This window comes from Hylobates moloch, unplaced genomic scaffold, assembly GCF_009828535.3.
Source record: "Hylobates moloch isolate HMO894 unplaced genomic scaffold, HMol_V3 SCAFFOLD_7, whole genome shotgun sequence".
Taxonomy (NCBI): Eukaryota; Metazoa; Chordata; class Mammalia; order Primates; family Hylobatidae; genus Hylobates; species Hylobates moloch.
Genome location: NW_026652282.1, coordinates 134,647,567 through 134,718,843, shown reverse-complemented (window position 1 = coordinate 134,718,843; position 71,277 = coordinate 134,647,567). Strand labels below are relative to the sequence as shown.

At 46.7% G+C, this 71,277-nt stretch overlaps 2 protein-coding genes and 1 non-coding gene across 5 annotated transcripts; 2 read left to right on the top strand and 1 right to left on the bottom strand.

Moving 5' to 3' along the window:
- Window positions 1-16,760: 16,760 nt before the first annotated feature.
- Window positions 16,761-18,538, bottom strand: PNMA6F (PNMA family member 6F). 2 transcript variants are annotated; one of them, XM_032757939.2, is made up of 2 exons: window positions 18,324-18,538; window positions 16,761-17,717 (listed from the first exon to the last, which is right to left on the bottom strand). In XM_032757939.2, exons 1-2 carry the CDS (start codon window positions 18,471-18,473, stop codon window positions 16,761-16,763), a joined length of 1,107 nt encoding a protein of 368 aa, XP_032613830.1. In that variant the 5' UTR covers window positions 18,474-18,538. The 2 variants fall into 2 exon arrangements, with proteins under 2 accessions (XP_032613830.1, XP_032613829.2); XM_032757938.2 differs by having other exon boundaries at window positions 16,761-18,538.
- A 13,425-nt stretch (window positions 18,539-31,963) lies between these two features.
- ZNF275 (zinc finger protein 275) lies at window positions 31,964-51,036 on the top strand. Of its 2 annotated transcripts, XM_058441685.1 has the most exons (4): window positions 31,964-32,076; window positions 34,407-34,483; window positions 43,555-43,656; window positions 44,847-51,036. In XM_058441685.1, exons 2-4 carry the CDS (start codon window positions 34,453-34,455, stop codon window positions 46,001-46,003), a joined length of 1,290 nt encoding a protein of 429 aa, XP_058297668.1. In that variant the 5' UTR covers window positions 31,964-32,076; window positions 34,407-34,452; the 3' UTR covers window positions 46,004-51,036. The 2 variants fall into 2 exon arrangements, with proteins under 2 accessions (XP_058297668.1, XP_058297667.1); XM_058441684.1 differs by lacking the exons at window positions 31,964-32,076; window positions 34,407-34,483 and having other exon boundaries at window positions 43,329-43,656.
- On the top strand, window positions 49,583-49,686 carry LOC116812379 (small nucleolar RNA U13). Its single transcript, XR_004370680.1, has one exon. It is a non-coding gene; the product is annotated as a small nucleolar RNA U13 (small nucleolar RNA).
- Window positions 51,037-71,277: the final 20,241 nt, after the last annotated feature.

Here is a 71,277-nt window from a genome sequence, read left to right as displayed (position 1 = left end):
TAGACAATGGAATATTACTCAACCATAAAAAAGAATGAATTCTGTCATTCATGGCAACGTGATGAGCCTGGGGGACATTATGTTAAGTGAAATAAGCCAGGAACAGAAAATTAAATAATGCATGTTCTCATTCATATATAGAAGCTAAACAAGTTGATCTCAAAGAAGTAGAGAGTAGAATAGTGGTTACTAGAGGCTGGGAAAGGTAGAGGGGAGAGAGAGTAGGAAAGGATTGGTTAAAGGATACAAAATGACAGCTAGATGGGAGGAATGAGTTCTAGTGTTCTATAGCACTGTAGGGTGACTACAGTCAACAATAATTTCTTATGTAGAAGAGAGGATTTGGATTGTTCCCAACACAAACAAATGATAAATGTTGAGATGAATAATATGTGAATTACCCTGATTAGATCACCATACATTGTAAGTATTGAAACTCACTATGTGCCTCATAAATATGTACAATTATTATGTGTCTATTTAAAAATTTTCAATTAAAAATAAATAGTGGGTGGAGACTCATGAAAAGTTTCAAATTGGTGGAAACACATTGTCCAGAAATGGCTGAGGCATGTCCAGCGCAGACAAGAAAGGCAGGAAGGCAGGTCGGAGGCTCAGACTCTCCAGGCTGAGTTTGTGAAAGAGTTAGAATAAGATCTATCTTCATGATGCTTTTGAAGCTACTTGGTTTTAATTCTAGGATTCAATGAGAGATGTAAGAGATTAGATTTGATGTAAGGAAAGACTTGGCATCTGTCCCACCCTTGTGGTTAAGTAGTCCAAGTGGAAACTTTCCATGATATTCCAGTAGATCTCTCAGGGTAGGCCCTCCCAAGTGGCATGAGGAAATATGCCCTCAGTTTTAGGGCAAAAATTAGTGATTCCTAGCTTTTTATGATTGCAGGCCCTTCTGGAAATCTGGTATATTTTTGATGGCTGCTTTTGTGCCACAAGGGCAGAATTAAGTAGTTGTGACAGAAAATCTATGCTATCTTCTCTTTCAGGAAAAACATGCTGAGCCCTGGTGTGGATGGGTGCGTTTTTCGTGTCTTACAAGGTAGTGAGGTGATTTTAAATGTTCGAAAGAACTGTGTGTGTTGCCTCATTATCTTAACCCACCCATCTATCCACTCTGAAGATGGCTACTAGCTGGTTGGCCCAAGTTGTGACTAACCCATGGAGCCAGTGCAGGAAGCAGGGAGCAGGGAATCTTTCATTGTTCTTTTCTGTATTCATTGGAGAATGGTGAACAGGCTTTTACAGACCTAAATAAGCTGTAGAGTTTTTGGTGTTGACTATAAATAAAAATCAGGGAGATGATGAAAGAGCCAGTTAAGGCATATATCTTGTTTTCTAACAAAACTGAGAAAATGGGTTATTTGGCCACCATGTGTGACCTTAGGTGAGGAACCATTCTCTTTGGGTATCGGTTTCCTTGCAAGTAGAATGAGGGGCACTAGGGAGATGCCCAAGGTTCCCCTCCAACTGAAAGGCACTCAAAGAGCCTGTGATTCTCCCCAGTAGGTGCCCAGTTGGCAAAGTAAGTACAAAGGAGCAAAGCTGGGATTTGAATCCATGTTCATGTGCTCCAAAGCTCTGCCCCATGGATTCACAAATTGGGGGCAAGTTTAAGAACCACAGAGCCAGACTGAAGCCAAGAGACAAGAGGATCACATACGTTTGTGGGGGCTTCAACCGGCTCTTGCTGTAGTTAGCTCCTGCCCCAGGGCCTTTGCATTTACTGTCCCTCTGTGCTAGACCATGCCTCTCTCAATATCTCCACAGCTGTCCACACCTCCTGCAGCTGTCTGATCAAATACCACATTCTCAGGGACCTTCCCTGACCATCTTTTACAAAGTAAAATAGCAACCCCCTCCCCCATGTTCCCCAGCCCCTTACTCTGCTATACAATCAGTTCACAGCACATCTCCCCACCTGACATGTTTAGTGTAAATTTCCCTGTTAACTCTTTTGTTGTCTGCTTCCCTCCATTAGAATGTCAGCTCCAAGAGGCAAACCTGTTTTGTTCACTACCATATCCCCACAGCCTCCGCCAGTGTCAGGCATGGAGACAGAGCCCAGTCCTTTTTGGGGCACGGATGTGAAGCATAATGGGGACCAGGATGTCCCATGGCACTGAGACTGTGTGCTAACCCCTGTGTTGCTACTCATAATGCCCTGCCAGAAGGACACTAGCAATGAAAAGCCATGCATTTTTCATATGTGAACAGAAGGCAAGAAGTTCCCGGATACCAGCCTCCATGCTGCTTTTAAAGCCCTCTGTCTCCAGGGATGACAGCCTCCTGCCCTCTTTGGAAGCTGTTGAGTTACCATCCACCTACCTAATTGTCCATAAAGAGGAAGTCCTTCACTCTCCTGAGAAACATGCACGTGAGGACTGGGGAACCAACGCATGAATGCAGGTGACTGCTACCTCCTCCGGAGCCCTTCTGACATGGTCACCCAATTCAAGCATGTACAGAGGACATTCATCAATTCAAATGTCCACTGGAGAAAAACCTATGGCCTCCTAGCCAGTGGCTTTCCTCCTTTCCTCAGCCCATTAACCCACTCAAGGCTTCCCATGCTTTAAAAACAAATGAATGAACAAACACCATGAAACGCTCATTCCCTTCATCCTGCGTCCATCTAGCAACCTCCCCGCCTCCCTTCCCCTTCAGAGCCAAACTTCTAACAAAAGAGTCTGCACTGGTCCTGGCCCGTGCTCTTTCCTCACTGCCCATTTCTGTCTCTCTCCTGGGACCAGCACTCACCCCCACCACTTCCCGGAACTGCCTTTGCACTGAGGTTTCAACCATTGCCCATTTGCCCGTGATTCTCAAATCTTTCCCGTAGTCTCAAACTCTCTCCTCACCTCTCATCCTACATTTCCAGCTGTCTAGAAGGCATTTCCTTTGGGATATCTCCTGACCACTGAACATGCTTAAAACTGACCTCATTAGTTCCCCGTAAGCTCTCCAGCTTGCCTGAATTCTCGACAGCAGGGAGTGATAACCTCACCTCCAAAGCTCCTCTGGCTAGCACTGCTGAAATCTCACTCTTTCGCTTACTCTTTCGCCTCAGTTTCCTCATCCTTAAAACAGGGATAATAACTCAGAACCTGAAGGATGGTTTATAAGGGGTATAAATAATTGAGGTAGGTGCCTGGTACCCCATCGGTAGTCCACAGATTATAGCCATTATTACCCTTGACTCCTTCCTCTCCCTCACATCCCTCACCCAATCCTGAACAAGTCCTGGCAATCCCACCTCCTAAATAGGACTAGAACACAATTATTTGTCTCCAGGCCCACTACCGTGAAACACAGACAAGTCATTGTAGGTTCTTGCAATCACCCCAAGGAACTCCCCAGAATCCACCCTCTCCCGTACCAATCCGATCTTCCACCCGACCACCACACTGAGCTTTCAGAAAAGCAAACCTTGTTGACATACAACTGCTTCAAAGCCTTCCAAACATCTGCAGTGCCTACAGGACACAAGTCCAAAATCTTTAACGTAGTCTCCATAGTTCTTTGTGATTTGGCACAGCACTCCTCCAAAGCTATCCCCAGAAGCTTCTATGCTCTGTCACTCCTGTGAACCTCTGAAAATGAGCTACCCCTCATCCTATCCATTCATTTCACTCTACTGAGCACTTACTATGTGACAGGCACTGTGCCAAGTGCCATCCTAAAGAGTTTACCCTCTGCTGGTATAAGCAGTGCTCTGCAAAGGACAGGATGCCAGGGGGGCACAGAACAAGAGGTCATGGGTACACCTTCAGCAGTGAGCCAAAAAAAGAGAGGATGGCAGGAACAAGCAGACGTGGTCAACCGGGACATCCTTGACATTTCTCTCTTGTCGTAGCCTTGTGAAGTCATCCTTGAATGTCAAGTTAATCATTTGTTTCTCTTGGCTCCCACAGGCCAACTGAACAGCCCTCTCCAGGTTTTCACATCTGCCTCCCCACTAGCTGGTGGGCTCTTTGGGAGAAGGCATCACGTTTTTCCGGAAGTGGAGACTTCAGGACCTGAGGGTGCTCAGTGAATGGATAAAAAGAAGTTGGTTCTAGCTTTACATGCATGCACCATACATGTGTGTACAAATCTGCCTGGAGGAGCCTTCCAGACTGCCCACACTAGACCAGGTGTGGGAGGTCTGGAAGGCTCCTCCAGGCAGATTCATGTACCCCTATTGTCCTGAGAAGCTCTCGATTTCACAGTCTCAGCTGTCAATCACATGCTGTGGTTATTGGAGTAATGTGTCTCACTGCCATTAGCCTGCAGGCTGCATGAGGCAAAGGACTGTGTGGGCCATACTCACTGCGGTGTCTGGCATGTGGGAGTGCTCAATAAGAAATCCTTGCTGGCAATTGAAAGTGAGCAGGTGGCATCATCTCTTTGTTTTATATCTCCCACAGCGCCAAGCACCAGAATAAGCCCTCAGTAACTAGATACTCATGGAGTTGGACTTATTAAATCACATATCAAATGACTCCACTGCAAATGATCTCAACAAGTCAGGTCAGCAAAGGAAAGTGATGGTGATGCACTACATGTGAGGAGAAAGTGGATTTGAATTCCTGGCCCTACCAGAGAGCAGCTGTGTGGCCTTGGCAAGTCACCCAGCCTGTCCATCTCTGTTTCTTCACCTGAAAAAAAATGGTCATACTGGATTCCTGTGAGGTGTCTATGAAATAACCAACACAGAATGTTTAATACATGCATCATGATCACTCAGCATCTGCTTCAGTTATTGTAATTAGTGTGAGCGTAGTCATGGAATTCAGTCTCCTCCTGGCCCATGTCATCAGGGCCCGCCCTTGCCCCCAAGGCACATTATTGACTAACTTCTCCCCTCTTCCCCCACATAGTCAGTAGCAATGAGTTCACCATCCAATGACCCTTTCATCTGAGTTCCTCCTCATCCACCTACTCATTCACAGCCTGGGACATTCAGCCTGGGCACTAAACCCCACACATTCACACCAGGTGTCCTGAGCAGCTAGTTATTGAGAATGGCTTCTAGTTATTGGGCCACTAAGCACAACACTTACATACTTTTCATTCCAAAGGATTGGAATACAATAGAAAACGAAAATTATGCTCAAAGTTATACTCAAAACCTTGGAGTCCTGGTCAATTCCAAAGCTGCCTGGATCTTTCAACAGCCTTAATCTTGCATGGTCCCCTGTCCCTGATCCTGGAATGGCAGCACTGCCACCCCAGTTTCAGACACGTTTCTCAGCATCATCCTGGCCATGTGACTAAAATGCAGACTCTAAGGCCCCACCCTAAGACTGATTCCGAGAACAGGACCGAAGCCCTAGCATGTGCATCTCCCTAGGCTCCCCGAGGACCCGGATGCTGGGGAGGGGCCGCTGCATGGAAGTCCAGGCCTGCGGTGCATCTGAGCAGAGCCTAGGTGCCTGCAGGGTGCAGGGTGCAGGGTGCGAGGTGCTCGCTGTGCCTGTGGAACACCTGTAACTGTGCTGCTCAGTGGCTCCAGAGCCCCGCCTTCTGGCCTTTACCCATGTGACCATGGGCTCCTGCACCCTCGGATCCCTGCCTGCCACGCCCCAACCACCCTGACCCCTCATAGGAGCTGGTGGGACCCCATGAAGTGCAGCCCAGCCTTCGCGCCCCGGGGCAGGGCCCAGGCAGGCAGGAGCCGGGCTGACTGTAGGGGGAGGCCCCTCTGGGAAAACCGCACTGCTGCTTCCCACCCCACCTTTGCACAGCGCGGAGTGTGGAGATGCACAGAGTGATGCTGGGGACACCTGGAAGAGCAATCCCAGCAGTGATGGAAAGGACAGACAGGAGTGGCCACTGAGGTGCAGGAAAGACTGTCTCTTGTAATCTCACTTGCTCGCTCCACCCAGAGAGCACATTTTGTGATTCCCATTCTGTAGATGAGGAAACTGAGGCCGGGAGGTGGGGAGGGAGTGGTGCTAGATGGCGATGAGGGGCAGGCTGCAGAGGACTCCTGGGTCTGACAGTGCTCATGGAGGCAGCCGCAGGCGCGCCCTGGGGGCTATGTGGGACTGAGTGCTGCCTACACACTACCCCATTGATGTTCCCTGCACTCCCAGTGAATGCCTTTATTATGGTCATTTTACAGATGATGAAACTGAGGTTCCAAAAGGTTAAGAGCATTGCTCAGAGTCACAAGGGTACTAAGTGGTGGAACTGGGCCTAGAATTCAGCCAACCACACAAACCTCTGTGGCCCCAGGTCTCCACCTCATCTCCCATCATTCCCCCCAGCACTGGCCCAGCAGTTCTCCAAATCTCGGAGATTCTGTCCTGCCTGCATGCTTTGGGATATACCCTTTGCTCTGTCTGGAATGTCCCCCTCCCGGAACTCCCTTGGGAAATTCTCCAGATATGCTCCCAGTACATGGCTTTCTCTGTGACTCGTCCTCCTCCCACTACAACAATCCATCCCAACATGCTATTTGCTACTCCAGTGGCAATGATCTCAGTTTACTGTGCATACTTTGTTTTGTCTTTATCTGCATCCCATGCCGGGTTCTTACTTTTCCAGGGAAAGTGACCTTGTCCTACTTATCTTTTTATGCCCAGCAAGCACAGGCTTACAGAAATGCTTGCTGAAGACTGCTCTGTATTGCCTAACTTGCAGGGCCCTCCACAGCCCTGGCCTAACCACTGTTCCATCGTCGTTTCTGGGCATTCTGTTGACTCATCCATGCTACTCCTGGTTGCTTCGCCTGCAGTAACAGCATCACACAGGACGGGTGCAGCGAGGAGCACCCGCAGGCATGAGAGGCATGGTTAACGCTAACAGCGACCAGGGTCAGGGCGCGATACATGTCCTAAGGACCCAAGACGTATGGGCTAACACTGCAGTTCTCACATCTGGGTCCAGGGAGCCCAAGGGGTCCCCCAGACCCTTTCAGGCAGCGCTTTACAAGATCAAATCTCTTTTCATAATGACACGAAGAGATTTTTGCCTTGGCGCTTTTCTTCTTGCCCAAGGATACCATGGAGTTTTCCAGAGGTTACCTGAGTGTGACGCCAAGGTGCGTGGAAGTCAGAAGCAGATGAAAATTCAGCTGCTTAATATGTTATTGGTGTTAATGTGCAATGCTTTTATTACTGTCATCTTTCAATAAGTGAAATTTTTATTTTTATTTTTAAATTTTAATACAGCAAAATGTATACTGTGTGTACAGATAGAGATAGAACCTCCACATAAACAAACATTCTTTGGGGTCTTAAATAAACTGTAAGAGTGCAAAGCGGTGCTGAGACCCAAACGTTTGAAAGCTGCTCGTATTAAAGAACTGGTCAGTTAATATTGCTTCATGTGATGCTCCAAAATGGAATGCAGTTAAAAAAGAAAAACAACCGTTCCTGGCGTATTAGGTTGGGGACAGGGTGGGCTTTATCTTTAAAGACAACTTTGTTTTGTTTCTTCTGTGATGATAGTGCAGGCGCCACAGAATGCAAACTTAGGAGAGCAAGTGTGGAAGATTTGTGAAATCCATGTGAAACATCAGGTATTTACATTAACAATTTTTATGCCCTGATGTTTAAGATCTTTCTTCTTTGTTTTTATACGAGAGGGTCAAATCGATGCAGCACAAATAGGGAATTGTGGGTTCAGCTTGAAAACTGCCTAAGATCAAGAACTGGATTGTGTAAGTGTGCTCCAGCTGCAGTGACCAAGACCCCACAGGCTGGGAGGCTGAACCGACAGAAATGGATGCCTCACCATTCCAGAGACTGCAAGTCAGAAATCAGGATATGGGCAGGGCCACGCTCCCTCTGAAGGCTATATGGGAAGATCTGTTCCAGGCCGCTCTCCTAGCTTCCAAGTACTGCCTTGGCTTGTGGCAGCAGAACTCCCAGCTTCACCCTGGCATTCTGTGTGTATGTATGCATGTCTTTCCAAATTTCCTCTTCTTAGAAGGACACCAGTCATATCAAATTAAGGCCGATCCTAATGCCCTCATTTTAACTTAATTACTTCTGTAAAGAGCCTATCTCACCTTCTGAGGTGCTGGGAGATTAGGGCTTCAACATACCTTTTTTTGCGGGGGAGCAGGAGGGGAAACAATTCAACCCATAAGAGTGGGCAATGCCACAAATTTGAGAAATTATAAAGGAAAATGGTATGGGATAAAATTATGGGGCTGAAATCAAGGAAGCAAACAGCATATTTTGGTCCGTGGTAATAAGGAACTAGAGAAGGTTTCCAGGGCAAAACCTTACAAGACCTTGTTGTGTTGTGTTTTGTCACCATACACATGAGAATGTTACTCAGGGAACTGGGTTTTATGCTGTGAAGGTCCTTGCTGGGCCTCATGGAGGCTGGGAACATTGTGTTGGGCTAAGGGGGTGGGGGTTACTTTCTTTAAGACAGCCGTGCTCAGACAGTGCAGGTGGGGAGAATGATCTGGACCTACAAGTTTTAGAATCAATTCCAAGACTCTTGCACCAAAAGTCCAGAGGAGGATGGAATGTACAGGGAAAGAGAAAAAAGAAGAAAAGTGGAGGTCTCCAGAACTTTAACATCTTCTGCAACTACAGACCTCACCGCCATTTAAAGCTATAGCTTGCAGTGATGAGAAGTGTTGCTAGGAATCAAATGAGTTTGGTTAGTAAATTTAGGGAATGAAATCTTGTAAAGAAAGACAAAGTGAGGAAGAAAATACTGCCAGATTTTGCACTGTTGCAACCATGGTAATGATTTGAGCCAGGAACCTAGGTGGAAGTTGACCAAAGGAAGCCCAGCACCCACCATTCCTCATGGCCTTGATGAGAAAGGCCATGGCCATCAAAAAGAGCTGCACTTAAAGAGGGAGTGCAATGCTGTCTACCTAATCCAGCTTCACATAACAAATTACTACAAATTTTGAAGCTTAAACCAACATGCAGTTATTATTGCACAATTGCCCTGGGTCAGGGGTCCAGGCCTAACTTAACTGGGTTAAGTTAGGCTGCAATTAGAGTGTTGGCTAGCTGGGTGTTATCCGGAGGCTTTGGGGGAGAATCTGATTCCAGGCTCACTAAAGTTGCTGGCAGAACTCAGTTCCTTGAGGTAGTAGGGCTGTGGTCCCCATTTTGTTGCCAGCTGCCTCCTGGATTGTTCTCAGCTCCTAGAGGCCTCTCTCCAGTCCATGCATGTGCCTCCCCCACACTCTCAAACCTAGCAATCATGTGTTGAGTTCTTCTGATGCTTTGAATCTCTCTGATTTCCCCTTCTGCCCTCAGCAAGGAGAAAGCTCTGCTTCTAAAGGCTCGCGCGCATCCTAAACCAGGCATAGCAGAGAACGCAAGATAATCTCCCTATTTTAAGGACCACTGATTAGTAATCTAATTGCATCTGCAAAGTCCCTTTTGCCATGTGACCTCACAGATTCATGGGTGTGACACAAGGAGGTCGTGGTAGCCCTGTGTCTCTAGGGAGGCTATCTTTGGAGACTAGTTTTCATTCACCAGAGGATTATTTTCTGGTCTATTCTCAAAACCTCTTGACCCTTCCAAATTGCTTTTAAGCCACAATTGACTTGTCATCACAGTGGTTCCCTTAGCAACGGCGGGGGCTGGCCACCTCTCTCCCGATACAGACCACATGAGTATTTCTCCACAGAATGCGTTTCTTTCCATGGCATATTCCAAGACAGCTCCCTACCTGTTAGGAAAAACCCTTCACCATGGGCCCCCGCTTGCTTCTGCAGCCTCACGCCTCACTACTGCCCTCTCACTGCTGCCCTGTTCCTGGCATTCACTCCCAGCCTCTTCCACATGCATCCTGCTGCTGGCATCGGCGACACCTCCTTCCCCAGTCCTCCAACATTTAACAGTGGCTTGGCCTTTAAGACCAAGCTCAGAATGCATCCCCTCCAAGGACTGCCGTGGAGTCCCCCAGACTGAGTTCTGTGCTTGCAAGTGGCTCCCAGTCTCATTCAATGCACACGTCCCCATCCCAAACCAAACACACGCAGCCCAAGTACCATGTGCCTGTCCCAGCAAAGGATCTTCAGAGTCTGCAGGTAAAGCCAGCACACAAAGTCCTAAGGAGGCGCCTAGCAAGTATCAAGAGCTCAGCCAGCGTCACTTTTGTTCCAGCTGTCACTGTCTATGACCCAAAGGACTAGGATAGCATGTGCCAGCCCAGGGGACACTGAAGAGATGCCCTGACAAGTCCCTGCCTGGGAACAGACTGGAGGCAGAAGACTGAGCCCCAGCTCTGGGAGCCCTGCCCTAAGAAGCACAGGCTCCTACAGACCCTGGGGACATTGCAGACACTGAGTAGAAAGAAGTTGAGTGCTCACGACCATCTCAGGTCCCCAAGCGGATGGAGGCAGTCACTGAGAACATGTGGCCCATGTCCTTCTGGTCTCTTTCTTAGAGTCTTTAAAAAGACATTGACATTGGTTTGGGATTTTTGTTTTTCTGATGACAGAAGCAACATGTGTTGACCACCAAGAGAGCACTGATCACTGTTAACTGCAGGCCCTGTGTCCTCTGGCCATGTTTTCAAGGGCTGTCACCATTAACCACATGCCACCTGTCCTCCGGCTGTTTCCACAGCACAAGCTGTGAGGCCTGTCAGCCTGGGCTAGAATCCCAACACATCCCCTGATGAGCTGTGTCACTGTAGGCAACTTCCTGAACCTTCCTGTGCTCAGTGTCCTCATTTGGAGAAGAGTGGTCGTGACACTGCCCACCTCCCCTCCTGAGGGCTCCTCTGACAGCTTGAGGTGTCAATGCAGGCTCAATTGCTCAGCCTGCTGCCTGGCCCTAGGTAGTTCTCTAAGGGAGACGCTCACCATTCTCCCAGGCTCCAAACCCTTCAGCACCTAGGGGTGGATGGCTGGTGTGGGGGGAGGGCCATTATGACCAGGTTTCTGCTGTCCCTGATTTGGCCAGGTGTAATCATGGCTGTCAAATGGCCATGGGGGACTGAGAACAAGATACGGGGTTGCCACAGAAGGCAAGACCACAGGCAGTGCCATAGAAAGTACAGTGTGGTGGGCATGCATTGTGGCCACACTATGCAGAACCCAGGTGGGTGTGCTCTAGGACTCCTGGATCTGGGGCTCAGTGAAAAGTTCAGGGCCCAGTCTCCAGCAGTGCAATGTGCCCTGGAATAGGGTCACAGGTCCCCAGGGTACTCACTGGTGATTGGGCTGACTGTCAGCCCTGCTAGAGAGAAATCCACCCACCCCTATTGCCAGGACAGGAAACTGATCTGCTTGGGGGCTGCTTTTCTCTCTTTGTGATCGGTGCTGTGGCTCACAATGAGGTTCTGGGGATAGAAGGACCTGGGGCTTTGCAGGAGGAGAATGGGAGCCATGAGTTTGAGCCCAAGCAGGCATGTGGAGCCAGGAGCAGGGCAGCTGGAGGTGCTTGAGGTCAAAACCCTCAGGGGACTGACTGCTGTGTGCAGGGACTGCAGGCCTGGGAGGCAGGCCTTGCTCAGGGCTCCCTGAGGAAGGGGTAGGATCTGGAGGAAGATGGTAGCCGTGAGAGAGGCTGCCCCACAAATGCCAGGGTCTGTGGGTGGGGAAAAGCTCAGACAGCAGAGTGTAAGCCCAGACCCAGAGCTAGCCGAGCCTCTGGGGCCCATGGCTCAGGGGACCAAGGTCTGTCCTGCAGGCCCAGGGAAGCAGCCAGCAGGCACCTTGGCTTTGGCCTTTGCACAACCCACTGTGGGTGAAGGAGTCGGGGCCTGGGTGGTGGCCCTGTTTGCACAGGCAAAGAGAAAGGTGAGACAGAGGAAAAGGTCACATTCAGCTCTTTCCAAATTATCTTGCTCCAGGGGAGAGGACCAAGGGCTGGGAAAAAGGCAGCCCCCAGGGGTCTCACTCTTCTGTGCCAGGCCCTGTTCCTGTGTCTGGCAGCCAGAGGGCCCATTCCCAGAGCCCATCTACAGCCAGACTGCCCAGGGCGTGACCTTCCTCCTGGCACCCTGCCATGGGAGTGGCTGGGAAAGTGACTGCTCTGTGGCATCTTCATCTTCAGAAAAATGAAGCTGCCACACGGCTCACCAAGAAGAGGTGATCCCAGGCCAGGAACAGGTGGAGGTCGGGAGTCCAGAAAGGCCACAGAGGGTGCTGGATCCTGTGGGAGAAGCAGCAGGGGGTCCCGGCCATGCCCCTAGGTTGGCCTTGTCGTTCCCAACCAACTGCAATGGGACATAGACTTACCTTACAAGGCAGTGAATCGACAGGTTCTCAGATGAGCCTAAAATTAAGTACAAAACATGCTGGCCCTCCACAGACCCCGGGGTGCTATCCATAGAAGGACAAGGCACAGGCCTGAGGACGGCACCCCTGTCAGTCCTCTCTGCTCACGGGCAGACCTGAGGATGGGACCCCTGTTAGTTCATTCTGCTCAGGTGAAAGGCCTGAGGATGGCACTTCTCTCAATCCACTGTGCTGAGGAAACAGACCTGAAGACAGGACCTAACTCAGTCCCCACTGCTAAGGGAAAGAGCTAAGGCCATGACTCTCCCAGTCTTCTCTGATCAAAGCCAATGACGGAGCAGGAGTTTTCTCAGTCCTCTCTGCTCAGGGGACAGACCTTAGGACATGACCTCACTCAGTACTCTCTACTCAGGAGCAATTCATAAAGGGACACCTCTCCACATACATGTCACTCAGCAAACAGGAGAACAGGAACTCTCTTGGTCCTCTCAGCTCGGGACAGGCCTGAGGATGGGACCCCTGTTGGGTCATCTTCTAAGGGGATAGATAAGAGAACAGGACCTCTCTCAGTCCCATCAACTCAGGGGACAGGCCTGAGGCTGGGACCCACCTCGGCCCATCTTCTAAGAGGATAGAGATGAGGACAGGACCTCTCTAGGTCCCCTCAGCCCAGGGGACAGGCCTGAGCATGGGACCCCTGTCGGCCCATCTTCTAAGAGGATAGAGATGAGGACAGGACCTCTCTCGGTCCCCCAGCTCAGGGGACAGGCCTGAAGATGTGACCCCTGTCAGTCCATCTTCTTAGGGGATAGATATGAGGACAGGACCTCTCTCAGTCCTCTCTGCTCAGAAACAGACCTGCAGATTGTACTCTGGCAGACATTTCTGCTCATGGACAGGGCTGATGATAGGACCTCTCTGTTGTTCTGCACAGGGGACACCTGAGTATAAGACCTCTTTCAGTCCTCTTTGCTCATGGAACAGGCCTGAAAATGATACCTCTGCCATTTCTCTATGATCAGGGACAGAGCTGAGGACAGCACCTTTCACAGTTCCCACCGCTCAGGGTTCGGAGAGAGGCCTGTCTGCTCAGGAGACCCAACTCAGTCCTCTCTCGCTAAGGAACAGGTCTTATGATGGCAGCCATCTCAGTTCATTTTCTCGGAGGTATACCTGTAGACAGGACCTCTCTCACTCCTCTCTGCTCGGGGGACAGACCTGAGGACAAGACCTCTCTCAGACCACTTTGATCAGGCACAGGCCTGGTGACGGGACCTCTCTCAGTCCTCCCTGCTGAGGGGACAGGCCTTAGGATGGGACCCCTCTCAGTCTTGTCTATTCCGGGACAGTCCTGAGGACGGGACTTCTCTGAGTCCTCTCTGCTCAGCCTCACCCCCCGTGATTGGGCTCTGATCGGGCTCCCTCATCCACTGCTCAAGCCCTCTGTGGGCCCAGGAGGCTGCTGCTTATTGGATGGGTTTGGTCAGCCCCTGGGCACCCAGGAAGGCACCTTGATGGACCTTTCTGTCCCCAGGCCACACATGTCCCCCTCCTCAGGGGCACTTGGTGAGGACTGTGCAGCGAAACACAATGCATGGTAGGAGCTCTGCAAGCCGGCACATGCCAAGGGCCTGGCCGGCATAAAGGGGACAGGGGGCCCCACAGGGGGGCCGTCCTTCAGGCCCAACAAAGTCTCCTTGCTCTGGGCTGGTGGGGAAGCAACTGGTTTCTCCCGGTACCTCCTTCCAGGCTCCCTGGCTAGATCCCTTCCAGGTTTCACAACCCAACTGTCCAGCATGTGTGCTCACACGCCCACTGACACAGTCACACACACATTCACACACACACTCATGTTCCAGACACACTCACACGCGCACACACATTGAGTGACAAACACACATTGAGTGACACATTCATGCCTGCTCATTGACACACCCACATTTGCAGTCAGCACACGCACGCACAGTGACTCACAAACTCACACACTGACACACATTGACACACTCACAGTGTCACACACATTCAGCGACATGCATGCTCACCTCCAATGGCACAGCCTCATTCCTCCACACCCTCCCACTCACACACGCTCAGTGATGCAGTCACATGCTGTCACTTGGATTCGCACACACATTCACATTCTCAGAAACTCATGCACATGCTCACACTGACACACACATGCACACGCTCAAACACACCCGCTCAGACACTCACACTCACACCTGCTCGGGAATCATGGCACACACAGGTCCACTCTGAACAGGGAAAACCAAGGAGCCCTGACAGGCCCTGGCAAGGTCAGCCAAGCTCTGTGCCCTCTCCTCTTGTCCCGTCCCCGAAATCTGGAGGGGCCCTTGGAAAGTGAGCAGTTGACTTGGCCCTGCTGAGACACAAGGGACGGACATGCTGGGTTGTGCCCAGCCTGAAGAAGGCAGGGAGAACAGAGCACAGTGGGGGCCCCAGGCGTGCCTGCAGGGCACCCCGATGGGACACACTACAAGGGTCCCTGAGACACTGGTTAAGCACCTTCAGGCCGAGGAGGCTGCAGGCCCAGCCCCAGGGACCTGCCGCCCCCTGCCCCTCCCCGACAGCCCCGCAAAACGACCCCTCCCATGCCTGCAGTCGCCTGTGTATGCCTGGTGTCTCCCAGGGCCCCTGCCACCCTGCAGACCTGCTGACTGCAGCTCTGCTCGAGCAGACAGGTCGCCTAGATCCAGGATTCCTCAGCCCAGGTGGGCAGCCACCCATTCCCAGCACTGGCTCCGAGGCTGCTGTGGGGGACCCTGGCTATCATCTGAGCCATGGGGATGGCCGGAGGCTCTGTGCTCCAGAACAGCCGGAGGAAGTGTGGGGGCACAGACCGAGTGAGCCCCGGGAGACCCTCGCCACGTCCAAGTCAATGATCCCGTCCCCTCCCCACACATGTGCAGGAAGGGGCCTATCACTTGTCCCAGTTCCGTCGCCCACAGACTCTGGGTTAGTTAAATGACTGATCGAGGACTACCCTCCATTTGTGGTGAGCTCCCTGGCCTGTTGGGAGAGACAGCCAGTCCCAGGAGGGCTCAGGAGGGCGGGTTCCGGGATCCTCAGGCCCCCACCTAGAACTGCCCCTCTGGCCACAGTGCTCAAGGATTGCTGCCCTGGGGATTCAATCAGCCACTGCCCATGAAAACCAGCATCCTGTCGCCAGGCTCCATGCAGCCCAAAGAACCCCACAGGCCTTCAGGGACCCTGCCCTGCACACACCCCAGTATCAGCCTGGCCACTGCGGCCCTCACCCCACCCAACTCCATCCCCAGCAAACCTCACCCCCAGTTTCCCACAGCAGAGGCGAGGCCGGCTGGAACACTGAATGAAATTTATTGAAGAGAAACATGTACTGAAACCATTGAAGAGAAGGGAATCACAACACAGAGAGAAACTGCAAACAGCCACCACAGGACACAGGTCCCACACAGGTCCCGGGCCCCCTCCTCCTGGGGTTCCTGGCAAGGCGCCTTGTCTACCCCACCTCCTGCTGCCGACCCTGCTGCCACCTCCCTCTTTCCTGAGGGCCCCAGGGTCCGCCTCTTGCCAGGACGGTGGACTCTGGCAGTGTCCACTGGCTTCAGGGAGCCCCCTCCCGAGCCCATCCGCTGGGCCAGGGCCCTGCCCTATGGCCCTCACAGGACACCGAAAACACAGCAGGGAGCATCCCCCCAAGTCAAGGAAACTGAGTCACGAGTAAACAGGAGTAGAAACGCCAAAGCACAAAGCTCCCCGGGGAGCCTCAGGCAGGGCAGCTCTGCTCTGTCCCAGGTCCGGTTCTTCCTCACACAGTCATGGTCACCATCGTGGTCATGCTCACCATAACGGTCACAGGATGAGCGTCCATCGTGCCCTGGCCCCTCCTTCCACCATCTCCTGGGACTGCACTGGGGGCCTCCGGGGAGGAGTTGCTCAGAGAAGACCACACACAGCTCCACGAGAAGTAGCAGCCCCTGGCCTAGATCTACACCAGGAAAGCAGAGGTGGTACTCACGACAAGGGACAGATAGCAGCTAGCAGATCCTGGGCTAGCAGGAAGCTCACAGCATGTGCCCCAGGCCCAGAGGCGGCCGCACTGATGGGCGCACAGCATACAACTTTGTGTAGGAACAACGGCTAGCGGTGGGTGAGTGGGCATCTGCTGGATGCATGGGTCACTATGGGGCCTACAGAGGTGAGGGTGGGCTTCCCGGAACAGGGGGCAGTCTGCCCCAGGGATGGCAAGTGGGGACCACCTCTTGGGAGATGCAGGCAGCTGGCACCCTTGAGAGGGCCTCTTTCCCCCATCTCTCCCAACACAGGACAAGGGGTGGGGGGCAGACATCTTCAGGCTGGCCGCTCAGGGCTCCCTCCAGGCCAGCTCCCCATTTGGTATCAAACGTGGTCATCTGGGTCACTGGGAAGGGCTGGTGGTGGTGGCCGGGGCCCACTGGGGGAAGTGGGAGGCACAGCTCCCAACATGGGGTGAGGGACCGGCCCTGGCCTGGCCTCCATCTGCCTCCAGGGTGCTGCTGCCTGAGAGGAGAGGAGCCCTCGGGGCCCTCAGAGCCTATTTTCCTGGGGGGGACTTGGGCTTGCCCGCCTCCCCAGCCCCGTCCTCATCCTCGCTTTCTGACTCCTCTAAGATGGGCTTGAGCCCCTCCTGGGGAGGCTCCTCAGCCTCCTGGCCTCCGACCTGGACAAGGCCCTCTGGCTCCCAGCTGGGACCTCCTGGGGCCATGTCGACTGCACTGCCCATCCTGGCTGGGAGGCCCCCAGGGGCGTCGAGGGACCTTGCCTGACCTAGGCCTTGAAGGCCTGCAGGGGCATTTTCACCTTCCCCAGTGGCAGGGGCGCCCCTGGCGGCCCCTTTGGTGGCGGAAGCAGCCTCAGCAGCATCTTCTGCTCCCGGATCAGCCTGGCTGGCGTCCCCCTGGGCTGGGGAGGTCTGGGCAGCAGCTGGGTCTTCACTCTCCACTGGGGCCGCTGCCCAGGCCACACCCTGCTGGCTCCTCGCTGGGGAGGCCGCCCACGCCTCCATGTCCCGGATGAGCCGCAGCAGCCTCAGGAAGCCGGGTGGCCTCCTCTCCAGCTGCAAACCTCTCAGGGTATCCTGGAGGGCCTCGCTGGGGCGGGCCCGAGACAGCACCTGCCGCAGTCGCAGGTGGTTGGCCATGGCTGGGTGGACGGCCCCCTTCTCCACGGCCTTCTGCAGCAGGCCTTCCAGGCGCACCACGAAGGCAAACAGCCCCTCCTGGGGCCCCTGCGTGCAGGTCAGGAACTTCATCCGCGAGGTCATCCATGTATCCCGGCTCCTAAACACCTGCCCCAGCGCCGTCAGGCAGTCCTGCGCAGAGAAGTCTGGATCTTCCTCCAGGAGGCCACTCACGATATCCAGGGCCAGGCCATCCAAGCTGTCCAGCAGCCGCCTCCTTCTCTCCCTTTCCGACGCGTGGCACCACAGCTGCAGCATATCTTTGGCGTCCTCCAACCAGCTCTCAAAGGACTCTTCCACGCAGCCTGGCTGCTCCCTCCCGGAAAAGGGTCTCAGTTCCCGGTAGGCCATAGTTTTCACCAGAGGCCGCAGGGTCTGGCGCCATGACTGGGTCCAGGCCTCCACCGCACCTGCACCTACTGCCTCACCTGCAGCTCCTGCCTCACCTGCACCTCCTTCCTCACCTGCACCTCCTGCCTCACCTGCACCTCCTACCTCACCTGCACCTCCTACCTCACCTGCACCTCCTTCCTCACCTGCAGCTCCTGCCTCACCTGCTGCTCCTTCCTCACCTGCACCTCCTGCCTCACCTGCACCTCCTGCCTCACCTACACCTCCTGCCTCATCTTGACCTGCAGATCTTTCCTCATTCACACCTCCTGCCTCACCTACAGATCCTGCCTCACCTGCAGCTCCTGCCTCACCTACACCTCTGGCCACTGCTTGCCCCTGGGGCTGTGCAGGGAAACTGGGTATATCCTGAAACTCAGCATCAGGGGCCTGGGGCAGTGAGATCACTTTCCAGGGTCCCCCTTTGCCTGCTATTTGGCGGGGAATCAAGCTTCGGTTTAAACCCTCAGCGAATTCCACCAAGGCTGCCCTGGCCCCAAGCTCCTTTCTGAAGACCTTGATGAGCACTCGGTACCTGCCCAGGGGCGCCAGGGCAGCCCGCACGGCCTCCTGGAACTCATGTTCCTCGCAGTCGTCAGGGATATCCAGGATGAGCAGGGAGCGCTCTGCGTTCACACCCATCCTCCTGCACCAGTCCTGAAGCATCGCCAGAGCCATCGCAGAGGACTTGAGGGAGGGAGCCTGATCAGGCAGGAATGTGTGCTGACTGTTGCAGTCTCTGACGCAGCCTGTGAGTGCAAAGGGGAGACAGGGATGTTGCTGCCAATCAACCCACCCCCACTACAGGCCTTCGCCCTCCCCTCCCAAGCACTGCAGCAGCCAGGGATCCACTCCCTCCCACTGCTGCAGCCCACGCACTCCCAAAGCCCTCCCCCAGTTGGTGATACTTAATCCCTTGGCACACACCCACCACCTCTATTGGGAGATCCCCTTTTGCCTGAGCTGATGTCCCCTTATCACACCACAACGAGTGCACCTCCCCCTCCCACCATCATCTGTAACATTGCAGCCAGGAGTCCTCTCCTATCCAAGCCTCTGCAACAGGTAGCTCTCCCCCCACCCAGAATCCCTGCGGCCAGGAGTCCTCCCCTACACAGATCTTCGCAGCCTGGAGTCCTTCCTTACCCAAACTGCGGAAGGAAAACAGAGAGACCTCCACTCTCTCTTTTCCAGCGCCAAACCAGGACCCCCCTCTCTTTTGATCTTCCTCTTTTGATCTTCAGTGTAACCTGGCAACCCTCTCCACGACCCCCACACCTGCAGCCAGAAGTCCCCTTCCTCCCCCGACAGCCAGAGCCCCCTCTCCCCCACCGTCCCCTGCACCTCTGCAGCGGGAGCCCACGCCCCCCGCCCCCGCCCCACCAGACTCCTGCAGCCAGGAGCCCGCTCCTCCTCTCTGCGGGCGCTGGGCCAGACCAGGACCCTCTCTCGCGCCCACTGTCTGCGGAGGCAGCGATCTGGCACCTGCCCAGGGCGCCCACGGTCACTCTGGGGTCCCGCCGGCGCCTGCTCACTTTCTCCGACTCTGCGGACGCTGCGACCACCCGCGGAAAAATGCTGCCTTCAAGCTGTGGAGCCCACTCTGGAGGCCACCTAGAGGCCCTGGAGCAGGAGGGTGGAAGATCGCGCCTCAGTCAACGCGGCCGCGCTGCGCAGCACAGGGGTCTCCAAAGCCCGCTGTGCTAAGACCACAGGGCTTCCCGCTTCTCCCAGAAGCCTCAGGTAGATGAGGAAGAAAAATTTCGTAGTCTCTGTGGAAGACAAGTGGCTAGACAGGAGGAGACATCTGTGTTGCCCTGGCAACGGGACCTGCATGGTAAGGGCTTAATGTTCCAAGGCTTGGAGCCTCTGGGAGCAACAGGCCCACCGATTGGCCCTCCACCATCAAAATGACCTCCATCAGTAATTGTGGCAAATTGCTGGGATGGGGTGGACTAGAAGTCACGAGGAGGAGATCCTAAGACCAGATCCCCAGGGTATTCACAGCCTGCCCTGCTCAGGCCTGGAATCCCTACAACATACATTGATTGCTGGCTGTGTTCCTCATCACAGCTCTTTACCGGCTGGAGGCCGGCCTTCAACCACCTGGGCAGCCATTGCCTAGGAAAGCGTGTGGGCTTTCAGTCAGACAGATGCAGCCTCACCTAACAGCTGGGTGGCCTATATCTGTCAGTGAACATGTATGCCCATCATCTGGAAATGGGCAATAAAACACTTGCCTTTTTATATATTGCTGGATATGGATTTCTAATAAATAGTTTTGCTATAAAGTTCGTGAGGGATATTTTTCTGTAATTTTCTGGTTTTATATCATCTTTTTATTAGGATTTAGGTTTATACTGGCCCCATAAACTGAGTTAAGAATTGTTCCCTGCTCCTCTATTTTCTGAAACTGTTGCGTAAAATTGGCAATTTTTGTTCCTTAAATATTTGCTAGAGTTCACCCATGAAATCATTTGGGCGTGGATTTTGTTTTGTTTTATTTTTAGAAATGTTTTTTGTTAATAAATATATTTATTAAGTATAGGGCTATTTGTTTTTTCTATTCAATCCATTGGAAGTTTTGGTAAATTGCTTTGTTTCCAATGCAAGTGTCAATTTTATCTAAGTTGTCAATATTATTGTCATAAAGTTAATATTCCCTCACTATTCTTTTAATGCCTGTATAACCTCTAATGACATCCCTCTTTCATGGCTGATATTAATGATTATTTTTTTTTTCTTGATTAGCCTTCCTAAGGGCTACATATTTGGTTGCTCTTTTAAAATATGTAGGATTTGCTTACTTTTAGTTTGTTTTCTATTTTGTTGATTTCTGCTCTTGTATCTCTATTATCTCCTTCCTTCTACTTATTCGAGATTTACTTTGCTATTCCTTTTCTAGCTTCTTTAGGTGGAATGTTTTGTATATTTACTGATTTATATTAAATATTAAATATATTTTATATATTTACTGATTTCTTGTCTAGTGGTTATATCAGTTGCTGAGGCAGGGATGATGAAATCTCCAACTATAATTGTGGAAATGCCTAGTTGTCCCTTTATACTGTCAATTTTTCTTTCATATATTTTGAGGCTCTGTTATTGGGTGCAAACATATTTATGAGTTCTATGTGTTTCTGACTAATTGAACCTTATATAATTATTACCTTTATCTCAGGTGATACTCTTTGGAACTCCACTTTGTCTGCTATTAACATAGACATTCTCACTTTCTTATGCGTGCCCCTTGCATGGTATATAATTTACAACCTCTTACTATCAACCCATCTGAGTCTGTATATTAAAATTGCATTTCTTGGAGACAGCAAAAGTCTTGCTCTTTTATTCATTCTGACAATCTCTGCCTTTTAATTGGAGTATTTAGCCCATTTACATTGAATGTTATGTTTGATATGTTTGATATGTTTGGATTTAGGTCTATCCTTTTACTATTTGCTCCATCTGATTTTTGTTCCCATGTTCCCCATTTCCTGCCTGGATTAATCAAATATTTTTTATAATTCACTTTTAATGTATCTGTTATCTTCTTTGCATTTTTGTAGTGCTCACTGTAGAGATTACAATATATATCTTTAACTTTTCACTGTTGACTTAAAGTTAATATTGTACATAAATGTAAGAAACTCTCCATCATATAGATTCACTTCCATTCCACCTCATCCTTTATGAGTTGCCAAACCCTAGTATATACTATTAAACTGTTTACTTTAAAGTCATATTGTTATAAAGAAATTAAGAGCAAATAACTATTCATTAATATTTACCCACACATTTACCATTTCCTGTGTTCTTCATTTCTACCCAAAGATCAAAGCTTTCCTCTAGTTTCATTTTTCTTCGGATTGAAAGACTTCCTTTAGTATTTCTTTTAGCGCAGTTCTGTTGATGAATTTTCTTAGCTTTCATATATCTCAAAAGATGTTTACTTCACCTTCATTCTTGAATTTGTTCTGTTTCCCTAGATATAGAGTTCTGGATTGGAAGGTTTTTTTTTTTTTCTTTCACTGTTTTAGAGATGTTGCTCCACTGTCTCTAGGCTTCCATTGTTTCTGATGAGAATTAAGTTCTTAATATACTCCCATATGTAGAGTCATTTTACTCTGACTACTTTCAAGATTTTTCTTACCCTTCTTTGTTTTCAGCAGCTTGACTACAATGTGCCTAGATGTTGCTTTCCTTTGTAATTATCCTCTTTGTGGTTCACCGAGTTTCATTAAATTTGTAAATAATGGATTTCCTAAGAAAAATGATACTAGAGGAATTTTGCAGCCATTATTTCTTCAGATAGCTTTCCTTCCCCATTTTCTCTATCCCATCCTGACACTCACAATACACATTTGACCTTTATATATTGTCCCACAGACCACCGAGTTTCCATTCCTTTCTATTGTTGTTCCTCTTGGTTTATCCGAATAGATCATTTCTATTGATCTAGCTTCAAGTTCATGACTCTTCTGTTATCTGCAATCTGTTATTAAGACAATCCATTGAATTTTTCACTTTATGTTTTTCAGTTCCGGAATTACGGTTGGTTTGTTTCTCTTTTTTAAATTTTTATTTTGGGCTTAGGGTATATGTGAAGGTTTGTTGCATAGATAAACACATGTCATATGGGTTTATTGTACATATTATTACATTACCCAGGTATTAAGCTCGTACCCAATAGTTATCTTTTCTGTTCCCCTCCCTTCACCCACCCTCCATCCTCAAGTAGACCCCAGCATCTGTTGTTCCCTCCTTTGTGTTCATAAGTTCTTATCATTTAGCTCCCACTTATAAGTGAGAACATGCAGTATTTGGTTTTCTGTTCCTGTGTCAGTTTGTTAAGGATGATAGCCTCCAGCTTCATCCATGTTCCTGCAAAAGACATGCTCTTGTTCTTTTTATGGCTGCATAATATTCTGTCATGTATATGTACCATATATTATTTATCCAGTCTGTCATTGATAGGCATTTAGGTTGATTCTGTATCTTTGCTATTGTGAATAGTGCTGCAGCAAACATTCACATGCATGTGTCTTTAGGGAAGAATGCTTTATATTCCTCTGGGTATACACCCAGTAATGAGATTGCTGGGTTGAATGGTAGTTCTGCTTTTAGCTCTTTGAGGAATCGCCATACTGTTTTCCACAATGGTTGAACTAATTTACACTCTCACCAACAGTGTATAAGGGTTCCCTTTTCTCCACAACCTCGCCAGCATCTGCTATTTTTTGACTTTTTTAATAATAGCCATTCTGACTGATGTGAGATGGCATTTCGTTGTCGTTTTCATTTCCATTTCTCTAATGATCAGTGATATTGAGCTTTTTTTCATATGCTTTTTGGCCACATGTATGTCTTCTTTTGTGAAGTGTTTGTTCATGTCTTTTGCCCACTTTTTAATGGGATTGTTTTTCTCTTGTAAGTTTACTTAATTTCCCTACAGACTCTGGATATTAGACCTTTGTCAGGTGCATAGTTTGCAAATATTTTCTCCCATTCTGTAGGTTATCTGTTTTCTCTGTTGATAGTTTCTTTTGCTGTGCAGAAGCTCTTAAGTTTAATTAGATCCCACTTGTCAATTTTTGTTTTTGTTTAGATTGATTTTCGTTTTTTTGTCATGAAATCTTTGTCTGTCTCTATGTCTAGGATGGTAATTGCCTAAGTTGTCTTCGAGGGTTTTTATAGCATGGGGTTTTAGCTTTAAGTCTTTAATTCATATTGAGTTGATTTTTGCACACAGTGTAAGCAAGGGGTCCAGCTTCAATCTTCTGCATATGGCTAGCCAGTTATCCTAGCACCATTTACTGAATAGGGAGTCTTTTCCCCATTGTTTGTTTTTGTCAGCTTTGTCAAAGATCAGATGGTCGTAGGTGTTTAGGCTTATTTCTGGGCTCTCTATTCTGTTCCATTTGTCTATGTGCCTGTTTTTTGTACCAGTACCATGCTGTTTTAGTCACTGTAGCCTTGTAGTATAGTTTGAAGTCAGGTAATGTGATCCATTCAGCTTTGTTCTTTTTGCTTAGAATTGTCTTGGCCATTCATACTCTATTTTGGTTGCATATAAATTTTAAAATAATTTCTAGTTCTGTGAAGAATGTCATTGATAGTATGATAGGAATAGCACCGAATCTGTAAATTGCTTTGGGCAGTATAGCCATTTTAATGATATTGATTCTTCCTATACACAAGCATGGAATGTTTTTCCATTTGTTTTTGTCTTCTCTAATTTATTTGACCAATGTTTTGTAATTCTCATTGTAGAGCTCTTTCACCTTCCTGGTTAGCTGTATTCCTAGATATTTTATATTTTTGTGGCAGCTGTGAATGGTATTGCCTTTCTGATTTGGCTCTCAGTCTGGTTGTTGTTGGTGTATAGGAATGCTACTGATTTTTGTGCATTGATTTTGTATCCTGCAACTTTGCTGAAGTTTTTTATCAGCCGAAGGAGCTTTGGGGCCAAGACTATGGGGTTTTCTAGATATAGAATCATGCTGTCTGCAGACGGAGATAGGGTGACTTTCTCTCTTCCCATTTGGATGCCCTTTATTTCTTTCTATTGCCTGATTGCTCTGGCTAGGACTTCCAGTACTATGTTGAATACAAGTGGTGAAAAAATGTATCCTTGTCTTGTGCTGGTTTTCAAGGGGGGAATGCTTCCAGCTTTTGCCCTTTCAGTATAACGTTGGCTGTGGTTCTTATTATTTTGAGTTACGTTCCTTCAATATCTTGTTTATTGAGAGTTTTTGACATGAAGTGATGTCGAATTTTATCAAAAGTCTTTTCTGCATTTATTGAGATAACCATGTGGTTTATGTGATGAATCACATTTATTGGTTTTCATATGTTGAACCAAACTTGCATCCTAGGGATGAAGCCTACTTGATCATGGTGGATTAGATTTTTGATGTGCTGCCGGATTTGGTTTGCAAGTATTCTGTTGAGGATTTTTGCATTGATGTTCATCAAGGATACCGGCCTGATGTTTTCTTTTTTTGTTGTGTCTCTGCCAGATTTTGGTATCAACATTATGCTGGCCTCATAGAATGAGTTGGGGAGAAGTCCCTCATCCTTAATTTTTTGGAATAATTTCTGTAGGAATGGTAACAGATTGTCTTTGTACATCTGGTACAATTTGTCTGTGAATCTATCAAGTCCTAGGCCTTTTTTGGTTGGTAGGCTATTTATTAGTGATTCCATTTCAGAGTTTGTTATCGATCTGTTCAGGGAATCAGTTTCTTCCTGGCTCAGTTTTGGGTGGATGAATGGGTCCACAAATTTATCCATCTCTTCCAGGTTTTCTAATTTGTGTGCATAGAGGTCTTTGTAGTAGTTTCTGATGGTTGTTCTTAGTTTTGTGGGGTCAATAGTAACATTCCCTTAATCATTTCTAATTGTGTTTATTTGGATCTTCTCTCTTCTTCTTAATTCATCTAGCTGGTGGCCTATCTTATTAATGTTTTCAAAAAACCAACTCCTGGAATTTCAAGCCAGTGGGTTTTATCTTGTGAGGTGCCGTGGAAGTGGGGGCTGCAGGCTGTTGCTGCTGAGCCCCCTAGATTCAGCCTCTTTCCTAGGGGTATGTACAGGAGTCTAACCTTCCACTTTGCCGAAGCTGCAGCTACTTTTGCCGGAAAGCCCAAGTATCTAAGGTTCCAGGTTCTCCACACATGCCTGAGCGGCTGCTCTGCCAAGACTCCACATGGCTCTGTCTGTCAGACTGAAAACTGAAAGGCCCTGGTGGAGTGGGTTCACAAGGAGACCTGCTGACCCGAGGGTTGCAAAGATCTGTGGGAGAAGCGTGGTTTCCTAGGGTCACTCATTCACTAACCACTTTCCTGGGTAGGGGAGGATCCCCTGGCTCCGTATTGCTCCCAGGTGGGCCGTTGTTCTATCTTGCTTTTCTTCGTTCTCTGTGGGTCAAGTTGTTTCCTTGATTAATCCCAATGCAAGTACCTGGATGTTTCAGTTGAAGGTGGTGTATTTACTCGCCCCTTCTGTTCCTCTCTGTGAGAGCCACACATACTACCTGCTTCTAGTCAGCCATCTTGGCCACTCCCCCAATTGGTTCTTTTCAATAGTTTCTTTTTCTCTACTAAAATTTCCTATTTAAAACTTCATTGTTATTCTCTTGGGCCATGTTTGTAAATATTTTACATTTTTACACTTTTACCTTTTACATTTTACACATAACATTTACATTTCTACACTACACAATTGGCTTTGTGTAAATCATAATAAACACAACAGCCAAAGTGATAAGTAGGTTGGTATATATAATTCATTCATTAATTTATTCATAGATCCACCCATTCAACAAGCATTTACAGTGCACCTACTGTGTCAGGCATTATTCTAAGTCCTAGAAATTTAGAGACAAATTAGAAATAGTCCCTGTTCTTAAGGAACTGCCAGAATGGTAAGAAGAGGCAGGCATGTAAACGAATTTAGTAATACAGTTTACTAGGGATAGTGATAGGGTATGTACAGAGTACAGGGAGATACCAAGTGGGCAGGTCATACCTGGAAAGGGTCAGGAAAGTCCTCACAGGGAAGGTACACCTTGCATTAGGATAGAGGAGGAAAGATAGAGGTACATATTAAAAATGTAGCAAACAATCATCAAATGGCTTGAAGAACATCAGGGAGAGGTGTCCAGTGGGCAGGTGGACATTGAGATTTAGAAAGCAGAAGTTGATCCCAGAGAGCCAAACCTGATGGCATTTAGCCTTAAGGTGGTTGTGTGAAGCTGGGTGTATTAGTCTGTTTTCATGCTGCTGATAAAGACATACCCGAGACTAGGTAATTTATAAAGAAAAGGAGGTTTGATGGACTCACAGTTCCACGTGGCTGGGAGGCCTCACAATCATGGCAGGGGGTGAAGGGCACATCTTACATGGCAGCAGGTAAGAAAGAAAATGAGAATCAAGCAAAAGGGGAAATCCCTTATAAAAACATCAGATCTCATGGGACTTATTCACTACCATGAGAACAGTATGGGGAAAACTGCCTCCATGATTTAATTATCTCCCACCAGATCCCACCTACAACAAGTGAGAATTATGGAGCTACAATTCAAGATGAGATTTGGGTGGGGACACAGCCAAACCATGTCACTGGGTGAGGGGCTGATATCCCCAGATGGCACCACAGGTAGCCTAAGAGGATGTGGGTGAAATAGAGTTGTTCTGAGCCTTAGTCAGTGAAGGAGACCAGAAAAGAATTTGTTGGAACTGAGGGCCAGAAGCCAAGCCTGAGACATTCAGAGCAAGTTTTACCTTTATACTTTAAGGACGCAGGCTCTGGACTCAGACAGAGCAAAGCTCTAAGGCCAGCCGTGTGGCATTGAACAAATTACTTAAACTCTGTGTGGCTCAAGTTCCATAACCATGAAACAGAAGTAATAATAGGACCTGCCTCAGGACTGTTGTAAGAATTAGATGAGATAATATTTATAAAACAATGTCTGGCACATAGCAAACAATCACCAAATAATAGCCTTTGTTATCAATTTATTGTTTTAATGGATATGAAAAACTAGAGAATTAATTTTAACCCCTCAATCACTAGATCGTAGCACAGATGCATTCATTTATTTGAGAAATATTTATGAAGCATCTACTATGTGCCAGGCATGTTTTTTGGTACTATCAGGGAGAAATCAATATCTATGGTCTTAAGACCTTAACCTGGTGTTAAGATCTCAAAGGATCTATGAATCAGATGGGGAAAAATGCATCCTTATTTTTACAAAAATTACTAAACTTTAATGTTTCCTTCGATTATGAATGAGGCAACATACCACAACAGTATCAGCAGTACATGTGACTTTGTCACCAACAGAAATAAATATTTTCATATCACATTACAGTTATTGCCAATAGCTAGACACATTTGCTGGAAATAACATTTCATCAATTTATGACATTGGTAAAGAACTTTTAAGTACTGCTGTTTTACATGTTAATGAAGAAGCACATATATCAATATAAAAATCATTATGAGCATGCTTTATGTTCTTGACTATGGTCAGCCCAGGGTGAGTTTCCCTTGGATGCTTTTTTCCTTGCGTATCAGAACAATTCTTGTTTCTTTTAGCAATCTAGCATTATATCCCGGACACTGTCCATAATGAGTTCTATTTGATTCGGCTTCTTGGTTTCTGTTATATTTCTCCAAAGATGAGTCATTGTTTATTATTGTTGTTGTGGTGGTGGTGGTGGTTTGTTGTCTTAGTGGACAACTAAACGAGCTAAACTCACATGAAGTCTCCCCTGTATTGTGTACCAACTGCAATCTCCAGACTCCATTTCCCTGGTGTTGGTCATCAGCTGAAACCTCTGCTCAGTTCTTTTCTTGGACTCTGCCCTGTGCATGCATAGCTCCAGGGTCAGCCAGAGATTTGGGCAGAGTGTACAGGCCAAACATGGAGCCCGTCAACATGGTGTTTCTCTGCTCCCAGGTATTGCCCCTCCTGCTTTCCCTCTGCCATGGCCACCCTAAAATCTGCTCTCTGGGTCTCTGAGTTTTAGCCACCCAGCATAGCATCCTCTGTGGCCCACACTCACATGCAGACAAGCAAGAAACTCACCTTTGCAGAGAGGAACAAGATTACAAACCTCACCGCAGTGCTCAGCAGTTCAGGCTCCCCTGTGGCTCCCACCAATGACTGGGCAGACATTGCAGGACTCGGGATGCTGCCAAGAGGACCACAGCTACCAGTGCTTCTCAGGGAATGGGTGGCACGACGCCTGCCACCAGCAGCCCAGCCTGAGTGAAATCTGTGGGGACCCTGCTTCTTCCCACCTCGGGCCTCAGACTCAGTGGGTAGTGGGTTCATGTGATTGGTGGAGCCTGAGTTAGGTGCCCACGCTGTAGCTACAAGGGAAGCTGGGAGAGTGAATACTAACCATCTTCGGGATCTAGAGTGGGAGGCAAACTCTACTTCGTGGGATGGGGCAATGCCCCAAACAAAGAATGGTTAATATAAAAATGATTGTCGTTGTCTACTTTATATGGTATTAAATGGACAGAAGAAAGAAGAGAAACACAGATTAAGAAACAAATAAAACACACAGATTACCAATATCAGGAATCAGGGTGGTGTTATCACTGCAGATAATAATAGAACGTTGTGTACAATTTTATATTAATAAATTTGGCAACTTACATGAAATGGGCAAATTTCTTGAAAGATACAAATAGCAAAGCTCAGTCAAAAGGAAATAGATACAGGCATACCTCCGAGATAGTATGCCTTCTGTTCCAGACCAGCGCAATAAAGCAAATATCACAATAAGCCAGTTACCCAAATTTTTTGGTTTCCCAGTGCATACAAAAGCTATAGCCTATTAAGTGTACAATAGTATTATGTCTGAAAAAAATGTACTCATCTTAATTTTAAAATATTTTATTGCCAAAAATGCTAATGATCATCTCAGAGTTTGACGTGTGGTGAGAGCCTTCTTACCATGTCCTCATATGGTGGAAGGCAGACGCAAAACAGCAAGCTAACCAGATGCTGCATGAAGCCTCTTTTATAAGGGCCTTAATTCCATTCCGAGGGAGTAGCCCTCTGGCCTAATCACCTTTTAATAGATCTGGGTCTCTCTCTCTTCTTCCTTATATCCATTTAATACTATATAAAGTAGACAATGACAATGCCTAACCTCTTAATAATATCACATTGGCAACACCTGAATTTTGGAAGGGATACATTTAAACCACAATATCCAGTCTCAGGCATTTTGTCATGGCAGTGCAAATGGACGAAGACAATTTCCAAATAATTTTGTTGAGTGAAAGGAACCAAACACAAAAGAAGACTTATTATAACATTTTATTATATAAAACTCTAGAAAATACCCTATAGTGAAAGAAAGCAGATCATTGGTTGCCTGGGGACAGGAGAGGAGAGGAGAAGAGAAAGGGATAGTCATGGGCATGAGGAAACTTTGAAGGTGATGGAAATCCTTATTGCCTTGATTGTGTGATGGTTTCATACGTGTGTGTGCGTGTGTGTGTGTGTGTGAAAGCTTATCAAGTTGTTTAGCTGAAACATGACAAATTCACAGTTTATTGTCTGTCAAATATAACTCAGTATAAACAGACAACCTACAGAATGGGAGAAAATCACCTGACAAAGGTCTAATATCCAGAATATAACCCCATCAAAAAATGGACAAAAGACGTGAACGGACACTTCTCAAAAGAAGACATACAAGTGGCCAAAAAAATATGAAAAAATGCTCTCATCACTAATCATCGGAGAAATGCAAATCAAAACCACAATGGGACACTATCTCGCTCCAGTGAGAATGGCCATTATATAAAAGTCAAAAAATAAGAGATGCTGGAGAGACTGTGGAGAAAAGGGGATACTTACACACTGCTGATGGGAATGTAAATTATTTCAGCCACTGTGGAAAGCAGTTTGGAGATTTCTCAAACAACTTATAACAGTTACCATTTGACCCAGCAATCCCAGTACTGGGTATATACTCAAAGGAAAATAAATCATTCTACCACCAAGACATATGCACCTGTATGGTCATCATAGCACTATTCACAATAGCAAAGACGTGGAATCAACCTAGGTGATCATCAATGGTGGATTGGATAAAGAAAATGTGGTAGGCATTCACCACAGAATGCTATGCAGCCATAAAAAAAGAATGAAATCATGTCCTTTGCGGCAACATGGATGCAGCTAGAGGCTGTTATCCTAAGTGAATTAATGCAGGAACATAAACCCAAATGCCACACATTCTCATTTATAAGTGGGAGCTAAACATCGGGTACTCGTGGACATAAAGATGGGAGCAACAGACAATGGGAACTACAAGAGGGGTCAGGGAGGGAGGAGTCAAGGGCTTAAAAACTAACTATTGGGTACTATGTTCAGTACTTGGATGACAGGATCATTCGTACCCCAAACCTCAACATCACACACTATACCCAGGGAACAAACCTGCACATGTACCCCCTAAATCTAAAATGAAAGTTGAAAACATAAAATTTCTCAGGAACTAAATGTGTGTGTGTATATATGTGTATATATATATATATACACACATATACACACACACATATATACACACATTGCACATAATGGGCTAGCTTTCTCTTTTGTCTCTCTATATATACACACACACACATATATATACATATATATGTATATATATATATACTGCACATAACATTGGGCAAACTACTTGAACAGACACTTTACAAAGAAAGATATAGAAATGGCCAGTGAGCACATAAAAGCATACTCAACATAATTAGTCATCAGGGAGATGATAATTGAAGTAACAATGAGATACCACTTCCCACCCTCTCAAATGGCTAAAAATAAAGGCTGACAACCTCAAATGTTGATGAGGATGGGAAAGAAAAGGAGCTCGCATACATTTCTGGTGGGAATGTAAATTGCACAACCACTTTGGAATACATTCTGGCAGTTTCTTATAAAACATAAAACTATCCTATGATGTGGCAATTCATCTCTTAGGTATTTGCCCAAGAAAAATGAAAGCATATGTCCACACAAAGATGTGTACATGAATATTCATAGTAGCTTTATTTATAATCACCCAAACTGGAAACAGCCCAGATCATAACCTGGTGAATGAACAAATCAACTCTGATCTATCCAAACAATAGCATACTACTCAGCGATAGCACATTCAACAACATAGATAAATCTTAAAAACATCACGTTGAATGAAAGAATCCAGACACACAATAGTACATATGATCTGATTCCATTCATACAGAAGAGTGGCTTTCCTGGTCTTCGCCCTCAGTTCCCGACCCTTCACTCCCCCCACCACTATCTTGAAGACGCCCAAGGCGGAGAGATCCCTTCCATTCCTTCTTTCCTTCCTTCGTCTGCTGGTCGATTTGTTCGCTCGTTCATTCATTCATTCGCACGCTCATTCCACTCCTCCCCACCTCCACCCAAGCGTCCAGCCGGCGCGCGCCGCTCCCCCGCGGGCTGATCAGACTTGCCTGCCCAGTCCGCCCCGCCCAAACCCCGCCCCCTTCCCGCCACGCCCCCTTTCCGGGCCAATCGGGGACGAGACTGGGGCCGGGGCGGGGCCTCGCTCCCTTAGAACCCCCCGCGGCGCTCACGGCTCCGGAAACGCGCCGCAGGGCTGTTAGCTCGGCTGGGCACGGGCGGCTCCGTGGCGCTTCCTGCCACGCCAGGCCTGCCTGGGCCGCGCCAGCGCCGCTCCACCGAGGGCCGCGCGTCGGCCGCCGCCGGGCCTGGGTGAGTGTGCGGGCCGCGGGAGGATGTGCGGGGGGCGCTGGAGGGGCCGCGGGGCGGAGGTGATCGTGGGGGCGGCAGGAGGACGTGCGGGCCTGAGTGAGCGTGCAGGGCCGCGAGAGGATGTGCAGGGGGCGCAGGACCGTGTGCGGGGCTGGAGCGAGTGTGCGGGCCGCAGAAGAGTGCACGGTGGAGGGAGGGGTCGTCTCTGGGCGGTTGGAGAGCTGCTCGGCCTTGGGCGGGCCAGAGCAGGGAACGAGTCCCGGATGACGAGTACGAAGAGGCCCGAAGGCCTTCCCGAGGCGGGCAGGGGGCGGCGGTCCCGGGTGGGAATCACTAAAGTGCAGAGGCCTGCTCTGCTCTTTGGGGGACGCTAGGAGATGGGAACCGCTCAGGGGCGAAGAGAAAGGACCCCTGTCCCTAGCGTCTAGGAGCCCGATCTGGAGGGGGCATTGTAGGGGTGGGGGTTAAAGGACTTTTCCCTGGTCTAGGGGAGGGGCTGAGCCGCAGTCTGGGAGCTGGGAGGGTAGGCCAGGTGGGAGCAGTTCCCGCTGGGGAGTCCCTCCTTTCCTTTTGAGTGGGTGGGGGGGTGGCGGTTAAGCCTCAGCTTGGTGGGGAGGATGGGGGCAGGTAGATAGCCTAGAGAGAGAGCTGTGGGGAGGCAGGGGAAAGGGGGCGGTGAGCTGAGCTCAAGGCCCTCTGTCTGAACGAGTCTTTTTCTGTCGCCCTACTGGTGGCTGCCATCTCCCACTTCAGTGCCCCCACCCCCTTAAACTCCTTTGCTGGCTCCTCCAGTCTATATTTGGGTGATTAATTACATATCTTTTCCACACACACCCCCCACTCGCCTGCCGCCCAAAGTCCATGGTCCCTTTCAAACAACCCCCTGCCCCCATTCCTGGCCCACTTCCCAGAGGTCCCACCCTGCCATCTTGTTCCAACTGAAGCCCTCCAGCCAGCCTTGGCCTAGCTGGGCATGTGGCCCCCTCCAGTCTCCTTGGTCAATGAAACATTTCCTCTTCAACCTCAGCCCGACATTTTTCCTTTACAAGAGTATTTCAGATGGGATTGCTGGAACAGCACCTCCCCTAGGTACTAATGCTGCCTCAGCCCGTCCCCACCCCCACCCCGCAACATTGGACCTTCAAGTAGAAGCCACTTGCACAGTGTCTGGCCCAGTTCAGTACATCCCCCCAAAATGTTACAAGGGGGATGTACTGAACTGGGTCCGACACTGAGTTTTATATGTAGAACCCTATTGAGCAATGATTTTCAGCCTTCTGTCTGTGAGGGACCCCTTGGAAATCTACTAGAACATGTGAATTCTCTTCTAACCATCAGCACAGACTCAGAGATAGTGGGCGCCCATTTCAGCAGGTTCCTGGGCAGGAATCCTGTCAGTGACAGAGATTCTGAGAGTTGGAGAATCTGGGAACCTCCAGATTCTAGACAGGCCCAGTGTTGAGGAGGTGCAGCTCTGCATCATAATCTCCTGGGGTGCTTGTTGAAAAATGCAGATTCCTTGGTCTCTCCCAAACCTGCGACACTCCCACATGAGTTCTTAGTGAACTCCACACCAACTTTCTCACCCAATGATCCAGCCCTTACCCAGATCTGCCTGGGCTCCTTGGATGGCCCTGGGCTCTTTGCAATTTGCATAGCATCCCACCCCACCCCCAATTTCGAATCTTTTGTATCCAGGCGGTGTTACCTAAAGGAAGCTATACTTACAATTTATTTCGATTTTTAGTAAGATGCCATGAATCTGCTTGGGGAAATGGGAACACAAAGCTTTCCTCAAGTACAACAAACACTACAAAATCCCCTTCTGGTCTACCTTCTGGCTTTTTATAGAAAGGAAGTAAGATAGAAACCCAAACAGAAAGAGACAGGTGCCCAGGCAAAGTGAGAGGAAACAGATGCCTTCCCACCCACACATACAGAAAAAGGCACACACAGACACAAATACCCCAAGAGAGACAGACTTTCCTGGTGAGACGCCCTCTCTTTAGGCCCTTCAGGATTCTGCTACTTCGAGTAGCAGCCTGTTTGCTGCTTTGGGACGAGACAGTGTGGGCCCACGTGGGGCCTTCACTTCCGCCTCCTGGCCTGTCAGGTGGAAAGAACATGAAGGCCAGGCTCAGCGTGGCCCAGGGCTTGGCTCAAGGGTTGCATCCTGGCCTGGCTAGGGTGGATCCAGATCGCGGCAGTATATATTCAGTTGAACCCTGTATCTGGCCCAGTTCAGTACGTCCCCCAAAATGTGGGGGACAGGTTCCTGAGAGGTGCACACAGGTCTGCTTCTGTTCACCTGAATTATTGCAATCCAACAGGTGGGGCCTTACCTGCCAGGCTGATCCCTTGGAGTAGTTCTGAGGCATGATGAGTCATCCGTGTGTGTCTCTTTTGGGTAAGTCTGGGTGTTTATGCGTGGTGTCTGCTGGCCTTGACGCTGGGCATGCTATCAGAAGACCCTATAGGTGGGGTTACAACATGGTGAGGAGTATCGTTTTGGTTCCAAAAGCACTTATATTTTCATCTGTGCCAGTGTTGCTGAACTGTCTTTGCCCAGAGACAGGTCTCTCAATCCAAGCAACACAACTCACAGGAGAAAAGATACTCAGGAAAGAGAATTTGGAGTCTAATCTCCCTTTTGGATGGGAGAGGGAGCTGAAGGCATCCATCTGAATTGGATATCTTGTGAGTGGAAACCTTTGAAGACACCCGTTGCTCTGGCCTAGAACTGAACAGAACGCAAGCCACCTGTTGTTTTCTGGGTAAACTCAAGCTTTAGGGCCTGAGGACATTCTGCTCCAGGTCTTTATTTAGATGCTTCAGAGAGTCCAGGTGTTTCTGGCACCCCTTGGAAGCTTCTGGAACCTTCCAGAGGAGCCTTATTTGGGTGGCCTCGCTGCCTTTCCCCTGCCCAGGGAAGGACAGCACACCTGTTAGAGAATGTTGCTTGGCTATTTGTGCAATAAAATCAGTTGAACACTGGTCTTTAGGCTCAGAAGCTACTGTTAGCCAGTAGCCAAACATCCAGCAGTGAGGCAGGGATGTCCTTAATCCAAAGGCAGCCAGAAAACATCTCATTATTACTACATTTTGTGACGTGGGTTGTTTTTTGTCTCTGTTGAGTTCAACTCTTCATTTCTGTTCTTCCACATCAAAGTGGAATGATTATTTTGAGTCTCTTAGTGTTTTCTGCTTCCATGCAGTAAATTTGATTTAAATAAGTTGGTTAAAATTTACATTGTGATCTAAAGCACATTAGCAGGAAGATTTGTTCACTCACGTGAGCTCTCATGTTTTAAAACGCATAATTTTTCAAATTATCAGGCAGTAGGTTGACATTGACATCACTATTTTCCATTTATTCTAGCAGATGTTTGTTAAACAGCTGCAGTGTAATGGCGCTTGCCTAGGTCCAGTGTGCAATTCACAGCTGACCTTGACAGGGCCTTTGCTTTCTGGGAGTTTATAGTCTTTAGACTATCTTCAGATCCCATTGAAAGAAGGAGAGTAATACCACTTAGGTTAAAGGTTGGGAATGTGTTTTCCCACAGTATTTCTTTGAGCTTTCATATTTCCCAGTTGTATGTAGGAGTGCACCCTATGAGATTCAGGACATGCTTTTGTGCTGTGAGTGAAAGTGCCTTACTTCAAGATCAGCATTACCCTGTGTGTCCATTGGGTGTGCATTACAATGATTTTCATGTTCTGTCTGGAATTCCTTCAACCTTGATTCCCCAAGATCCACTGTCAGAAGGCAGTGGACACCTGCGTTTGTCACTTTTGTCACAGCATCCAGCTTCTTTTCCTGATTAGTTCCACCATTTTAAAATAGAAGAGTTGTGCAACATGGACCCTAAATGATCCGATTGTCTCTAGGATTGATGATAATTTTATTTTGAACTGCAGTAGGGATTAATGTGTTATCTTTTTTTAATGATCTTCCTTTGCTTCTCATGCAGCTCTTTTACCTGATATACTTGATTGATTAATTACGCAGAGTTTCATTTCCTTTTGTGGAAGCAGGGCCCACTTCTTTCCTCCCATTTTTATGAGTACCTTTTAAATGATCTCCGTGTCCAGGGGCTCTGTCACTGTGGGTGGTGATCACGCAGCCACTGAGAGCTAAAGTACTCTCAGGCTAAGTCCCCTGCGTGAGCTGCTACAGGAAGGGGAACTCCTGTTGCTGCACAGGAAAGGATTATTGACAATTCATTTGGGGGTTGTGGCTCCAGGATTTCAACAGTTAATCATGCCAATTAAATAAAAACACTTCAGTAGGATTTGCCCGATTAAATTGAACACTTCAGGAGGATTCACTCAATTAAATGTGGGTGGCTTGGGAGGAGTGTGTGTGTGTGTTTGTGTGTGTAAGAGACAGAGAGAGACGAAGAAAGAGAGAGAGGAATGACATGTCTCGTTGTACAGTGAGGGCATGTTAACAGGATGGTTTAAAGGCAGCACCCAAACACCCATATATACCATTAGGCCTAGATGACACTAAGCCTCACCCCAGTCTGTCTTCTGGCTGTCGCGTGGTGTTATAGGTTGGATATTATTTCACTCTTCTCTGGTGTGGTTTGAAAAGTCTCAAATCTTGGGAGCTAGATATTAAGCAAGTTTACCTCTTGGAAGCCCTGGTTTCCTTCTCTGTGAATGGAGGCGGTAATAACCACAGGATGTGATAAGTGAATTACAGGAAGGGAGATGCATGTCTCCAAACACGTGTAGTGCATGCTCCGGGGATGGAACTGTGCTCCATTTAACATGCCCCTCCCCACACACGTTGATTCAGTCACCCCACAATTTATCACGTACCCACTCAGGGCCAGGAGCTGCTGCAGACACTGGGGACTCAGGAGTGACCAAGAATGAGAAAGCGCCCCTGCGCTGTTGGAGCTCCATTTCTCCTGGGGACTGTCAGTTAGAAACAAACAATTTCATTGGATAGTTTTTAGTTAGCAAAAGTGTTCTGAGTAGACTATGACGGGGACTAGAGAGTGAAGGCATTCTAAGGAGGTGACATTAGAGTTGAGGCCTGATGTGGGCCGGGCGCAGTGGCTCACACCTGTAGTCTCAGCATTTGGAGGTTGAGATGGGAAGATGGCTTGAGCCCAGAAGTTCGAGACAGTCTAGGCAGCATAGTGAGACTCCGTCTCTACAATTTTTTTTTTAATTTAAAAAATTAGCTGAGCATGGTGGCATGCAGCTGTAGTCCGAGCTACTCAGGAGGCTGAGGCGGGAGGGTCACTTGAGCGTGGGAGGTTGAGGCTGCAGTGAGCTGTGATGGCACCACTACACTCCAGCCTGGGTGACAGAGTGAAACCCTGTCTCAGAAAAATAAAAATAGAGTTGAGGCCCGAATTCTCAGAAGGAGCCATCCATGAGAAGCCCATGGTACTCTTAGCAGTTTCAGAGGCCACAGTCTTGGCCTGTCGAGGATTGAATGAAGGCCAGTGTGTCTGGATGTCACTGCGATGTGGCAGGGCAAGATAAGGAATTGGGGGGCTGGACCAGGGCGTTGTCAGAAGGCTAAGTTCTTAGGTCTCTGGCCTGAGGTCAGCGAGAAGAGGTCTCTAACAGGTCCTCTTTCTCAGAAGGTGTATCCACAATATCCCCCTCTACATTCCATTTGGCAGCCAAACGTCAGTGTCAATTGGAAGTGAATTTTTTTAAATGAATTGTGTAAGTAATTCATGACCAGTTCATTTCGTACTGGAAGTCAAAGTCAAATCAGACATCAAATGTATACCAGAGGAATCCAACGGACCAGCAGAGCCCTGCCCAGGTGACAGTGGGACAGAGAGGGTGTGGCTGCTGAGCACCTGAGGATGAACACAATCTCACACTGGGGAAGCCCCTGTGCCAGACAGCCAGTTAAAGATGGGAATGGGGCTGCCTTGGACTCTGGGGCTAGTGAGGCCTTCTGCCCGCACTTCTTAGGTGCTGATAGCTTGCAGGGAGGAGCCCAGGAAGTCACAACCCCATGGGCCTGTCTCTAGGCTTTCTGGTCATTGCCCTTCATGGACCGCCCACAGATTCCTGCCAGCCCTTCTCCCCTGCACTTGCCTTGCTGTATAGGGATCCCAAGAAATGCTGGGTTTTTTGCCCAGGCGGAAGGGCTGCTCCCCATTGACTCCTTGGCCTCAGCCCTTGGCTTCTCACATGCTGAGCAGCTTTCTTACTCAAAGTCTTTTAAAACTAAAATATTTTACAATTGTTATGCTTTTCTGATACCAACAAAATTCAGCTTGGTTACTAAAAATTCTCACATTACAGAAAAAGAAAGCAGATCTTTCTAGACCTTGACTCTCCCCAACTCCAACCCCATGTGGTCACATACACATTAGAGATGTGCTTATTCTAGCTACAAGTCACTCTCACTTTTTTCCTTTTTTCTCCTAAAATGCAAATATATACTTAGCCATCTCCTCCCCTTCCCTTACCCTCTTTGGGTTTTCAAGGGAGAAGTAACTATGTCTACCTGTATCGTCTACGAAGGATTCACATTTTTGTCATCTGCAGCACATCATCCTACGTTGGCACCTGTTGGTTTTATATTGAAACCCTCCAGTTTTCTTCCTGCTGAGTTCTAGAACTCTGGTAGTGTCTCCAGAGCTCTTAGCCACATCTGTCATTCATTCTTTCCCCCACTTTTTTATGACATTGGGATTTTTTAGACGCTTTCTGTTGGTTCTAGTATCATGTTTTCCATTCTCCATCCATTTACTTTTAACTTATCTGTGTCTTTATATTTAAAGTTTCTTGTAGACAGACAGTATGTCTTGTTTTTATTACATCCTGACAATCTCTGCCTTTTGATCAAAGTGTTTAGTCCATTTACACTTACCTTAACTATCCACGTGGTTGGGTTTAAGTTTGCCATCTTGCTATTTGTTTTTATTTGCCTCTTCCATTCTTTTTTCCCCTCTTTTTCTTTACCTTTCTTCTTTCAGATTATTTTTAGTACATATTTGATCTCTGCTGTTGGCTTATTAGCATGTGTCAGAGTCTTGGAGGACTTGCCAGAACACACAATCATATGTTTTACTTCTGATGTTATAAACCCCACACTACCTTTTTATTATTTTTGCTTTAAATGATTGATTAATTGTTTTTTAAAAGATTTAAAAGTGAGGTGGGTAAAAGCATTGTATATTTCCCCACATATTTACATTCCTGGTGTTCTTCATGCCTTTGTGTAGATCCATCCTTCCACCTACTATCATTTTCCTTCAACCCGAAAGATTTCCTTTAGTATTTCCTATAATAGAGTTCTGCTGGTGATGAATTCTCTTAGCTTTTGTCTGAAAACAAACTTTATTTTGCCTTCATTTTGGAAGGAAATTTTCCTTGAATATAGAATTCTAAGTTGACAGTTTTGTTTTTCTTTTAGCACTTTAAAAGTGTCATGCACTGGTTTTCTGACTTGCACATTCTCTGATAAGAAGTTAGTAATTACTCTTTGCTCCTCTCCACACAGCAACATCATTTCTTTCCTCTAGCTATTTGAAGACTTTCTCTTTATCACTGGTTTTTCAGCAGTCTGATTATTATGGGTCTTTTAAAGTCTTGCTAGGGGTTGATTGACTTTCTTGGATGTGTGAGCTTATAGTTTTCATCAAATTTGGAAAACTGTCCTGCCATTATTTCTTCAACTGTATTTTTTATCCCTCCCCCCACTTTTCCTCACCTTCTCAGGTTCCAGTTATGTAGGTGTTAGACCACTTTCTCTTACCCCAGGTCACTGAGATGCTGTTTGTTTTTAAAAACTTTTTCTCTCTGAGCTTCATTTGAGATCATTTCTATTGCTAGGTCATCAAGTTCTCTAATTTTTTTGTGTGATATCTAATCTGCTGTTAATCACATCTAGTAAAATTTTCACTTTAAATATTATAGTTCTCACCTCCAGAAGTTCCATTTGGTTCTTTTTATATCTTCTATTTCTCTCACTATATTCCTGTTTTTCTTTTAATGCTTGTACATCATTAAACTCGCTGTTATCCTTGTCTGTGAGTCGTCTCTGGTCATTTCTGTGTGTTTTTATTAACTGATTATTCTCCTTGTCCTGGCCACATTTCTGTGCTTTTTGGCATTTCAGTAACTTCTGATTGGATGTTGGGTATTATAAAGATTGTATTATTGAGTGTCTGGATTTGGGGTGGTAGTTACTTGTGGATCAGTATGATCCCTTTCAGGCCTATTTTTAAGCTTTCTTTTTTTTTTTTTTTTTTTTTTTTGAGACGGAGTCTTGCTCTGTCACCCAGGCTGGAGTGCAGTGGCCCGATCTCGGCTCACTGCAAGCTCCGCCTCCCAGGTTCACGCCATTCTCCTGCCTCAGCCTCTCCGAGTAGCTGGGACTACAGGCGCCCGCCACCACGCCCGGCTAATTTTTTGTATTTTTAGTAGAGACGGGGTTTCACTGTGGTCTCGATCTCCTGACCTCGTGATCCGCCCGCCTCGGCCTCCCAAAGTGCTGGGATTATAAGCGTGAGCCACCGCGCCCGGCCTTTAAGCTTTCTTTGAGACAGGTCTTGTGTAGCTTTGGCTCTAGGAATAGATCAGCCCTACTAAGGCCTCTGGATTCTCTACTGCGTGTCCCAGGTGATCACAGAGGACTCTCTATACTGGTTGGTCAGACCTTGAATGTCTCCCTACCTTTGTGTGTCCTGAGAATTGTTCAGCTTACAGCTTCCTGGTCACCCTTTTCCTGGGCTTTTGGAGTTTCACTCTATGCATGCATGGCCTAGTAGTCAGGAAAGACTCAAGGGGAGGCTTATACAGATTTTTTGAAGCTCTTTTTGCTGCATAACTAACTCCTTTCTGGAACTCTGCTCTGCAACTTCCAGCTGCCTCAGCTGCTCTGAATGCTGGCCTGTGTCTCCTCAACTTGGCGAAGCCACTAAGCTCTATTTGGTTCTCACCCACCCCAACACACAGTCTCGATCTGGAAATTGCCTCCAGGCAGAGAGCTGGGGCAATGAGAGGGCTCCCGTCATCTGTTTCTCTTCTCTTGGGGATCATGATTCTGTGCTTCCTGCTGTCCAGTGTCTGAAAACTTGTTTCACATATATTTTCTCCATTTTTTTCTACTTATTTATGGCAGGATGTGAAATCTGTTCCTTGTTACTCCATTGCAGCCAAATGTGGAAGTTTCTGTCCATTCTTTTTAACATAACATCTTTAATTTTGTATAAGAGTCTTTCTGGAGTAGCTGGATTTTGTGGGCCTTGAGCCAGTGTAAAAAGCCTTCCTTTTCACTGAATTATGAGTTGAATTGAATTGAATTGTCATCACAACAGGAACTGTGTAGCTGTTTCTTAGAATTCACTGAAGTGGGAGGCCTGTGATGCACGGATGTCGGTGGTTGGATCTTTCACATATTTTGCAATTTGGAAGAAGAAGATAATTTGTACAAATCATTCAGCTCTTTTATTTAACAATTTAGTGTTTGAAGATCTTTTCTTTGAGGCTTATTTTTCCAGCTGTTTTGTTCCGCTTTTCATTTGGTTGGACACATTAGAGAACTGCTGTCATGTGTACCTGTCTCGCTGTCACCGGGCTCCTTGTGTCAGTGGGCTGTGGCTTTTAAGGGCCTCCCTCCTGGTCTAGAAGCCCCCATTCCTGCTTTCTTCCCTCTGGCATCTTGATCCGGTTCTTTGTTGCCTCTACAAAGTTGGAAAGGGTCTCTCATTTCCTGGTTATTTCTTCTGATGATCTTGGTGTGCCTCCTTCCTGTGCAGCATCAGCATGGACTTCTAGGCTTGCCAGTCTCCCCGCCCTTGGCTCTCTGTCTAGCTCTGTCTTCTCCTAGCTGTGCCTGGGCTGGCATCTGCTGGTCTTGTCTTGGCTCCCCCTGGCCTGCCTCTGTTCATTCTTGGCCAGGCTACTTTCCCCATTGTTCAAGGTGTGTTTTCTCGGGCATCTCCATGCCCTGGCTCGTCATTCAGCCAGCATGTGAGAGAAGACTCAACAAGATCAGAAACCAAGGAAGAGGAAATCACCAGTCTCTTCCCAGGGGATCCAGGGACAGGGCTGTCGTCACTCATTGCCTTTTTCACTTTCTTTAGTTCCACCTACTCCCCAAGGTCTTACCCTCCCCAGGTTGGAGCCCCAGGAAACCAGGTCCTGGCAGTCCCTCTTGAGATGCCAGAGGCCCAGGTGAGCTGTGCTTCCCTCTGCCTTGCTTGGGATTCTCTCACCGCTCCCTGAACCTGGCCTCAGCCTCTGTCTCTTGCCCCAGCATGACACACGGCAGAGTATGAACCCCAGCTGCTGCCTTCCTGCCCTCCCTCTGCTTCTCTTCTGGAGGCTGCCAAGGATTGGATGTCCACTGGGCTTGGAGTTCCAATCATCCAGGTGGGGAAGCTGAGTTTCCATCCAGGAAAGTGATTGAATGGAGGTCCCTTGGAAAGAGGAGAGGCCAGGTCCATGGCCCAGGGATCCTAGCGCTTGATCAGGTTCTCTTTTCAGGACTTCTTGGAGCTGTGGTTAGGCCTCCATGTTAGCAACAGACACCTACTCCAGACCCTCACCTCTTGTCCCTGGCATTACTGGCGCTGCCCCTGCCTCATTCTAAAATAGATGGAAAGACTGATTAGCCCTGGGAATTCTTTCAGGATTTGGTGACATTTGATGATGTGGCATGGTACCTCACCACAAGGGAGTAGTTTAAGCTGGACCCTGAACAGAGGGCACTGGCATATTATGGGAACGTGACCTCTGTGGGTAAGGATGTCCCAGCCCTTCCTCAAATTCACCACCTTCTTGGAGTGGGGCAGGGGGCACATGGCTACCCCCACAGAAGCTCACCTTCTCCCTGGGTTGTGGGGAAACACAATGGGTCTGCCACACCTGATATGTCAGAGTAGTATGAGCTCCCCCAACTCGTCTTGGCATGGAAAGAACCCCTCTCAGTCTTTTATTGGGAAAGAAATTAGAACACTGCCACTGTAATGTAGAATATCCTTTTCATTTTAATGCACAAATTATGCAAATTGCATGGCCATTTGGTTTGAGTTTATTTGTGAGAAAGATTGACGTGATCAAGATCTTGTTCACTCATTAGGGGTCTGCATGTGTGCAATGGGGAGGAGGTTTTAGGAGGAGAGACTGTTGGGAGTCAGATTTGGGAGCTGTGGAAGTCCACGTGTCTGGGAAGAGCATGAAGTTAAATGTGTGAGCTCTGAGTGGGTGGACAGGGAGAAGGCAGGGTGAGCATCACCTCCTCAGGGTGGCCACTTGATACTCCACAGAGCCTCCCCCAGGTGGGCCCAGAGCCTGCCTTCCTCAAGCTCCTGGAAGGAGCCTGACCTTGGGAGACACCTTTGAACTGAATGAATTACTTGCCTAAAGCCTGGTCTTTGAAAATTGAAGGGGGTTCCCCTTCAAAGGCCTTGCCTGTGTTCCTCCACTATTCTCATGTCATCTCTGGCTGTCGCCGTAACCAATCTCCTTTCCCACGGGCAGGCGTTCCTGTTTTGAATCCTGCCTTGGTCCCTCATCTGGCACAAGGACAAGTGCTATTGGTATCAGACCCATCGCCCAACACTGATCCCGCTAAATACTCTGGTGAGTGAAAAAGAAATGTGAGGAAATTGGGGGAGACCCAACCAAGCTGCTATGGGGCTTGGGTTAGGGTTGGAGGGCCCAGCTGAGCTATTAGGCTTCAGGTTAGAGTTGGGGGTCCCAGCTGAGCTCTTGGGGTTGAGGTTAGGGTTGAGAGAAACAGCTGAGCTCTCAGGGGTTTGGGTTAGGGTTGGGGGCCCAGCTGAGCTCTTGGGGTTGAGGTTAGGGTTGAGAGGATCAGCTGGCCTCTTGGAGGTTTTGAGTTAGAGTTGGGGGGTTCCAGCTGAGCTCTTGGGTTCGGGTTAGGGTTGAGGGACCCAGCTGAGCTCTTGGGGTTGAGGTTAGGGTTAGGGGGTCCAGCTGAACTTTTGAGGTTGAGGTTAGGAGTAGAGGGGCCCATTTGAGCTCATGGGGTTGAGGTTAGAATTGAGAGGATCAGCTGGGCTCTCTGGGCATTCGGGTTAAAGTTAGGACCCCAGCTGAGTTCTTGGGGTTGAGGTTAAGTTTGGGAGCTCTGCTGAGTTCTTGGGGTTGAAGCTAGGGTTGGGGGGCCCAGCTGAGCTCTTGAAGTTAAGGTTGGGAGGGCTCAGCTGAGCTTTTGGGGTTCTAGTTAGGGTTTGCGGAGCGCTGAGCTCTTGACGGTGAGGTTAGGGTTGAGAGGATCAGCAGGGCCCTTTGCAGATTCGGGTTATGTTTGGGGATCCCAGCTGAGCTCTTGGAGTTAAAGTTAGGGTTGGGGGGTCCTCGCTGAGCTCTTGGAGTTGAAGTTAGGGTTGGGGGTCCCAGCTGAGCTTTTGGGGTTCTAGTTAGGGTTTGGGGCCCCAGCTGAGCTCTTGACGGTGAGGTTAGGTTGAGGATCAGCAGGGCCCTTTGGAGATTCAAGTTATGTTTGGGGATCCCAGCTGAGCTCTTGGGGTTGAGGTTAGGGTTGGGGGGCCCAGCTGAGCCTTTGGGGACATGTGTGGCTGCTCTCTGGTCACAGAAGGGGTGACCTCCTCAGCACCACTGTGGTAGAGAGTGTCCAGAATGAGGCCCTTCTGCCCCTGGCTTCTGCAGTCCTGGCTTCTGGTGGCTTCCGGGCCCAGGCCCCGTGCTCAGTGGCTGTCTCAGAAAGGAAAAGATTCTTGACAAAGGAGAGGCCCTTCCCTCCTTCGTCCTCTGCAGACTACACTATCTTGTGTTTATCGTTTCAGAAAGCACCTCCACGACCCGACACCAGATGAAGGGGGAAGACGCCCAGCCACAGGAGATGGCGTCCACAAGCTCCCCAAGGGCCAGTCGTCCCAGTCCTGAATTCAGACAGCACGGGGACTCTGACGGGAAGAGAGGGAGCCCACAGAATCTGCCCATAGAACATCATTTTGCTTGTAAAGAGTGTGGGGACACCTTTCGGCTTAAAGTCCTGCTTGTCCAGCACCAGAGAGTCCACAGTGAGGAGAAGGGCTGGGAATGTGGCGACTGCGGGAAGGTCTTTAGGGGGGTGGCGGAGTTTAATGAGCACAGGAAAAGCCACGTAGCTGCGGAGCCCCGGCCTGGCCCCAGTAGGGCCCTGGAGAATGCCGCGGAGAAGAGGGAGCAGATGGAGAGGGAGGCGAAGCCCTTCGAGTGCGAGGAGTGCGGAAAACGGTTTAAGAAGAATGCAGGCCTGAGTCAGCATCTGAGGGTCCACAGCAGAGAGAAGCCCTTTGATTGCGAGGAGTGCGGGCGGTCCTTCAAAGTCAATACCCACCTCTTCCGACATCAGAAACTTCACACTTCGGAAAAGCCTTTCGCCTGCAAGGCGTGCAGCAGGGATTTCCTGGATCGCCAGGAGCTTCTCAAGCACCAGCGCATGCACACTGGCCACCTGCCCTTCGACTGTGACGACTGCGGCAAGTCCTTCCGAGGGGTCAACGGGCTGGCCGAGCACCAGCGCATCCACAGTGGGGCCAAGCCATACGGGTGTCCCCACTGCGGCAAGCTCTTCCGAAGGAGCTCGGAGCTCACCAAGCACCGGCGGATCCACACGGGCGAGAAGCCCTATGCCTGCGGCCAGTGCGGCAAGGCCTTCCGCCAGAGCTCCAGCCTCCTGGAGCACGCACGCATCCACAGTGGCGAGCGGCCCTACGCGTGCGGCGAGTGCGGCAAGGCCTTCCGCGGGCCCTCCGACCTCATCAAGCACCGGCGCATCCACAGTGGACTGAAACCCTATGAGTGCGACAAATGCGGCAAGGCCTTCTGCCGGAGCTCTGGCCTCAGTCGCCACCGGCGGATCCATAGCGGGGCGCGGCGCTGCGAATGCAGCCAGTGTGGCCGCGTGTTCAAGAGGCGCTCGGCACTGCAGAAGCATCAGCCAACTCACCACGAGTAGAAACACCCCGTGGTCCCGCCGGACAGGGACGGAGTCCCCAGAGGGGATGGCAGAGTCAAAGGAGATGAACAGTTTTGTAGCGCTTATATATTTTGTCTTCCAAAAGGTTGAGACCGATTTATACTGCCACCAGCAATTTGTAAGTGTTACGTTATGCCCATCAGAAGTAGCTTGTACCATTTAACTTAGTTTGGCTAGTTTAACTGGTAGGAAGTACCATCAAGGGATTTCAGTCCACATGCCTTGAATCCAAGAATGAGAGAGGACAAATCTGGATGTGGGGTAGGGAGGGGCTTAGAGGTCATCAACTCCAAGCTCCCCCCGCCCCAGAGAAACACACAGAGCTATTCCACCATGGCGTCCTTATAATGTGATCCCAGCTTTCCTGAAGAGAACGTTGCCCTCATGATTTTTGGCCTACTTGAATTTATAAATTTTTAGGGATGTAAATAGAACACTCATGTCTTAAAATATTTAATTTATTAATTTAGTTATACATACATACTGTAAATCACATATTATATAAAATAATATATTAATTTAGAAAATACCCCATTTTTGCCACCCTCCCTTTCACGAAATCATTTTACTCTGACTCCTCACCGTCTTCACCAACATGGGAACCCTGTTTGAGTCATCAGACAGTTTCAAGACACACCCAGTCACTTCCATCCGAGCTCTGCACAGTAGCTCAGTGACGATCCCTTCATGAGGCTCTCATTAGAAATTTTCTCCCAAGCCATAACACCATATTTACAGAACATTAGGACGATTTCTCTTGTCGTTTTTTAATCTGTCCTGTGACTCTACAACATAATCACTTAAGGTCATACTTTTTGAAACAACCTTTAAACGTCTTTTCTTTTAAAGCACCCAAAATGTCACTGTGAGGCCAAACGCCTAGTAACAGTTACTGAATCTGGGTTAAATGTCTGTATCTTTTTTTCTTAAACCATTTCAATTTGGTGTCCCCTATACATATCCAAAACTAGCATCGACTGGGGTTGTTTTGAACTAATGGGTCTTGTCCTCAAGCAGCACAAAATAGTTGAGAGCATGCCCCTAAGAAGAGATACATCTCAAGGACTCAAGTGCAGGGTGACGCCTCCTTTTGGAAACGAGCCTCTCCTGGTATCAGGCCTAGATGGTACTTCTCCAGCCTTCCGTTTCTTGCTCTGTAAAATGGGGGTGATCACAGCACCTACCTCCGAAGGTTATCAGGAGGACTGCCATCGTGCCTGCAGAGTGTCAGGACCACCAGCCTGGCACGGAGGTACACACTCAGTGAAGGCCATCTGCTATCATTGTCATTGTCATAGTTATTGCCGTCATTCTGTGGCTTATCAGTTCCAGAACTGGGGATAGACCCCAGGCCTCCTGACCACCAGTCTCATCTTTCTCTTATGCGATGACTTAAATGCTGTTTCTGTTTTTTGCATGCAAATTGTCTGTTCATCTCCTTTGACTAGTTATCAACTTACCTTCGGATATATTAACTTTACGTAGCAGTTCTTTCTATATTGATGGTGATGTTCTCTTTTCCAATTTTATTGCTTTGCTCTTTGTAGCAGTTTTATTACGTTTTTGTTGTGAAAGCTTTTAATTTTTACATATCCAAGCATTCATTTTTTGTCCACTCAGTCATAACTTTCATTGCTTCTGTAGCTAGATATGGTGACATTTTCTCTAGAATTTTAATTACAAACAAAAAGCTGCAACCCCTGCCCATCAGAAGGTGAGTACACCAGGTGGGCAGGCTGGATGGAAATGGGCCAGAGAAGCAGGCTCTTTCCTCATGCGAGATGCAGACTCCGTGTCTATCTGTGGGCACCACTTGACTATCCAACCTGGCCACTGCAGCACACCGGAGATGCTCCCGTCATAGATTAGCCAGAACTCCGTGACTGCTCATCAATAAAGACCCCGCCAGCAGCAGCGGGGCTTGGCCTCACCTAGATCAATGGAGTGGTCCAAACTTAGTCTGGGAGCAAGCAGCCCAGCCATCCTTTGAGCTCCTGGGAGCCTTGGCAATGCTCGGAGTGGATTCAGTGCCTGATCAGCAGATTCACCCAAGAAACATCTCCTTGGACACAAGAAGACTCGCCTAGACCACACCCTCCTTTCAGCCGGTGACTCTAGAGCTAGAAAGAGATTGGTTCATAGGCTTCTGCTGTGGGCAGCTAGGGGAAAATTCACCCATGTGTTCTGGCATCACTTCCTATAGCCACACCTAAGCGAGGGCAACAGAGCAGAGGCTAGGAGAGGAACCCTGCCCATCCAATGGCTTGCGTGTTATGTTGATAGAAGCTGGCAGTACTGCCCTGGGCTATGACTTGCAACAGCCATGCCCAGGAGGAGCACTAAAGCAAAGGTTTGGAGGGCAGTGGAACCCTTCTGAAAGCCTGTGTGGCATAGAAGTAGAAGCCAGTCCTCCTGGGTCTGAGCTACCATTTCCAGCGGGCTCCCCCAAGAGGAACAGCAGCAAGGGCTAGTGAGGAACCTGCCCCTCCAGTGGCCCACAGAAGCCACAGATAGAAGCCAGCCCCACCAGGACTGTGCTGTGACTTCCCAGCAGCTGTGGCTGGGGACAGGGACACTTGGGAGAAGGGCAAGGAAGTGTGCCCTTCTCGTGGGCCCACCAAGGCTGAGGCAGAGCTTCCTAGCAGACACAACTTGGAAGGGCTTCTCAGGCCCCCATCCTGGGAAGCAAGGTCTTACAATGACCCCTGTGACCTTGGCCGGAAGGTCCTCTCAAATGGACTCAGGCCACCACAGTGGCACTATGCGACATCTCCACCCTGACCCCCAGGCTGGAGAGGAGCCAAAAGCACTTGTTACATAGTGATTCCTTTTGCCCTGTGGGCCTCAGTTCTTGCAGTAGTTGTGAATCTGTGTCTGAAATCACTACTTTCTTCTCGGATCTGTTTTCTCTTTTCGAGTTGTTAGGATGTGTTTTGTACAGCTGTCATTTGATAAAGAAGGTTGACCTCTACCAGGGGCAAGTCTGGCACCTTTACCTAGAAGTACTCTGCCATGTCTTGCCCGTTCACTCATCGTTTGTTGGGTTTCATGAGGGATCCCATTGAAGTAGATCCCTTTTATGAAGGGATCCCATTGAATGCAGCATTAACTCAGAACGTAGCATAAAGTCGTCATTGCTCCCAGCTGGGACGTGGTGTCTTGGCCTCCCTTCCTGCCGTCCTTGACTCATTCCCATCTTCGGTTCTATAATTTTCTCTCAAACAAATGCTCTTTTAGAGTTAACACTAAAGATCTGGTCTTTGCCGTCAAGGTTGACGGAACAGCTGTTCATGGTGTTTGCGGTGAAACCCGTGTTCTCTTTCAATGCAGTCTGTGGCTTTAACATGTGTCCTGTAATTTCGCCAAGTTCATTTCTCGCCTCTGGTAACTTGGGGGATGGATTTCCTTGGACTCTCTAGGTGTACTGCTATGTCAGATGCAAAATATCACCCAGCTTCCTGTCACATATCCTTGTCTGTGCATTCATGCATCTACCTCATTCCGGTTTTCTTTCTAATCTCATGTATTCCTATTGCAAGGGAATGTGTTCTTTTCCCGATCCTTTTGTAGTTCATACACGTGACAATTGGGTTTCCACGCACGTGTGTGAGATGTGCCTCCTTCAAACCTTGTTACTATGTCGGCACATTACCCGCCTGGCATGGAAAAAGAAAAAAAAAAGAAATATGTTCTTTTCCTACCATTTGAAAAAAATCCTCCATTGCTTTTATTAGGGTTTTGAATACTTGTGAAAATTTTCAAAAGAAAGTAATTGTTTACTATTTTTGCTGCTTATTACGATGAGCTGTGTCCGTTAGCTGTGTCACCCCACTCTTGCATTTCCAGAATAGTCCCTACCCAATTGCAGCGGGCATGTTTCTCGAGTGGTGTTGCATTCCACGTGCTTGATTTTGTGCTAGAACTGGCACAGCGCCTGCCCTACCTGCAGCCCTGGGTTGTGGCCCTGTTGCGTACCATGTGATTTGCCACCCCCCTTCTAGGCCATATTAATTCAGCCAGAACTGAACACCTGACCCAAGGGCAGCAAGCAATCATCAGAGCATAGAGCTGGCAGAACACGGTGGACCACGGACACCACCAGACTTTCCAGATCTGAAATGCAAACAAAGAAACAGAAGCTTCTAGGCATCAGAAGGTGTGGGGAGCAGCACAGTACTCAGAGGAGTGAGGAGCGTGGCGCCTGCTGGGAGGAAGGCCTGGCCATGGTATGTTCTTGGATTTCTGGCAGCAGCCCTCATTGGTCCACGTGCGTCCCCACTACAGACTCCTTGACTTGAGCCAGCTTGAGTGGGTCTCTACTCTTTTCTATTGTGTTTTGCCACTTGGCTGCTTCCTGGCCAAGTCGCACCTGACTGCGTGAACACCTGTTCAAACGTGTGTTCTCTGTTCACTAAGATGGGTGAAAGTCGATGCCTTCTAGTCTCAGTGAATTTAACCTGTGATTTTATGTCTAGGTATATTATTCCTTTACTGAACCCACCATGTGCGGGCCATAAAATGAGTGAAGTCACAGTGCACCCTGTTCTCTTATTTTCGAAGTGTTTCACGATTTCCGGCGTGTCCATCAGATGGGGGGATTGCTAACTTCTCTCTTACTCATGTACTTACATTCTGTAGTTCTCATTGCATCACTTTGGATGTTTACTTTGAAAAGCAGAAACTGTCTCTTTAAACTTGGCGCTCATTGTCATTTGCGTATCTCTGAGAACAATAGCTATGTCCCACCCCAGTTTGTATTAACGTTGGTTGTTGGCACTTTTTTCTCATTCCCCCCATCTCATTACCTTGTCTGTTTTCTGGCACTCACTATAATCAGCCTTGCACTAGAGCTGTTTGTGGACTTGGCTTCACCCCCTCCTCCTCAGCCCTCCCCCACCCATTAAATTGTGAGCTCTTAGAAGACAGGGGTGGCCTTTCATGTCTGATCCCCTACCAAATCTAGCACAGTGCCTTGCATCAAGTAGATTTCAATAAATATATGTTAAATGGCATTGGTCTTCCTTGACGTCTTTTGTCAAAGCTTCATTTACCACTTCCCTTGCTCCTTTCTCCATGCCATGGGGTTCTATATTTGTCCTTGCACTTGGAAACTGTCCCCTCCTGGGGTCCAGGTGCTGTTTGGCCCCTGCTGGGGCCTTGGAGGGAAGAGGAAGCACCCTGATGGGGAGGCTGGTTTTGCCCGGAACTCTGAGCTCTCCCTTGGCAGAAAGGGGTCTTTCACTCAGCCTCCCCTCACCGCAGCCAGGGCTCCCCAAATCGGAATTCCAGGTGGGAGCAGAAGACAAGGCCAGATCCTCAGCTCCTCCCTCAGGGACTGGGAATGGGATAACATGGCTTTGGGACTTGAGAATCATCCCTAGGCTGCATAGGGGTGGTAGCAGGAGTTCAGTCCTCTTGGTGGCCTGTGGCTGGCCCTCTGCCTGGTGACCACTGCCTCAGAGAAGTCAGGGGCAGGAGCAGGCCCCAGTTTCCTGACCCTTCTAAATGCCAACGGCTCAGCTGTGGAGCCAGCAGCCCAACTGCAGAAGGACATCCCATCCCTCGGGCTCCGGGATGCACATCCCGATGGGAGCCAACAGGAGGAGACAACGTGACTCTCTCCACTGCCCCAGTCTCCCTGGTTTCTGGCAGGGGCCCATGCTCATCACAATTGTCGAGTCTCCTACCCCAGGTGCAGCTCTGGGTGGGTGGAGCGATACCGCCCCCCTTGAGGGTTGCTTCCTACTTAGCAAACCAGCCACCTCCCCGTGCGTCCACCCCCAGCCAGTGCCTGCCCCAGCCTGGCCCAGCCCTTGCCACTTGCAAGTCACTTAGTTGCTGGAAAAGCATCATTATGTGCTCGTTACTGAGAATTCTACCTGTTTGTTTTTTCTTAAAACATGTGCAAGCTGTTCTGGCAAGCCTCAGATGTGCATGGGTCCATTTGGACAGCTGACACTGCACCCAAGGCAGGAGGGGACAGCATGGGGTTTTCTCTGGGGATCCTATGAGCCCCTAGTAGAGGATTGAGAATATTCTCTCCTGCCCCTCTCCTAGTTCCCCTGCCTGCCTGAGCTCTTCCAACACTACCCTCTGTAGAACAAACAAGAAGGCATCTGAGGAAACGAGATGTGCCTTTTGGCTCTCCTCCCTAGTGGAACATTAAAAAATCCAAGATTGGTGGAAAGATCACATGCTACACCCTAGAAGTCTCTTGCTGGCCTGAGATTCACAGTCCCAAACCCCTAATCTCTGGGCCAGTGTCTGCAGCCCTGATTCCTCTAGCCCAAATTCCCCATCACAGCCCTCCACCCCAACCTACCTCTAATTACAGGAAGGACAGGCCAGCAGGTAGAAACGGGGGCTTCTGCTTTCATGCCCACTGCATTTTAGCTTCCCCTCCCTAATACTCTCCCAGCCTATTTTCCTGAAGCTTCCAGAGCTGTGTCTTTGTCCACCCTCATTAGTCTCCAGTAGACGTGATTCACCTTCTGGGCTAAAATGCATTTCATTCAAAAGCTCACTGCACAATAAAAAAACATGGCCTCAAATTTTTTTCGGGCAAGATGTGTCAGAAAAATTCTCTGCTCGGTCATCCCTTTTCTGACCTTTATTCAACAAGTATTTATTGAGCACCTGCTCTGTGCTGGGCCCCAGAGATGTAAAAGCAAGTGACAAGGACAGAGTGCCAGAGAGAAACAGACAGGCAGCCAAAATGTCACCACAAGTGGGGCCTATGTAAATGTTCACCAAGCTGTGCTCCTGGGTAGGATTTGTGCACTTGAGTGGAGGCAGGTTACACAACAACTACCAAGTCAAATACATACAACATTAGTGGATAAATCCCCCCACTCCCTCCTCAGATGCTATGGGGTTTTATTAATACATTCCTCTCTGGCACCTCTCCTTCCCTGCCCCAGCCCCGCTCCATCAGCCCCAGTGGCATCCCTGCCTCTTTGCCTTGCCTTGCCTTGCCTTGCCTTTCTGGAGCCAGTCCATGTTCCACTCTGCACCTGTCGACCCCTGGGGAAGGAAGGCAGCTCCAATGGGGTGGTCTTCACCCGAGCCCAGCAGGCCCCACCATGCTACAGAGAGTTCTTTACTGTAAGGTCGGCCTGTCACCTCAGCACTTTCAAAGGTGGGTGGGGCCAGCACCTCAGGGTGCTGTGAGCTGGCGGGGCTACGTCACTCCTGGGATACTGTGCTGCTAGTTCTCTGTCCATCCCAGTCCTCTGCCCCATCTCCTCCAACAAGCCAGCTTCCCCCACAAGTTTAAGTCTATTCATCCCTTTCTTCCTGACCACAAATTCTGCAGTCCTGAGGTGTTTCCTCTGGGCCTCTACAGTTCAAAGGCTTCTGGCACCACCACCCCTTATTGAGCTGTTCATCACTGGTGTCTACAGGTGTCTCCCTTCCCCCACAGAAGTCTCCTTCACCTTTGAACACCCACCTGCTGGATGCCACAGGGGCCTAGACAGAGAGGGCCCTAACCACACCCTGCCCCCAACCGAGAAGAGGCCCCTCCCTTCTCCTTGGGATCCCTGTGCTGCCAGACCCTGACCCCACAGCCTGGGAGGGGCTGCAACCCCAGACTGGGAGCCCCCTGGGTAAGGTGGGGTAGATCTCCCTGGACCCCACCGGACACTGGGGCCCTGGATGAAGATGTCTTTGGAATTCGTGACAGGAATTGGCTCTCCCACCCAGGGCTATGTCCTTGGGGATGGGACAGGTGGGACAGAATGTAGCCTAAGCCTGGGCCTCCCCTCACCTCCTGCACCCCCAGATGGAAGTGGTGGAGATGATGGATCAGATCGTCCACTAGGTGTTGGAGGACTCGTCAGGACTGGGCCAGCCCCAGCTCCAGGGGGCCCCAGCCACAGAGCCCATGGCATTGTCCATGAGGCTGCTGAACCTGGCAGAGCAGCTCAGGGAGGCAGACAAGGAACTGGAGGGAAAATACACAGAGCTGGGGAACTGGCACTTGGAGGATTCTGCAGCTCATGCAGGTTTGGGGGGCCTGGGGACCTGGGCAGTAGGGGGCCCTCCACTCCCCAACTCCCCAGGGTGTCCTTGGACTTTACACACCTGGAGAGAGAGACATGGGGAGGTCCCCACCTGAGGAAGGTGGAGGGCTCAAAGGCTGGAAGGAGGGTGCGGAGCCCTAGGCAAGGCCTGACAGCAGGAGACCCTCCAGATCAAAGTCCCTCCCAGGCCTCTGGGTGGCCACCGCACAAAGGTGCTCACCTCCTGGTTGGAGGTGGCAGGTAAGTGGCAGGTGCCTGGAGAATGGGGATGGATGAGGCCTCCACCATGGCTCAGAAGGTCCCCAAGGTCAGGAGCTGCCAAATGGCAGGGGCCAAATGGTGGAGGTTGGGGGTGTTGCCCCTGAACCTCAAGAAGCCTCAGGGTACCAAGCCCACTTTGGAAGGGCAACAAATGCCAATGACCAAGGCCAAAGCCCAAATTTCACCATCAGGGAATGAACTTCCAAGATTCAGTAATAATTCTGAAATTTATCTCTGGTATGGTTTGGCTGTGTCCCCACCCAAATCTCATCTTGAATTCCCACATGTTGTGGGAGGGACCCAGTGAGAGGTTCAATTCAATTACCATGGGGTCAGGTCTTTCCCATGCTGTTCTCAGGATAATGAATAAGTCTCACAAGATCTGATGGTTTTTAAAAGGGGTGTTTCCCTGCACAAGCTCTCTTCTCTTGTTTGCTGCCATGTGAGATGTGCCTTTCACATTCCACCACGACTGTGAGGCCTCCCCAGCCACGTGGAACTGTAAGTCCATTAAACCTCCTTCTTTTTGTAAATTGCTCAGTCTTGGGAATGTCTTTATCGGCAGCATGAAAACAGACTAAAACAGTAAATTGGTGCCAGTAGAGTGGGGTACTGCTGAAAAGATACCCGAAAATGTGTGTGGAAGAAAAGTTAAATATTAAATTTGAACTAAATTGAACATGGACACAAGCAATGGTAACCAAGTCCCGGAACAGGTTGCGTGAGCCCCTTGAGACATTCATCCATTGCTGTGTCAGAGAAATCTCCATTTCAATCTATTCCTATATATTGAAAAACAATAGACAATCGCAAAAACAAGTTGACCTTTTTGCGTTCCTTGAGCCCAGTCGTGAAGGGCCCTCATGACTGGGCCTCATGCCAAACAACTCGTTACAAAAAGAGCTAGGGTCCCAGACTGCACCAAAGCTTCATGAGACCTCTCCTTGTCTGTGCACAGATGAGTGGCCAACTCTGGAGCCCAGGATGTTGCTTCCCAGTCTGGTGGTGAATCCTCCATAATCTGGTGAGTGTAAATATGTATATTCCCTTTTCCCCTTCCCATTGAATTTGCTTATTGTATCAATCTGCTTATTATATCATTTGCTTATTATTATATCACTTGCTTATTATATCTGCATTGCCATTTACATGGGATAAAGGTTGTTTACCCTTAAGGGTATTGTGTGTGTATCTTTTCTTCTCCCTTCACGCATTTCCTGCACAGAACAATGTGGAAGTGACTTTGGAACTGGGTAAAAGGCAGAGGTTGGATTCCAAATTTTGAAGGGCTCAGAAGAGGACAGGAAAATGTGGGAAAGTTTGAAACTCCCTAGAGACTTGTTGAATTGCTTTGATCAAAATGCTGGTAATTATTACATGGACAATGAAATCCAGACTGAGGTGGTCTCAGATGGAGATGAGGAACTTGTTGGGAACTGGAGCAAAGGTGACTCTTGTTATGTTTTAGCAAAGAAACTGGCAGCATTTTGCCCCTGCCCTAGAGATTTGTGGAACTTTGAATTTGAGAGAGATGATTTAGGGTATCTGGTGGAAGAAATTTCTAAGTAGCAAAGCATTCAAGATATGACTTGGGTACTGTTAAAGGCATTCAGTTTTAAAAGGGAAACAGAGCATAAAAGTTAGAAAAATTTGCAGCCTGTCAATGTGATAGAAAAGAAAATTCCCTTTTCTGAGGAGAAATTCAAGCTGGCTGCAGAAATTTGCATAAGTAACAAGAAGCCAAATGTTAATCACCAAGACAATGGGGAAAATGCTTCCAGGGTGTTTCAGAGACTTTTGCAGCAGCCCTTCCCATCACAGGCCTAGAGGGCTAGAAGGAAAAAATGGTTTTGTGGGCCAGGCCCTGGGTCCCTCTGCTGTGTGCAGCCTAGGGACTTGGTGCCCTGTGCCCAAACCACTCCAGCTGTGACTAAAAGGGGCCAAAGTATAGCTCGGGCTATTGCTTCAGAGGGTGGAAGCCCCAAGCCTTGAGAACTTCCATGTGGTGTTGAGCCTGCAAGTGCACAGAAGTCAAGAATTGAGGTTTGGGGCCAGGTATGGTGGCTCACACCTGTAATCCCAACACTTTGGGAGGCCGAGGTGGGCAGATCACTTGAGGTCAGGAGTTCGAGACCAGCCTGGCCAACATGGAGAAACCCTGTTTCTACTAAAAATACAAAAATTAGCTGGACGTGGTGGTGCAAGCCTGTAATCCCAGCTACCCAGGAGGCTGAGGGTGGAGAATCACTTGAACCCAGAAGGTGGAGGTTGCAATGAGCAAAGATCATGCCACTGCACTCCAGCCTGGGTGACAGAGCAAGAAACCATCTTAAAAACAAAATTGAGGTTTGGGAACCTCCACCTAGATTTCAGAGGATGTATGGAAATGCCTGGATGCCCAGGCAGAAGTTTGCTGCAGGAGTGGGGCCCTCATGGAGAACTCTGCTAGGGCAGTATGGAAGGGAAATGTGGGGTCAGAGCCCCCACATAGAGTCTCTACTGGAGCACCACCTAGTGGAGCTGTGAGAAGAGGATCACCATCCTCCACACCCCAGAATGGTAGATCCACTGATGGCTTGCACTGTGCACCTGGAAAAGCTGCAGACACTCAACACTAGCCTGTGAAAGCAGCCAGGAGAGAAACTGTATCCTGCAAAGCCACAGGAGTGGAGCTGCCCAAGTCCGTGGGAGCCCACCTCTTGCATCAACATGACCTAGACATGAGACATGGAGTCAAAGGAGATCATTTTGGAGCTTTAAGATTTGACTGCCCTGCTAGATTTCAGGCTTGCATGGGGCCTGTAGCCCCTTTGTTTTGGCCAGTTTCTTTCATTTGGAACAGCTGTATTTACTCAATGCCTGTACCCCCGTTGTATCTAGGAAGCAACTAATTTGCTTTTGATTTTACAGGCTCATAAGTGGAAGGGACTTGCCTTGTCTCAGATGAGACTTTGGACTGTGGACTTTTGAGTTAATGCTGAAATGAGTTAAGACTTTGGGGCACTGTTGGGAAGGCATGATTCGTTTTGAAATGTGAGGACATGAGATTTTGGAGGGGAGAGGGCAGAATGCTATGGTTTGGCTGTGTCCCCACCCAAATCTCATCTTGATTTCCCACATGTTGTGGCAGGGACTCAGCAGGAGGTAATTATTCAATTACCATGGGGGCGGGTCTTTCCTGTGCTGTTCTCGTGATAGTGAATAAGTCTCACAAGATCTGATAGTTTTTAAAGGGGTGTTTCCCTGCACAAGCTCTCTTCTCTTGTCTGCTGCCATGTGAGACATGGCTTTCACCTTGCACCATGATTGTGAGGCCTCCCTAGCCACATGGAACTGTAAGTCCATTAAACCTCCTCCTTTTGTAAATTGCCCAGTCTTTGGTATGTCTTTATCAGCAGGGTGAAAACAGAGTATTACAATCTCCAAACCTAACTGTTATTATAATGTCATGATCCATCTTCATCCTCACTTTCAGAGCTGGCCCTGTGGTACCCAAAGCAGACTCCTGGGGTCCCATCTATTGGGCTCTTACCCACTTCCTGCTGGCCACAGCATGACACCTGATGCTCCTGGAGCAGCCAACTGGATTCCAGAAGAAAGGCTTCAGTGGTGTGTTTTCCAGAAGGAACCTGGCTCCTAGGATTAACAGTTGGGTCAAATCTCAAAAACTCTTTGCCCTTAACTACTGAAAACTGCCAGCATCTATAGCAGTCATAGTCACAAGATTTCCTTTAAATTTTTCAGCAATTATTTTCCTAAAGCATTCTGTAAAGTCTGGCTTGAACTTTGTTTAGTTGAGATAAAAATGTGTTTGACTGCACTCCAGCCTGACATACCGTCTCAAAAATAAATAAATAAATAAGTTTTTTAAAACGTGTTTGAGAACCACATTTTTCTCTGATGCTTTATTTTTTTCTTTATATTTTTATATTCTTTATTTTTGGGGATTAGAGACAATTTATCAAAGACACAATTTTACACAGCTTTGGAGTTTTTCCTTCTGGAGATTCTCCTTTTTTTTCTTGCAAGATGAGAATTCCCCATGGTGCTCTTTCTGAAGACACTTATGACTTAAATGGAGTCAAACAAGTAAAAACTAAATTCCATTCTTAAAGTTCCTTCATTCAATGCTACAAACGCTGGTGTGCCAAATCATCAAGTGAGATTTTTTATTCTGTTCTGTGTTATTATTAAAAATGTATGAACAGGCCGGGCACAGTGGCTCGCTCCTGTAATGCTAACACTTTGGGAGGCTGAGGTGGGCAGATCACTTGAGCTCAGGAGTTTGAGACCAGCCTGGGCAACATGACAAAACCCCATCTTTACAAAAAATACAAAAAAAAAAAAAATAGCTGGGCATGATGGCACACACCCATAATCCCAGCTACTCAGGAGGCTGAGGTGGGAGGATCACTTGAGCCTGAGAGGCAGAGGTTGCAGTGAGCTATGATTGCACCACTGCACTCCATCCTGAGTGGCAGAATGAGACTGTGTCTCAGAAAAAAAAAAATGACTATTGTCTATTTTATATTCATTTTTAATTACACAAAGAAAACATGAATATAATCTCATTTTAAAATATTAAACAAATACAAATAAAATAAAAACGCCGTTTAGTCACTGTCTCGCCCCTCCCAATCGCACCCCCCTTTCTGAGAAGATCTGTCCTGACGTTTTTCTGCATATTTACCTGCATATATGTACACACACAATAGACAGTTTATCATGCCAGCTGCTTATCATGCAACTTACTTGCTTCACGTAACTGAGCATGGGAGAATGTTGGCAGAGTGTTGTTAACTACAGGTCAGTATTTCATAGCATGAGCATAGTGAGGTGTATTTGACCCTTCCCCTTCTTGGTGAATATTCAGGTATTTTCCAGGGTTTTGCTAATAGAAACAATGCTGCAAGAGCCTTGCTCAGCTCTCTTGTGCACACGTGTGAGCTGTACGACACATGCTGAGTTAGGTAGAGTGACACTAGATTGCTTCAACAAAGAGACCTGCAATAAAGCAGTAGCTTAGAGAAAATTGAGGATAATTTGTCATGGAAGTCTGAGCCATGTAGTCCTGGTTGATGGGGCAGCTCTGCTCCACACAGTCACTCAGAGACCCCAGCTCCTCTCTTCTCTAGGACAGCACTTCTCAAACTGTCTATGGTGAAAAGCCAGTTTATTTCATTCAATTGTTTAGTGAAATATTTTTTAACTTGCAATAAAGATGCCATGGAGATATTCTGTTACTATAAAAGCCTTAATATCTGTACTAACCCAATGTAAACTAAAAATAAAATGCTAAGCCCCCAGCTGACTGAATGGACCCCCTCTTCGCCAGGGGGACATTAGAAAACTTTAAAAGTGAGTTCACAGCCATGATGAGACAGGAGGTCAGACATGCCTCATTGTACCCCCCCCTTTTGGAGATTAAACACAACAACTAACCTGCATTGGTGTTAAAATAGAGATCATAAGACTGACAGAACACACTCTTGATGACAATTAGATGCGAAATTATAAACAGGACCTAAGCCCATGCCACGCAAAGGTTAAGTCCCACACTCCTACACTTACAGAACGAACTGTGCTCTCACTGCCACAAGCTTTTTCTTTTTCTCTAGCAGCTAAACAAGCACTGGCCTTGAAATAAGCAAGATTATAAACAATTGCAGCTCAGCCAGCTTCAGACATGGACTAACTGAACCCCTGTTCCACCAGGCATAACCACAGCTTTGATTTGACAAGAGATTGATTTTGGTAACTTTCTCCTGGTAAGACCAGCAGCCACATGCTTGTTCTTGCCAGTTTACAGAGATTTCATGCTTGAGTGACTTCATGTCCTGAAAAGACCTTTGGATGTATAGGACCTAACTGTAATACATTTAAATGTTAAGTCTCCACCCCAAAGTGAACATGGGTCATATGTTACATGCATGTTTGTTCAGTACACATGTGTCAGGACCCCCTTTATGAATATTCATAGCTTTTCCTGTAACCTGTTGAATATGTATGTTTAGCTAACTTGTCCAGCACCAAGATCCTAGCCCAACCCCTCCTCCTTCAAAGTCTCCTTTCTCCTTTCCAAATTTATAGATTTGTTTAAAAGTTAACGCTGGTCATGGACCCACCACTAACAAACAATTTGTGGGTGCACAGTGGTTCAGGGACCCTGCTACAGCAGCTCCACTTGAGGAGGAGCTTGAGTGGGGAGTGGGCACCACACTCACCCCAAGGGATGCTGGGTAATCTCGTCTCGCTGAGCAGCCTAGCACCCAGGAATAATAGCCCTTGGGCCAGAGAGACAATGAGCAGTCTCACCCACAGATCCCCAGAAGTGGCATTTACTGGGTTCAAAACTACAGGCATTTTAAAAGTAGATTCTGGCAACTTTCCCTCCAAAAAAGCCTGTACCAAGTGGCAAGGGTTCCCATGTCCCCCCACCCTAGCCAAAACCAATGGGCAAAAATGGCAGGTACTTCCTTATCATTTGCACTTCCCTGATTACTAGTGCAGTCAGGTTGAACATCTTTTTACTATTACAGACCATTCAATGGCATCTTCTGTAAACTGCTCTTTCATACTCTTTGCTGATTTCCCTATGGACATGCATTTCTTTTTATATGCTTGATAGTAACTCTTTGTCTGTTATGTACATTGTAGATGCTTCTTCCGCGGTGTATGTGTTTGTTTGTTTGTTTGTTTGTTTGAGACGGAGTCTCGCTCTGTTGCCCAGGCTGGAGTGCAGTGGCGCGATCTCGGCTCACTACAAGCTCCACCTCCAGGGTTCATGCCATTCTCCTGCCTCAGCCTCCTGAGTAGCTGGGACTACAGGCGCCCGCCACCACGCACAGCTAAAATGCATTTTGTGCCTTACTTAATAACATCTTCTTTATCCTCTAGTCTTGTTTTTATAAATTTGCTTCTATAGTTTTCTTTTTTATAGTTTTGTTTTTTATGTTTAGACTTTTTATTAATCACTCAGGAATATTGTCTTTTGTATGATATATAGTTAGACCCTATTATTTTGTTTTCCTTACATGAATAGCCAATTGTCCCAGCACCATCCTTCCCCCGATTATTTGAAATGCCAAGTTCATCACGTAGAAAGTAAGCTCCATGCTTCCGTCAGGGCAGAGGCTTTGTTTTCCCCACCCATAAAATAATGTCTGGCACATCATGATTTGTCAACTGAATGGATGGATGAATGAATGAACGAGTTAATTCTAAATAGCCAAATTTTCGTGGGTGTGTTTCTGGAATTTCTGTTGTCCTATCAATTAATATGCTGATTCTTGCTTCAATACTCTACTGTTTTAACTATTGCTTTATAAGTTTTGATATCTAGTAGGTTCTTTCTTTTAAGATTTTTTGCCAATCTTGTACATTTCTCTTCCAAATTGATTTAAGATTTGCCTCACAGGTTCTATTGAAATCCTTTGAGGATTACTATTGGGGTTGCATTAAAGTTATAGATTAATTTCAGAAAAGCAGACGTCTTCCAAAGTTGAATTTTTCTATCCAATAACATGATATATCTTATCATTTATTCAGGCTAATTTTATGTCCTGTAGTGAGTTTTTATATTTTTCTTTATATCAGTGTTATGCATTTGTATGCCTTTTAAGTTCAAATGATTTTATAGTTTGCGTTGCTCTGGGGATTACAAGGTTTTTAAAAATAGTATATTGGTTAATTGGTCATTGCTGGAAAGGTAGAGCTTGTGAAAACATCTCATATGAACACTAAAGATTTGTCAGGCGCTTCTTTTAGATTCTTTAGAAAATCAGCACAACATAGCTGAATAATTACAGTCTTTTCTCGTCCAACATTTATACTCTGTATTTCTTTCTTGTCTCGCATTGATCAGGCTGAGTCCATTATGGAAAGTTGGCAAGGATGCTGTGAATAGATGCTGAATTTTATCAAATGCTTTTCCTACATCAGTTGAGATAATATATTATGTTTTCCCTTTAACCAGTAATGAAGTGAATTACATTAATAACTCTGTTAATATTGATTTATCTTTGCATTCTTGGAGGGAACCCGTACTTTGACATGATAAAGGATCCTTGTAATGTCCTCACGGGTATGAGGTATCTTTGTGTTTTTGTTCATGAGGAAGATTGATCTACACAGTGCTTTTACTGAGCAATCTTATTCCAATTTTGGTATCAGGGTTATAATAGCCTCATAAAATGGGTTTGGATGCTTTCCATCTTTTTCAGTGCAGAGAAGGGTTTGTACAATATGAGAATTACCTATTTCAATTCAGATTTAGCAGAATTTAACCATATAACCACCTGGGCCTGATGCAATATTGAAGTATAGATCTTTGACTGTCTTTACATTTCTTCTGCGGATATTGGTTTATTCTGATTTTCTACTTCTTGACCAATTATTATAATTTGTATTTTCCTAGAAAATTTTCTATTTTATCTATATTTTCTAATGTATTCACATAAAACTATATATAGCATTCTTTTTGTGTGTGTGAGACAGAGTCTTGCTCTGTCACCCACGCTGGAGTGCAATAGCACAATCTCGGCTCACTGCAACCTCCGCCTCCTGGGTTCAAGCGATTCTCCTGTCTCAGCCTCCTGAGTAGCTGGGATTACAGGCATGTGCCACCATGCCTGACTAATTTTTGTATTTTTAGTAGAGATGGGGTTTCTCCATGTTGCCCAGGCTGGTCTCTAACTCCTGACCTCAGGTGATCCGCCCACCTCAGTCTCCATTGCACCCGGCCTATATATAGTATTTATTCTCTTACAAGTTTTAGAAAAATGGACTCTGCATCTGAAGTTTACACCCTGTCCTGTTTCTTATTATATTTATTTGTTTTTTCACCTTCTTTTCTCCTGACCAATATCTCCATGAATTTGTGCATTTTTAAATATTGATCTTTTCAACTATTCTGGGCTTTTTGCAATTTATTTATTTTATTAATCATTATTTTCAGTATTGGGGGCTTTCCTTTGGTTACTAATTTCTTATTTTAGTGCTTTGGATTCAATAAATATGGTTTCTGCCTTTGAACTTGAGATTTTCTTTGTGACCAAATATATAGTAAGTCTTGGATAATGTTTCATATACTTTTGAGAAGAAAATCTGTGTTATCTGATTGTCAGATGCAGTTATACACACTGCGCACCTCTTAGGTCAAGCTCCTGACTTGCGTTATTCAGATCCTCTATATTCTTATTTATTTTGTTGTTTCCTTGGTCTGTCAGTTCCTGAGAGAAGTATAGTAAGTCTCTTTCACTCTGACTATGAACTTGTCAATTATTTTTGAACTTCTATCAAGTTTTTGTTTCACATATTATGAAACTATATTGGGCACCAAGCCTTTAAGCTTGTGTCTTTTACATATAGGAATAGTCATATTTGTCCCTGAGAAAGCTTTTTGCTTTGGGCTCCATTTTACATGATAGTAGTATTGTTCTACCTGCTTTCTCTATGTTAGTATTTTCCCGGCATTTTTAAAATCCATTTATTTTGACCCTCCTCATTATTTGTTTTGTAAAAAGACCCTGAGTTTGTTGGGAGTAGTAGTGTTGCAAGTTTCAAATCTACATTTCCCATCCTTCCTTGCAGATAGGGGTGGCCAGTAAAATGAGAGTGGAAGTCACTGGGTGGAGCTTCTGGAACGTTCCTGACAGTGGGCTGAATTACCAGGAGCTGCCCCATTTGGTCCCCACACTTTCTGTTTCTCCTAACCTAGAACACATATTTGATGGCTGGAGCTTCAGCAGCTATATTGGTGCAGATAGAAAAAAAAAGCCAAGAAAATCTTAAAGATTGCTCTTGATATCCTCAAGCAACTAACCAAAGCCAGCAACTGCCTACTTCCATATGTCTCTATATGTGGAAAAAATAAACTCTTTTGTGTTTAAATCCCCATTGCTGGTTGTCTGTTACTCCATTGAACACAGTTCCTAATTAATACATTGCCTGTGGAGGCAACCAGTATTACCCAGTTTTCGTTTATTCTTCTAGAGATATTCCTTTTACTGTCATCATTTTAAGTATATTTTCAACTTTTTATAATGGGCAATTTCAGACATACACAATAAATAGCAAATGGTATAATGAACCTCCACGTACCCACCACCCAACTTCAACAATTATCCATTGACATTCTATGCATGTACACACACACACGCACACACACACACGCACACACACACACACACACATTCCTGTTTTATACAAATGCTAGCATGCTACTCACACTGTGCTTTACTTTTCATTCTTAAATTAACAATGTGTATTGGAGACGGTTTATATCAGCACCTAATTTCTTCATTCTCTTTAATGTCCATCTAGTATTCTTTTATCTTTTCACAAAAATATATCTGTAGAATCAATTCCTGCATGTGCAATTGCTGGGTCAAAAGGTACACAATTTGTAATTTTGATAGATATTGCCAAATTACCCCCACAGAAGTTGTACCAGGTCCAACTCCCAAAAGTAACATAGGACAGTGCCTATTTGCCCACACTCTTGCCAACACTGGGTGCTATCAAACTTTTCTACTTTTGCCAGTCTGATAAATGAAAGCAGGTGGTTTTGATTTGGATTTCTCTTATTTGGAAGTCATTTGTATTTCTCTCCCATGAACCGTATTCCTAGTTTATGCCTGTTTTGCTATTGTGTTCTTGTCATTTTTCTTACTATTTTGTAGGAGCTATTAAATAATAGGAAAATTAGCCTCCTTGTCTCCAACAGGAATTGCAAATAATTTTCCCGGTTTAACATTTGCCCTGGACTTTGCTGGCAGGAAGTTTTGTATTGAAGAAACTTTTTGTTTTTATGTACTGAATTAATCAAGCTTCTCTGTTTTGGCTTCTATCATACTTTAAAAGGCCTTCTCTCTTCCAGCATATTTTAAATGTCCCATATTTTCTTCCAATATTTTTATAGCTTTATTTTTTTAATCTTTAAATCTGATCCATCCAGAATTTAGCTGGTTGCACATTATGAGGTGGGATTCAACTTCAAGTTTTTCCCAGATGGCCACCTACTTGTCCCTACACCATTTATTGAATAACTCATCTTTTCCCAAGGAACTGAAATAACATTTCTATCATATTCTAAATCCTCATTTGTATTTGGATGTATTTTAGACTTTCTGTTTTTTCTATTTTTCTGTCTTCTATTCATATATTAGTACTACACTGTTCTTTTAAATTACTCTCAATTTATGTTTTAATATGATAAGTATTATATTAAACATTACATCAAACATATATGTTATAAGTATTATATTAAATATTACATCATATATTGTTATAAGTATTATATTAAATATTACATCAAACATATATAATTATGTTATAGTATTATATTCATTATTACCTCACACATATAAATATTGTATTAAATATCACATCAAGTATATATTATTATGTTATAAGTATTATATTAAATATTACATCAAACATATATTATGTTATAAGTATTATATTAAATATTACATCAAACATATATAATTATTTTATAGTATTATATTCATTATTACCTCACACATATAAGTATTGTATTAAATATTACATCAAACATATATTATTATAAGTATTATATTAAATATTACATCAAACATATATTATTATGTTATAATAAGCATTATATTGGTAGAAATAGTGCCCCTCTCATTAGTCTTCCTTTTCAGAATACTTCTGGCTAATTTTACTCCTTTAGTTTTCTACACCAATGTTAGAATCATCTTGACGAATTCCAGAATTTTCTATGGTTGTGTGTGTGGGATCATCTTTAATTTAGAGATTGATGTAGGGAAACTTTGCTTCTTTATGAAGTTGACTTTTTCTATCTGAGAACATAATAGACCATTCCATTCACTCAGGCCTTTTTTAATGGCCCTGAGGAACATTTTAAAATTTCTTTACATAGATCTTGCACATTTCTCGTTGAACTTATTTCAAGGTATTTTATTGTTTTTATTAAATGGCGTCTTTTCTTTTATTGTATGTTCTAACTTATTGTTTGTCTCAATGATTTTGTGCCCATACAACTTACTGAATTCTCCTTACTCTTCATAACTTTTTTTTAATTTGTTTTTGTTGCTGTTGTTGTTTGTTTTGAGACAGAGTCTCACTCTGTCGCTCAGGCTGGAGTGCAGTGGTGCGATCTTGGCTCACTGCAAGCTCCGCCTCCCGGGTTCATGCCATTCTCCTGCCTCAGCCTCCCGAGTAGCTGGGATTACAGGCGTGTGCCACCACACCTGGATAATTATTTTGTATTTTTAGTAGAGACAGGGTTTCACTGTGTTAGCCAGGATGGTCTCGATCTCCTGACCTTGTGATCCCTCCGCCTCAGCCTCCCAAAGTGCTGGGATTATAGGCGTGAGCCACCGTGCCCAGCCCTACTCTTTGTAACTTTTTTAGTAGATTCCCTTAGATTTTTCCTGATGCAGAGACATATATGTAATAGATAATCTGCAAATAATCATTGTTTGAATTCTGCTTTCTAATGTCCCAACTTTTCAGATTGTGAAATACAGCCTAGATACAGAGGATTGTGTAAATCATATATATATTTTACATGCATTTTCTGCACTTTAAAACTCTACAGTTATAAAGTGAACATACTCAGCTAACCCCCTGGACCCCAGATCAAGGGCCAGAGCCTTGGCCGCCACCCCAGCCCAGAGTGTGTCCCTTGCAATAGCCTTCTTATTACATTTTTCATAATCTTTTCCTTGCTTTGCATCAGAACTTTGCACTGAAGCACACATCCATCCATAAATCATATGATTCCACTTTGCTGTTTTTGAACTTTACATAAATGTAACTGTCATGTATGTTTTTTGAGTGTCTTGCTTCTTTCATGCATCACTGTGTCTTTAAAATCCATCCTTACTATAGCATATGTAGAGCGTATTCCTTTGCATCCCGGTAGAGTATTCCATTGTACAACATTACAATGATGTATTTATCCATCCCACCCCTGCTGAGTATTTGGTTTATTTTCAGCCACCAAATGCTGTGATGAACCATTGTACTATTTTCCTGTGGCTGCTGCAACAAAGTACCACAAAGTGGTCGACTTACAATAACAAAAATGGATTCTCCCACAGTTCTGGAAGCCGGAAATCCAAGATCAAGGCATCAGCAGAGCCACACTTCCCCTGAGGGTTTCAGGAGAGATTCTCTTTCTTGCTTCTTCCCCCAGCTTTTGGTGCTCCAGGCTTGAGGCCACATCACTCCACTTTCTACTTCCATATTCACAAAGCCTCTCTCAAATGGCCTCGTGTCTTTCTCTTATAAGGACACTTCTCATTGGGTTTAGGGCCCACGTGGATAACCAAGGATGATGTAATCTCGAGATCCTTAACTTAATTACATCCACAAAGACCATTTTCCCAAATAAGATCCCGTTCATGGTGCCTAGGGATTCGGACATGGGCATATATCATTTTTGTTGTGGAGTGGGAGGCACCATTCAACGTATTGCAACCGTCTACACTTGCTTTCTGGCGCCCACATACACAAGTGTCTCTAGAGTTTGTATACTTAGCAGTGGAACTGCTGGGTCATAGGGGAAGTGTGTCTTCAATATTACTACGGGATGCCAACCCTTTTCCCAATGCACACTCCCACCAGCAGTGTGGGAAGTTTCCATTGCTGCACAGCTTCGCCAACTTGCAACTGTGATACTTTTTGGTTTCTGCCAATTGGGTGGGTGTGTAATGGTATCTCCTGCTAACGTTAACTTACAGTTCTGAAATGACAAATGAGGTCGGGCACTTTTCATACGTTGTGAAGAATTGTCTGTTCAAGACTTTGGCCTATTTTTCTGTTGTAGTCTATGTCTTTTTCTTATTTTTTCTTCCTTCTGTCTTCTAGTTATGAGAAGTCAGTTACATGTTTGTTTCCCTTCTGTTCTCCAAATCTCCCATCAGAATCTGTCATGTTGCCCATCTCACCAAAACCTATAGGAAAGGGAATTCTGGAAAACATAGTTCAGGCTAGCCAAGTTGACACATTACAAAGCCACCTCAATCCACTTCTTGAACTCTCCTCAAATTACTCAGTCTGCATGTGACATTCGTTTCCTGTCAGACAGCTGACTGTTACAGACGTGTAGCATGTTTTATCATTCAATAAAATATTTATTAATTCCCATGTTGCTGTCCTTGAGCCCTGGGTGATTTCAATGTGCATTTCTTCTTTTCTAAACACGTGGGGATTTTTCTAGTTATATGCAGTGAGCTTCTTCCTCTCTGCAGTGAGGGAGATGTGCGCCATCTCAGAGAAAGTAGGTTAGAAAAAAACCTATTAGATTTGGACTTTTGTCGGGTATTTTGAGGAGGGTCCAAGGAAGCCGGGGTTTGCTCTAAGCACTGTCAGAGAGTGAGGACAAGTCTATGATTGGGTATCTTAGTAAATCTTTTCTCTGGGGAGGGCAGGCTAGAAGAAAGCTAAAGCTGTAATTTGTAAAGAAGCAGCAGTCACCCATACTAGCCAAGCAGGAGGAGGACGTTTGGTATTTTGTGGGTTGCACGTTAACCTTGTTTTTATCTGCACTTAGACAAAATAATGAAGTGGCCTTGCTTTGTCTCATTTTCTCATGGTCTCCAAGTAACCTTGTCTGAGGTTGGTATTCTGTGAGATTGTTTATGTCCAATAGGAGAACAGCATGGCCTCCCTGCAAGGGCCAGGCCAGCTTCCAAATGTCAGGGTCTGCTGTTTATTTTCCCTTTCTCTTGGGTTTCTAGCTTAATGACACTGTGGTCAGAGATCACGCTCTGAATGATTTTAACCCTTTGAAACATGGTAAGATTTGCTTTAAGTTCCAGTTTGTGGTTGGTTTTTATAAATATTCCATGTGTGCCCAAGAGAATGTGCAGTCTGCAGTTGGGTGTGATGTTCCACATATGCCCATTAGGTTAAGCTGCCAATTCCTGTTCAAAACCATATCCTAACTTCTATTTTGTTTGCTTGATCTACCAATTACCGACAGAGGTGTGTTAAAGTCTTCCAACACTACATATGAATTAGTCTTGGGAAAAAAAAATGAACTCACATCTGATTAACCTTCTGAATCCAACTACCAATACAGAAAATACAGCGTTTACTACTCTACAGGGCTGCAGCCATTAATATCCAGACTGTGGGGAATGCCACAGTACGAATAACACTGTTTTATTCAACAAATACATTGCAAGGGGAAAACAAGAGACAGGGGGAGAACCTGGAGACTAAAAGACACTTAAAACCAGGCCAGGCACAGTGGCTCACTCCTGTAATCCCAGCACTTTGGGAGACCAACACAGGAGGATCAGTTGGGCCCAGGAATTCGAGACCAGCCTGGGCAACATAGCGAGATTCCATCTCTAAAACAAAAAAATGTTTTAATTAGCCAGGTGTGGTGACACACGCCTGTGGTCCCAGCTACTCAGGAGACTGAGGTGGGAGGATGGCTTGAGCCTGGGAGATGAAGGCTGCAGTGAACCTGGATGACAGCCTGGGAAACAGAGCAAGACTCTATCAAAACAAACAAACAAACAAACAAACACATAAAACCATTATCAATCAATGTATGAACCTCAGATGGCTTCTTATCCAAACAAACTATAAAGGAAATATGTGACAATGGAGAGCTTGAATACTGACTGGCTATTTGACAGTAATTAAAAATTATCACTAATTCTTAGTGTGATCGTGTCATTATACATTATAGGATGTCTGGACTTTGCCTCAAAATACTTCAGGAAATTCTGGGAAGATGGCAGTGGCATAGCTCTCTAATCTCCCCAAATCCTCGCATAAAACAGAACCGGTGGCAGAATCAAAACTCCAAAGACAACATTTACAACAGGGCAAGGTGGAAAGGTCTTCCTAATGAGCTCCAAAATACAAGTTGGTGGGTGCAAACCACCAAGAGCCACAAAATCCACAGAGCAGCCTAAGTGCAGGGTTCTGTTTTATGTGAGGATTTGGGGAGATTAAAGATTCATGCCACTACCATCTTCCCAGAATTTCCTGAATTATTTTGAAGCAAAGTCCAGACATCCTATGATTTCTCTCATAGATTGTAAGTGTGGGCCTATAAAACATACTCTATTAACATAACTACAATGCCACGATCACATTAAGCCCAGGGAACAAAAGACAGGTGACTGACTTGAGAACAGGGGACACCAAAGTAGTCAACAGGTGCTCACTGGAAAACCAGGCAGGCCAATTTGAGAACAGCAGCTCAGTCTGGGAGGGGTTTTGCTGAAGGCAATGGCAAGTGAACAAAGGGGGCCCTCAGTAAGGTCTGGACTCTGTGAGTACCTGAAACCTGCCAGACAGGGCTCCCTTCTAGGATAGAGCCCCACACTGGGGGAAACTGCTGGAGAGAAGCTGAAATCAAGGAAAGCACAGAGAGCAGAGCCAAAAGAAAGGAGATCTAGCTCAAGGTCAGCTGGGGGAATTGAGCCAGAAGTTTCAGAAGGCACACCACCACATTTTTGATCATTAAAAGAAAACAATGAAAGAAAGAGGGAGATGGGTGAAGTTAGAAAAGCTATCCTGAACCATGCCTCCTTGTAAAAGTTAAAGAAAAATAATTTCACATGAAAACTATCGTGGTAAAATCCCATACTTTTTCTTATAATGAAAGCTGTTTGGAAAAAAAAGAAAAAAAAAGCTGTACTGTAAGAAAAAAAAAAAAGCAAATAAAGAACAGATTCCTATCTATCTGAAAAGAACAGATTCCTATCTGGAAAGACAGCAAGCACACCAGAAAGCTATGTCCTCAAAACAAATCCAAACTAGAATTACGATTTCCCAAACAAGCAGAAAGAAATTAAGAAAGTAATGCAAGACATGAAAGAAAAACATAAATCAGAATTAGCAAAACTCGAAAATTAGGTGATAGGACTCAGGAAAGAATTAGAAACAAGATTTTTAAATGTTAAAAATGAAAACTAAATTGGAAGGAACACCAAAACACAACAGATA

What these genes read in the sequence shown, in the direction of transcription:
- PNMA6F (XM_032757938.2), bottom strand. Translation starts at nt 18,473, where the DNA reads ATGGCTCTGGCGATGCTTCAGGACTGGTGCAGGAGGATGGGTGTGAAC.
- ZNF275 (XM_058441684.1), top strand. Translation starts at nt 43,422, where the DNA reads ATGAATTACTTGCCTAAAGCCTGGTCTTTGAAAATTGAAGGGGGTTCC. An exon ending in TGATCCCGCTAAATACTCTG is followed by an intron (nt 43,657 to 44,846) that starts GTGAGTGAAAAA and finishes TTATCGTTTCAG; the next exon opens with AAAGCACCTCCACGACCCGA.